Below are 68,097 nucleotides of genomic sequence, written 5' to 3' on the forward strand. Positions count from 1 at the left end.
GTCTCAACTGACACTATCAAGCGGATGTGTTAATGACATGGTCAGACCACCTCCATCTCCCTTTCATTTTTATTTCATAAATCTCCTTATGGTATACTTCGTCACTTTTTCCCGCCATCTGACTCATAATATTCGTCTTGAAGCTTTATTCTCAAATCGACAAAACGTTTTAGGATTGTTTTCATTGTCAGGCCATTGTTCATTCCACGAAAGATTTCAGATTATAAAAGCTTTATATATAAAAGGTGCAAGTTTTAAATATAATCTTACACTCGTATGTAAGTACAGTCTATTGGATTTTCAACAGATATTAATTACATACGAATTTTATTCAACCTGCACATTGTGTGAATTTAATCTTTAACAAAATTCTAACTCAAGAGAACCTATACTGGATATCAATATTTCTAAATATTTGGAAGATTCAGCTTCACCAGTCTCCCCTAAATTTAATGTTATTGGTCCCATTATTCATATCTAAAGTTTATTTTGAGTCCCATCTTTCTGGATATATAATGTATGCCATTTTGCAAGCTTTGTAAGCCTTATGGCATAATGTGGCTATACCATTTTTTTACTATTTTTTATCGTTACTCTACCCAAAGCTTGTGAATCTTGTGGCATGGTCCGCCTGTTCTAATTTTTAAAATTTCTGCCGTTACTCTATCCCAAACCTTCTCCTCAATCTCTGACCTTTCTTTTATTATAAAATCTTTGAAAAGTGCAAACAGTCATGAAAAAATAACGTTCCCTTGTTGCAATCCAATATTTACTGCAAATTCACTTGACAAGAAACCATCAACATAAACTTTGCAGTGCTTGCTGACTACATTTCTCTGTCAAACTTCAACAGCTAGTTGGTCCAAATATTCAAACTTATCTTTTCCTGATCTTTGTGTAAATCTCAATATCTAGGCTTATGGCAATTCATGCATTCTACTTTGCATTCTTCATTTCTTCCCAAAAATTTGCCTGTGTGCACCTTTTGCTTCTGTCTATACTTATATCTCTGAAAGGTCTTATAGTACAAATTATAATCCTAGTCTGATAATAAACGGACTGGCTCCCTTTTTTTGAGATTGTCAAATTAGTTCTTTGTTGTTCCTGCTATTTATATACTACTTGATACGGAAATGTTCTGTAGGTTGTCATAGAAAACATGCAAATGATTAAAAGTCTTTCTTTTAGTTCCTTATTTGCTTTTGTGTCCCTTTACCTGGCGTAGCTTCAAGCACAGACAAAGGAATGTCAATGATAATGGGACTATTGGGAAATACGTACGATATTTTCATCAACATGATCATATTACATTTACTCTGACATCTTGAAAAAAAAATATTTCAAATATCGACAAAGACAAATAAACAGAAATTCATGTAAATATACCAGGCTCGTTCATTACCAATCCCTTGTTACACTGGCAATAGCTTATTAAGATTAAAACAATTTTTGTGGTAAATTAATATGTAAAAGAATAGGCAGTAACTTCAAAGAAGACTTCTTGACGACCCATTATGTAAAAACAAGTAGACTGATGAGTGCTGTTAAGCATTATTGTTGGGCAGAATGTGTTTATGTAAATAGCAGGCCTGTAGCAAATGAGGCTAATTATCTCGTAATTAGAGTCTTATTTTATGCTGCGTAATAGATTACCATATTTGTATTTCATGTGGCTTTTACCTAAACTAATGGCCTCACAACCTTTCCGAATAAAACAGATGCAGCCGCGGCTTCTGCACTTTGTTAACGAAAGCTGACTTTAAATTCTAATACATATGATAGTATTTTCCTTTTAACAGGATACACTTCAACATTTAATTGGTTAAGGGGAAATTCTATAGGTTTTTATTAGAACTCTATCTATCGAGAGAATAAAGCATATTCTTTCCAATAGAGTCTGAAGGTCTCCCAGAAAGAGCTTTTTCTAGCATGGTAGCCACAAAGCCTTCAAACCTTCAGTTAATTTCCAAGCAAACTGGTAGTTTGGAGCAGTCGAAACAACCTCTTTTAGCCGCATGACCCTAAAATATTTTTTCGTAGGCTCGTAGTTCGTACGAATTTACCGTCATAATTGGAAATTCTTAATAATATGTAACTTCATTTTGTTATCACTTGTACCCAAAGTCCATTCTGAAGCTCGTTGTCTAATCTTACCTCATTTGGCAAACAAAAAAGCTCGCCATGTTACAGGACAGATATAAGTGATGTTTTCCCTGATGTGTTATTGTGTCGCTGCAATTAACGTAATTAATGCGTGAGTAATTACTAAGAAGACGTTTTCGTTTTTAATATTTTTTTTTGTTTTTGTTTACTTTCGTTTGGTGTGCAACTGGACATGTTCCTGTCAGGTCTGATAAGTACAATGAAACGCGGTTTGCTGATTTCTTTGTTTCTTTTGGATCTATTGTGGACCATACTTCTTATTATTTTACGAGAGATTTTATTCTTTATTCATAACTACAGATCATACTCCATTATATCGCTGACTCAAAAATACCCTTCCAGGACTAAGAGGCAAAATTTGGGTTGAAACTTAGAAGAATTGTTATGCTCTTTTCATTTACCTTTCCTATTCTGTTTCGTTGGATTTCTTAACCCAATGTGGGTCCCTATCCTACCCTGCAAAGATTACGCCAGAATTTGTGTAACAATATGGGCGCCTTTAATCCAAAGTACTTAAAAATCAATCAAATAGAGCAAAATGTGCGTAAAGCGATAATAATTACTCTTCCCTTAAAAGTCATGGGCTACATTCTCAAGGCAGATGCATAAATCAGAATGTAGCCGTAAGCATTGAAGAATACTGTCATTTAAATTTTATTTTCGTCAAAGTTTCATTGGCATTATCACTATTTTTTTTTGTGGCATTTGCCAGTAATTCTTTTTTTTTCAATTTTCAATTTAAAAATATAGTATACAATAAATATTTTTGTGGCATTTGCCTTTAATTCTTTTTGTTCATTCTCCATTCAAAAATATAGTATACAATAAAAGCTATGCTCATTAATTCTCAGGCTTTCTAAACATATTCAGTTCACTTACTGCAAATTTTTGGAGTAAAAAAGAAAAATGTTGCTTCATCAGTGATATGAATAGATTTTTTGGGTTTTTTTTATCCATCATTTTATTTATTCCTTACCGTCTTTTACTTCTTTGTACGTGTTACTATTGTCTTCAGAAGGGATAATTCTGAAGAACGGATACTAAATAATGATGGATTTTGAAATATCTGATATCTGGGAAGCAAATGAAAATACAAAACAGCTATAAAGCACATAAATTCACCGTCAGACATTAAGAAATTGAATCCGAAATGTTCTAAAGATAATTTGTCGAAAATTAATGATAAATCAGATACAGATTTTTATGGATTTCTTATTGTCTCATTACTGTTTTCCAAGGATTTTGATTTATATATTATTGTATTCAGCGAATGTTAAATTTTTATAGTATTCCTCCCTTGCCAATTCTTGGTTCACGTATACTCCACCGTAAGCCATCTCAATAGCTGGTGGCTCCTACAAGGAATATCCTATTAAAGCAAAATGCTAAGTAGGGTAACAGGATTGACTTCGTTGCGCAAGCAAACCTGGATACCTTTTGCATTGCAATATAAAGACGACTGCTCCTGCATGCACTTGGTATGGTTCGTGAATAGAAAGCATTGATATTGGAATCTGGGAAGCATTCGGCTTGACAGTAAACCGAAGAAGGAAGGAGAATAAGGAAACGCCTCCTGAATAAGAAGGACTGGAAGATAGCGGTCTGACCTTTCCAGGAAAGGAGAACGGAACGTTGTGTGCATGAAACCTCGGGAGCTTCGTTTCGTTGTGACTGGTCTGTATCCTCGTTGAGCTGACCAGAGTTTGGTCGTCAGCTTCAGGGAAATATGTTTGGACTGCTTAATCAAGAGCCAGACATTGTAATCAATCGATCCTCCTTAATTCTAATAAATTAGACTATCTTCTTTCTTTCATTTCTTTGAAATACTGTTATCTACCTAGTGGATACATTATTCGCGATGGAATGAAAATTCCTTTGTTATCTCGTCTGATGAAGGAAGTTAAAATTCTAGCTGCTTTGTATGTTATAATTTCTTTAAAAAATTTTATAACGTGGCACATCTAATATACCCTTTACAATCCCACTGAGATTAGAAGATTAAATAAATAATATATAAAAAGAGAATTCGTGGTAGAATTCCTAATTTAACGAGAGACAGTTTCGTTTACAATAATAGGAACTAGTAAAAGGACAGGCAGGTTATTCATTGCATGATTCAATTGTCACTCATATCACCTCCAGACAAAACAGAACAGAAGAGAACTCTGCTGTTTCTTCAGTTTTCCCCATTTTATTAATTTTTTTTTCTCTAAGAATCATATTTGCGTCCTCCCACAGAATTAGACCCTAATTCTCTATCGCTCACTTGTAATTGTTTTCCTTTCTCCCGAACTGCATACCAGTAAGTTTCGAGTCCAGTCGGCAATTGCATTAAAATTCTGCAACAACTGCAATCGCAAATTTCATCTTATTTTGGCAGGCTTTGATTCTTTAGGTCGTTTGGGAAATTAGAGTAAAAAAATGTCACACTCGTAAAAAAGCATATGAAAATCATTCAAAGATGAACCTTTTCCTCCCCTTTCCACTTCCTGCTTCTTTCTTCTCTACCCCCTTACCCTTTTCCTCTTCCCTTTTCTTTGTGTATTTCTATACCCACTTACCCTTTTCCTTAACCTTTGCCTTTCCTACCTCTTCTTTACCCGCTTGCCCTTTCCCTCTTCCCTTCTCTTTTCCGTCTCCTTCTCTACCCCCAACCCCTTTATTCCTCCTTTTCTTCTCTATGTACTTCTCTACCCACTTGCATCTCACCTTCTCCCAACCTTTATGTCTTCTTTGTCTTACCCTTTCCCTCCTCCCCCTTTTCTTTTCTGTCTCCTTCTCTAACTTCAACCCCTTTCCTCCTCCTTTTCTTCTCTGTCTGCTTCTCTACACCTTTTCCTTCTCCCTTGCCTTTTCTGTCTTCTTTATCCCCTTAGCCTTTCCCTCCTCCCTTTTCTTTTTCTATCTCCTTCTCTACCCTCAACCCATTTCCTCCTCCTTTTCTTCTCTGTCTACTTCTCCTACACACTTATCTTTTCCTTCTCCCTATTTCTGTCTTTTATCCCCTTACCCTTTTCCTCCTCCTTTCTTTTCTGTCTCCTTCCTCTTTCACCCTCAACCCATTTTCCTCCTCCCTTTTCTTCTCTGTCTACTTCTCTACACACTATCTTTTCCTTCTCCTTGCCTTTTCTGTCTTCTTTATCCCCCCCTTTCCCTCCTCCCTTTTTCTTTTTCTGTCTCTTTTTTCTCTACCCCCAACCCATTTCCTCCTCCTTTTCCTCTCTGTCTACTTCTCTACACACTTATCTTTTCCTTCTCCCGTGCCTTTTCTGTCTTCTTTATTCCCCTCCTCCTTTTCTTTCCTCCTCCCCAACCCATTTCCTTCCTTTTTCTGTCTACTTCTCTTTCACCCTGTGCCTTTTCTGTCTTCTTTACCCATTTTCCCTCCTCTTTTTCTTCTTTCTCCTTCTCTACCCCCCAACCCATTTCCTCTACCCTTCTGTGTCTACTTCTCTACCATATCTTTTCCTTCTCCCACTTGCCTTTTCTGTCTTCTTCCCTCCTTTCCCTCCTCCCTTTTCTTTTCTGTCTCATACTCTACCTGCCCATTTCCTCCTCCTTTTTTTCTGTGTCTACTTCTCTACCCTTTTCTTCTCCCTTGCCTTTTCAACCCATACCGTTTCCCTCCTCCCTTTTCTTTTCTGTCTCTTTCTCTACCTAACCCATTTCCTCCTCCTTTTCCCTCACTGTCTACTTCTCTAACTTATCTATCTTCTTTATCCCTCCATTTCCTCCTCCCTGCTCCTCTTTCCTCTACCCTCAGTCCTTCCTTTTTATCTCCTACACCTTTCTTTCCTTCTCCTCCTTTTTCTTTCCATCCCTTTCCCTCTTCTCTTTTCTCTTCTCTACCCCCAACCCATTTCCTCCTCCTTTTTTCCTGTGTCTACTTCTCTACCCACTTATCTTTTCCTTCTCCCACTTGCCTTTTCTGTCTTCTTTATCCCACCCTTTCCCTCCTCCCTTTTCTTTTTCTGTCTCTTCTCTACCCCAACCCATTTCCTCCTCCTTTTTCTTCACTGTCTACTTCTCCTACACACTTATCTTCCCTTCTCCGTGCCTTTTCTGTCTTCTTTATCCCCTTACCATTTCCCCTCCCTTTTCTTTTGTCTCTTTCTCTACCCCCCAACCCATTTCCTTTTTTTCCTCTCCTGTCTACTTCTCTACATATACTTTTCCTTTCTCCCGTGCCTTTTCTGTCTTCTTTATCCTTTCCCTCTTCCTTTACCTGTCTCTTTCCTCTACCCCCCCAACCCATTTCCATCTTTTTCTCCTCTGTCTGCTTCAACCCAATCTTTTCCTTCTCCGTGCCTTTCTGTCTTCTTTATCCTTACCCTTTCCCTCCTCCCTTTTTCTTTTCCTCCTTTGCCCCAATAGCCCATTTCCTCCTTTTTTCTTCTGTCTACTTCTCTACCCATATCTTTTATCCCCTTCTTCTTTATCCTTACCTTTTCCCTCCTCTCCTCCCTTAACCCATTTCCTTCTTTTTTTCCTCTCTGGTTTTTCTTCTCCTTGCCTTTTCTGTCTTCTTTATCCCTTACCCTTTCCCTCCTCCTTTTCTTTTCATCCCTTTTTTCCTCCTTTTCTTCTCTGTCTACTTCTCTACACACTTATCTTTTTCCTTCTCCGTGGCCTGTTTCTGCCATACCCTTTCCTCTCCTTTTCTTTTCTGTCTCTTTCTCTACTAATATTTCTCTCTACTTTTTCCTCTCTGTCCCTCCTCCCATATCTTTTCCTTCTCCCTTGCCTTTTCTGTCTTCTTTGTCCCTTACCCTTTCCAACCTCCCTTTTCTTTTCTGTCTCTTTCTCTACCCAACCCACATTTCCTCCTCTTTTCCTGTCTACTTCTCTACACACTTATCTTTTTCCTTCTCCCATGCCTTCTGTCTTCTTTGTCCCATACCTCCCTCTTCCCTCTTTCCCTACTTTTTCTTTTTTTTCTGTCTACTTCTCTACCATATCTTTCCTTCCAACCCATTCTCATCTCCTTTTTTCCTCTCTGTCTACTTTCACTTCTGTGCCTAACCTTTATCTTTTTCCTTCTCTTTCTCTACTAACCATTTTCCTGTCTTTATCTTTTCCTTCTCCCTTGCCTTCTCTCTTCTTTATCCCTCCTCCCTCCTTTTCTTTTCTATCTCTTTCTCTACCACCCCCCCACCCATTTCCTCCTCCTTTTCCTCTGTCTACTTCTTCACATTCCTTCTCCCATGTCTTCTTCTCCCTACCCACCTATCTTTCCTTTTCCTTTCTCTCCCCATTTCATCCTCCTTTTCTTCTGTCTCTTCTTTATCCCTCTCCGTGCTTTTCTGTCTTCTTTGTCCACCACCCTTTCCCTTCCCTTTTTTCTGTCTCCTTCTACCCCCAACCCATTTCATCCTCCTTTTCATCTCTGTCTACTCCTCTACACACTTATCTTTTCCTTCTCCTTGCCTTTTCTGTCTTCTTTATCCCTTACCTTTCCTCCTTTTTCCTGTCTCCTTCTCTACTAACCCATTTCTTTTTTTCTTCTGTCTCCTTCTCTCACCTATGCTGCTTCTCCTTGCCTTTTCTCTTCTTTATCCACATACCCTTTCCCACCCTTTTCTGTCTCCTTCTCTACCCCAACCATTTCATCCTTTTTCTTCTGTCTACTTCTCTACACACCTATCTTTTCCTTCTCCCTTGCCTTTTTCTGTCTTCTTTTTATCCCTCCTCCTTTTTCTTTTCTGTCTCTTTCTCTCCTCCATTTCCTTTTTTCTCTCTGTCTGCTCTTATCTTTTTTCTACCCCCAACCCATTTTCTTTCCTCATTCTCTACCCCCAACCCATTTTCTCTGTCCTCTCTGTCTACTTCTCTGCCCACCTATTTTCCTTCTTTTTTCTGTCTTTTGTCTCCCCTTCCTTTTCTTTCTATCTCTTTCTCTACCACAACCCATTACTCCTCCTTTTCCCTCCTGTCCTCCCACACACTTATCGTTTTTCTCCCGGCCTTTTCTGTCTATTTGTCCCCTTACCTTTCCCTCCTCCACTTTCCTTCCTTTCACTAACCCATTTCTCCTCCTTTCTTCTTTTTCTCTACCCACCTATCTTTCCTTCTCTGTTTTCTGTCTTCTTTACCCACCCTTCCTTTTCTTTTCCTGTCTCCTTCTCTTCTGTAACCCATTTCATCCTTTTTTCTTCTCCTTCTTTTCTTCTCCTTGCCTTTTCTGTCTTCTTTGTCCCCTACCTTTCCTCCCTTTTTCTTTCTGTCTCCTTCTCTAGCCCATTTCCTCCTCCTTTTTCTTCTGTGTCTTTTTACCCACCCTATCTTTTCCTTCTCCGTGCCTTTTCTGTCTTCTTTATCCTGCCCAACCCTCCCTTTTCTTTTTCCTCCTTCTCTTCAGCCCATTTCATCCTCCTTTTTTCTTCTGTGTCTCGCCTCTTACTATCTACCCACCCTTATTTCTCCTCCTTTTCTTTCTGTCTCCTTCTCTCTACCCTCAACACATTTCCTGTCTTTTTCTTCTATCCTCTACACACTTATCTTTTCCTTCTCCACCCCTTTTCTGTCTTCCTTTATTCCCTTTCCCACTCGTTTTCTTTCTGTCTCCTTCTCTACCCCCCAACCCATTTCATCCTCCTCTACCCACCTATCTTTTCTGTTTCTACTTCTTCCTACCCTTTTCTGTATCTTTCTGTCTCCTTCTCTACTAACCCATTTCTCCTGTTTTTCTTCTGTGTCTACTACCACCTATCTTTCCTTCCCTTTTCTGTCCCCCCTTTTTCCCTCCTTTTTCTTTTTCTGTCTTTCTCTACCCCAACCCATTTCCTCCTCATTTTTCCTCTCTGTCTACTTCTCTACCCACTTATCTTTTCCTCTCCCGTTTCCTTTCTCCCTTGCCTTTCACTCTCCGTCTTTCTTTATCCCCCAACCCATTTCCCTCCTTTTCTTCTCTGTCTACTTTTCCCACCCCTATCTTTTCCTTCATCTGCTTTCTGTCTTCTTTATCCCCCAACCCATTTTTCTTTCCTCCTTCTCTACCCTTTTCCTCCTCCTTTCTTCTCTGTCTCTACACACTTATCTTTTTCTTCTCCCGTGCCTTTTCTGTCTTCTTATCCCTTACCCTTTCCCTCCTCCCTTTTTCTTTTCTGTCTCCTTCTCTACCCTTCAACTCCATTTCATCCTCCTTTTTCTTCTCCTGTCTACTTCTCTACCCACCTTCTCCTTGCCTTTTCTGTCTTCTTTATCTCCCTTTCCCTTCTCCTTTCTTTTCTGTCCTTTTCTGTTTCTTCCTTTATCCTCACCCACCTAACTTTTCCCTCTCCTTCCATTTTTCCTCTTCTGTCCTTCTCTACCCCCAACCATTTCTTCTTCTGTGTCCTCAACCCATTTCATCCTCCTCTTTCTGTCTTCTTTATCCTCCCTGTCTACTCCTTCTCTACAACCCATTTCCTTATTTTTCTTCTTTCTTCTCTCTCTTTCCTTCTCCGCCTTTTTCTGTCTTCTTTATCCCACACCCTTTCCCTCCTCCCTTTTTCTTTTCTGTCTCTTTCTCTACCCCCAACCCATTTCCTCCTCCCTTTTTCCTATGTGTCTACTTCTCTACCCACCCTTCTCATGCCTTTTCTGTCTTCTCCCCTTGCCTTTGCACTTTTCTTTTCTTGTCTCTTTCTCTACCCCAACCCATTTCCCCTTTTCTCTCTGTCTCTTTCCCCACTTATCTTTTCCCTCTTTCTGTCTCCTCCCTCCTCCCTTTTCTTTTTCTGTCTCTCCTACCCCCAACCCATTTTCCTCCCTCCTTTTCTTCTGTGTCTACTTCTCTACCCACCTATCTTTTCCTTCTCCTTACCTTTTCTGTCTTCTTTATCCCCTACCTTTCCTTCCCTTTTCTTTTCTCCCTTCTCTACCCTTTTCTGTCCTTTTTCTTCTCCCAACCTTTTCCTTCTCATTGCCTTTTCTCTTCTTTATCCATTTTCCTCTGTCTCCTTCTCTACCCACTTATCTTTTTCTTCTGTGTCTGCTCCTACCCACCTATCTTTTCTGCTCCCGTGTCTTTATCCCCTTACCTTTTCCCCCTCACTTTTTCTTTCTGTTCATGTCTGTCTCCTCCCTTTTCTTCTGTGTCTACCCCCAACCCATTTCATCCTCCCTTTTCCTCCCTTTTCTTTCTGTCTCTTTCTCTACTATCCTTTCCTCTCTCTACCTCACCACTATCTTTTCCTTCTCCCTGTCTTCTTTCTCACTGCCACTTTCCCTCCTCCCTTTTCTTTTCTGTCTCTTTATTTCCCCTCCTTTTTCCTCTCTGTCCTCCCCATATCTTTTCCTTCTTGCCTTTTCTGTCTTCTTATCCCCTCCCTTTCCCTCTTCCTTTCTTTCTGTCTCCTTCTCTACCCCCCCAACCCATTTCCTCCTCCTTTTTCTTCTCTGTCTGCTTCTCTACACACTTATCGTTTCCTCCTCCGTGCCTTTTTCTGTCTTCTTTATCCCCACTCCTTCCCCTCCTCCTTTTCTTTTCTGTCTCTCTTCTCTACCCCCCGCAACCCATTTCCATCCTCCTTTCTTCTGTGTCTACTTCTACCCACCTATCTTTTCCTCTTCTCCTGTGCCTTTTCTGTCTTCTTTATCCCCCAATTCTTTCCTCCTCCCTTTCTTTTCTGTCTCCTCTCTACCATCAACCCATTTCATCCTCCTTTTTCTTCTTTTTCTCTGTCTTACTTTCACACACTTATCTTTTTCCTTTCTCCCTTTGCCTTTTCTGTCTTCTTTTATCCCCTACCCTTTCCCTCCTCCTTTTCTTTTCTGTCTCCTTCTCTACCCCAACCCATTTCCTCCTCCTTTTTCTTCTGTGTCTACTTCTCTACCCACCTATCTTTTCCTTCTCCCGTGCCTTTTCTGTCTTCTTTATCCCCATTACCCTTTCCCTCCTCCTTTTCTTTTCTGTCTCCTTCTCTACCCTCAACCCATTTCATCCTCCTTTTTCTTCTCTGTCTACTTCTCTACACACTTATCTTTTCCTTCTCCCTTGCCTTTTCTGTCTTCTTTATCCCCTTACCCTTTCCCTCCTCCCTTTTCTTTTCTGTCTCCTTCTCTACCCTCAACACATTTCCTCCTCCTTTTTCTTCTCTGTCTACTTCTCTACACACTTATCTTTTCCTTCTCCCTTGCCTTTTCTGTCTTCTTTATCCCCTTACCCTTTCCCACCTCCGTTTTCTTTTCTGTCTCCTTCTCTACCCCCAACCCATTTCCTCCTCCTTTTTCTTCTGTGTCTACTTCTCTACCCACCTATCTTTTCCTTCTCCCTTGCCTTTTCTGTCTTCTTTATCCCCTTACCCTTTTCCACCTCCGTTTTCTTTTCTGTCTCCTTCTCTACCCCCAACCCATTTCCTCCTCCTTTTTCTTCTGTGTCTACTTCTCTACCCACCTATCTTTTCCTTCTCCCTTGCCTTTTCTGTCTTCTTTATCCCCTTACCCTTTCCCTCCTCCCTTTTCTTTTCTGTCTCTTTCTCTACCCCAACCCATTTCCTCCTCCATTTTCCTCTCTGTCTACTTCTCTACCCACTTATCTTTTCCTTCTCCCGTGCCTTTTCTGTCTTCTTTATCCCCTTACCCTTTCACTCCTCCGTTTTCGTTTCTGTCTCCTTCTCTACCCCCAACCCATTTCATCCTCCTTTTTCTTCTCTGTCTACTTCTCTACCCACCTATCTTTTCCTTCTCCCGTGCCTTTTCTGTCTTCTTTATCCCCTTACCCTTTCCCTCCTCCCTTTTCTTTTCTGTCTCCTTCTCTACCCTCAACCCATTTCCTCCTCCTTTTTCTTCTCTGTCTACTTCTCTACACACTTATCTTTTTCTTCTCCCTTGCCTTTTCTGTCTTCTTTATCCCCTTACCCTTTCCCTCCTCCCTTTTCTTTTCTGTCTCCTTCTCTACCCTCAACACATTTCCTCCTCCTTTTTCTTCTCTGTCTACTTCTCTACACATTATCTTTTCCTTCTCCCTTGCCTTTTCTGTCTTCTTTATCCCCTTACCCTTTCCCTTCTCCTTTTCTTTTCTGTCTCCTTCTCTACCCCAACCCATTTCATCCTCCTTTTTCTTCTTGTCTACTTCTCTACCCACCTAACTTTTCCTTCTCCCGTGCCTTTTCTGTCTTCTTTATCCCCTTACCCTTTCCCTCCTCCCTTTTCTTTTCTGTCTCCTTCTCTACCCCCAACCCATTTCCTCCTCCTTTTCTTCTGTGTCTACTTCTCTACCCACCTATCTTTTCCTTCTCCTTGCCTTTTCTGTCTTCTTTTATCCCTTACCCTTTCCACCTCCTTTTTCTTTTCTGTCTCCTTCTCTACCCCAACCCATTTCCTCCTCCTTTTTCTTCTCTGTCTACTAAATCTTTTCCTTCTCCCGTGCCTTTTCTGTCTTCTTTATCCCTTACCCTTTCCCTCCTCCCTTTTCTTTTCTGTCTCTTTCTCTACCCCCAACCCATTTCCTCCTCCTTTTCCTATCTGTCTACTTCTCTACCCACTATCTTTTCCTTCTCCCGTGCCTTTTCTGTCTTCTTTATCCCCTTACCCTTTCCTCTTCACTTTTCTTTTCTGTCTCTTTCTACCCCAACCCATTTCCTCCTCCTTTTTCCTCTCTGTCTACTTCTCTACCCACTTATCTTTTCCTTCTCCCTTGCCTTTTCTGTCTTCTTTATCCCCTTACCCTTTCCCTCCTCCCTTTTCTTTTCTGTCTCTTTCTCTACCCCCAACCCATTTCCTCCTCCTTTTTCTTCTGTGTCTACTTCTCTACCCACCTATCTTTTCCTTCTCCCTTGCCTTTTCTGTCTTCTTTATCCCCTTACCCTTTCCCTCCTCCCTTTTCTTTTCTGTCTCCTTCTCTACCCTCAACACATTTCCTCCTCCTTTTTCTTCTCTGTCTACTTCTCTACACACTTATCTTTTCCTTCTCCCTTGCCTTTTCTGTCTTCTTTATCCCCTTACCCTTTCCCTCTCCCCTTTTCTTTTCTGTCTCCTTCTCTACCCCCAACCCATTTCATCCTCCTTTTTCTTCTGTGTCTACTTCTCTACCCACCTATCTTTTCCTTCTCCCGTGCCTTTTCTGTCTTCTTTATCCCCTTACCCTTTCCCTCCTCCCTTTTCTTTTCTGTCTCCTTCTCTACCCCCAACCCATTTCCTCCTCCTTTTTCTTCTGTGTCTACTTCTCTACCCACTTATCTTTTCCTTCTCCCTTGCCTTTTCTGTCTTCTTTATCCCCTTTACCCTTTCCCTCCTCCTTTTTCTTTTCTGTCTCTTCTCTACCCCAACCCCATTTCCTCCTCCTTTTCCTCTCTGTCTACTTCTCTACCCACTTATCTTTTCCTTCTCCCGTGCCTTTTCTGTCTTCTTTCTCCCCTTACCCTTTCCCTCCTCCCTTTTCTTTTCTGTCTCTTTCTCTACCCCCAACCCATTTCCTCCTCCTTTTTCCTCTCTGTCTACTTCTCTACCCACTTATCTTTTCCTTCTCCCTTGCCTTTTCTGTCTTCTTTATCCCCTTACCCTTTCCCTCTTCCTTTTCTTTTTCTCCTCTCCTTCTCTTTCCCCCCAACCCATTTCCTCCTCCTTTTTCTTCTCTGTCTACTTCTCTACCCACATATCTTTTCCTCCTCCCGTGCCTTTTCTGTCTTCTTTATCCCCTTACCCTTTCCCTCTTCCCTTTTCTTTTCTGTCTCTTTCTCTACCCCCAACCCATTTCCTCCTCCTTTTTCCTCTCTGTCTACTTCTCTACACACTTATCTTTTCCTTCTCCCTTGCCTTTTCTGTCTTCTTTATCCCCTCCTCCCTTTTCTTTTCTGTCTCTTTCTCTACCCCAACCCATTTCCCTTTTCTCCTCCCTTTTCTTTTCTGTCTCCTTCTCCTCCCTTTTCTTTTCTGTCTCTTCCCCAACCCATTTCCTCCTCCTTTTTCTTCTCTGTCTACTTCTCTACACACTTATCTTTTCCTTCTCCTTTTTTCTGTCTTCTTTATCCCCCTTCTCCGTGCCTTTTCTGTCTTCTTTATCCCATTTCTTGCTCTTTCCCTCTCCCACCTATCCCTTTTCTTTTTCTGTCTCTTTCTTTCCTACCCCCTTTTCCATTTCCTCCTCCTTTTCCTCTTTTCTCTCTGTCTACTTCACTACCCACTTATCTTTTCCTTCTCCCTTGCCTTTTCTGTCTTCTTTATCCCCCACCCTTTCCTCCTCCCTTTTCTTTTCTGTCTCTTTCTCTACCCCCAACCCATTTCCTCCTCCTTTTTCCTCTCTGTCTACTTCTCTACCCACTTATATTTTCCTTCTCCCTTGCCTTTTCTGTCTTCTTTATCCCCTTACCCTTTCCCTCCTCCCTTTTCTTTTCTGTCTCTTTCTCTACCCCCAACCCATTTCCTCCTCTTTTTTCCTCTCTGTCTACTTCTCTACCCACTTATCTTTTCCTTCTCCCGTGCCTTTTCTGTCTTCTTTATCCCCTTACCCTTTCCCTCTTCACTTTTCTTTTCTGTCTCTTTCTCTACCCCCAACCCATTTCCTCCTCCTTTTTCCTCTCTGTCTACTTCTCTACCCACTTATCTTTTCCTTCTCCCTTGCCTTTTCTGTCTTCTTTATCCCTCCCTTTCCCTCCTCCCTTTTCTTTTTGTCTCCTTCTCTACCCCCAACCCATTTCATCCCCTTACCTTTCCTCCTCCTTCTACCTTTTCTGTCTCTTTTTCCTCCTTTTTCTTCTGTGTCTACTTCTCTACCCACCTATCTTTTCTTCTCCCGTGCCTTTTCTGTCTTCTTTATCCCCTTACCCTTTCCTCCTCCCTTTCTTTTCTGTCTCCTTCTCTACCCCCAACCCATTTCCTCCTCCTTTTTTTTCTTCCTCTCTGTCTACTTCTCTACACACTTATCTTTTCCTTCTCCCTTGCCTTTTCTGTCTTCTTTGTCCCCTTACCCTTTCCCTCCTCCCTTTTCTTTTCTGTCTCCTTCTCTACCCCAACCCATTTCCTCCTCCTTTTTCTTCTCTGTCTACTTCTCTACACACTATCTTTTCCTTCTCCCTTGCCTTTTCTGTCTTCTTTATCCCCTTACCCTTCCCTTTTCCCTCCTCCTACTTTTCTTTTTTCTGTCTCTTTCTCTACCACCTTTTCCTTCTCCCGTGCCTTTTCTGTCTTCTTTAACCCATTTCCCTCCTCCCTTTTCTTTCTGTCTCCTCCTTTTTCCTCTGTCTACTTCTCTACCCACTTATCTTTTTCCTTCTCCTTGCCTTTTCTGTCTTCTTTATCCCCTTACCCTTTCCCTCCTCCGTTTTCTTTTCTTCTACTTCTCTACCCCCAACCCATTTCATCCTCCTTTTTTCTTCTGTGTCTACTTCTCTACCCACCTATCTTTTCCTTCTCCCGTGCCTTTTCTGTCTTCTTTATCCCCTTACCCTTTCCCTCCTCCCTTTTCTTTTCTGTCTCTTTCTCTACCCCCAACCCATTTCCTCCTCCTTTTTCCTCTCTGTCTACTTCTCTACACACTTATCTTTTCCTTCTCCCTTGCCTTTTCTGTCTTCTTTGTCCCTTACCCTTTCCCTCTCCCTTTTCTTTTCTGTCTCCTTCTCTACCCCCCAACCCATTTCCTCCTCCTTTTCTTCTGTGTCTACTTCTCTACCCACTTATCTTTTCCTTCTCCCCTTGCCTTTTCTGTCTTCTTTATCCCCTTACCCTTTCCCTCCTCCCTTTTCTTTTCTGTCTCCTTCTCTACCCCCAACCCATTTCCTCCTCCTTTTTCTTCTCTGTCTACTTCTCTACACACTTATCTTTTCCTTCTCCCTTGCCTTTTCTGTCTTCTTTATCCTTACCTTTCCCTCCTCCCTTTTCTTTTCTGTCTCTTTCTCTACCCTCTCCTTTTTCTTCTCTGTCTACTTCTCTACACACTTATCTTTTCCTTCTCCCGTGCCTTTTCTGTCTTCTTTATCCCCTTACCCTTTCCCTCCTCCCTTTTCTTTTCTGTCTCTTTCTCTACCCCAACCCATTTCCTCCTCCTTTTTCCTCTCTGTCTACTTCTCTACACACTTATCTTTTCCTTCTCCCTTGCCTTTTCTGTCTTCTTTATCCCCTTACCCTTTCCCTCCTCCCTTTTCTTTTCTGTCTCTTTCTCTACCCCCAACCCATTTCCTCCTCCTTTTTCCTCTCTGTCTACTTCTCTACACACTTATCTTTTCCTTCTCCCTTGCCTTTTCTGTCTTCTTTATCCCCTTACCCTTTTCCTCCTCCCTTTTCTTTTCTGTCTCCTTCTCTACCCCCAACCCATTTCCTCCTCCTTATCCTTCTGTGTCTACTTCTCTACCCACTTATCTTTTCCTTCTCCCTTGCCTTTTCTGTCTTCTTTATCCCTCCTCCCCTTTCTGTCTCCTTCTCTACCCTCCCCCATCCCCTTTTCTACTTCTTTCTTTCTTCTCCTTCTTTTCTACCCCCCTCTCCCATTTCCTCCTCCTTTTCTTCTCTGTCTACTTCTCTACACACTTATCTTTTCCCCGTTCTCTGTCTTCTTGCCTTTTTCTGTCTTCTTTTTCTGTCCCTCTACCCTTTCCTCCTTTTTTTCTTTTCTATCCCCTTCTCTCCCCCTGTCTTCTTTATCCATTCTTTCCCTCCTCCTTTTCTTCTGTGTCTACTTCTCTACCCACTTATCTTTTCCTTCTCCCTTGTCTCTTTTCTGTCTTTTTTTTTCTCCCCTTCTTTATCCCTTCTCCCCTCCTTCCTTTTTCCCTCTTTTTCTGTCTCTTTCTCTACCCCCAACCCATTTCCTCCTCCTTTTTCCTCTCTGTCTACTTCTCTACACACTTATCTTTCCTTCTCCCTTGCCTTTTCTGTCTTCTTTATCCCTTACCCTTTCCCTCCTCCCTTTTCTTTTCTGTCTCCTTCTCTACCCCCAACCCATTTCCTCCTCCTTTTTCTTCTGTGTCTACTTCTCTACCCACTTATCTTTTCCTTCTCCCTTGCCTTTTCTGTCTTCTTTATCCCCTTACCCTTTCCCTCCTCCTTTTTCTTTTCTGTCTCCTTCTCTACCCCAACCCATTTCCTCCTCCTTTTTCTTCTGTGTCTACTTTTTCCTTCTCCCCTTTCTGTCTTCTTTATCCCTTACCCTTTTCCCTCCTCCCTTTTCTTTTCTCTTTTACCCCAACCCATTTCCTTCCTTTTCTCCTCTCTGTCCTTTCTCCCACCTATCTTTTCTTTCTCCCCCTTTTCTGTCTTCTTTATCCCTTTTTCCCTCTTCCCTTTTCTTTTCTGTCTCTTTCTCTACCCCCAACCCATTTCCTCCTTTTTCTTCTCTGTCTACTTCTCTACACACCCTTTTCCTTCTCCCTTGCCTTTTCTGTCTTCTTTATCCCTTACCCTTTCCCTTCTTTTCTTTTCTGTCTCCTTCTCTACCCTCAACCCACTTATCTTTTCCTTCTCCCGTGCCTTTTTCTGTCTTCTTTCTCCCCTTACCCTTTCCCTCTTCACTTTCTTTTCTGTCTCTTTCCTCCTCCTTTTTCCTCTCTGTCTACTTCTCTACATACTTATCTTTTCCTTCTCCCTTGCCTTTTCTGTCTTCTTTATACACTTTCCTTTCCTCCCTTTTCTTTCTGTCTCTTTCTCTACCCTCAACCCATTTCCTCCTCCTTTTTCCTCTCTGTCTACTTCTCTACACACTTATCTTTTCCTTCTCCCTTGCCTTTTCTGTCTTCTTTATCCCCTTACCATTTCCCTCCTCCCTTTTCTTTTCTGTCTGTTTCTCTACACTCAACCCATCTTTTCCTTCTCCCTTGCCTTTTCTGTCTTCTTTATCCCTTGCCCTTTCCCTCCTCCCTTTTCTTTCTGTCTCTTTCTCTACCCCAACCCATTTCCTCCTCCTTTTTCCTCTCTGTCTACTTCTCTACACACCCTTTTCCTTCTCCCTTGCCTTTTCTGTCTTCTTTATCCCCTTACCATTTCCCTCCTCCCTTTTCTTTTCTGTCTCCTTCTCTACCCCCAACCCATTTCCTCCTCCTTTTTCTTCTGTGTCTACTTCTCTACCAACTTATCTTTTCCTTCTCCCGTGCCTTTTCTGTCTTCTTTTATCCCCACCTTTCCCTCCTCCCTTTTCTTTTCTGTCTCCTTCTCTACCCCCAACCCATTTCCTCCTCCTTTTTATCTCCTGTGTCTACTTCTCTACCCACTTCTCTATCTTTTCTTTCTCCCTTGCCTTTTCTGTCTTCTTTATCCCCTTACCCTTTCCCTCCTCCTTTTTCTTTTCTGTCTCTGTCTTCTCTACCCCCAACCCATTTCCTCCTTTATCCTTTTTCTTTTTCTGTCTGCTTCTCTACATACTTATCTTTTCCTTCTCCCTTGCCTTTTCTGTCTTCTTTATCCCCACCATTTCCTCCTCCCTTTTCTTTTTCTGTCTCCTTCTCTACCCCCTAACCCATTTTATCCCCTTCTTTTCTTTCTTCTGTTTCTTCCTCCTTTTCTTCTGTGTCTACTTCTCTACCCACTTATCTTTTCCTTCTCCCTTGCCTTTTCTGTCTTCTTTATCCCCCTTACCCTTTCCCTCCTCCTCCTTTTTCTTTTCTGTCTCCTTCTCTACCCCCAACCCATTTCCTCCTCCTTTTTCTTCTCTGTCTACTTCTCTACCCACTTATCTTTTCCTTCTCCCTTGCCTTTTCTGTCTTCTTTATCCCCTTACCCTTTCCCTCCTCCCTTTTCTTTTCTGTCTCTTTCTCTACCCCAACCCATTTCATCCTCCTTTTTCTTCTGTGTCTACTTCTCTACCCACCCCTTTTCCTTCTCCCTTGCCTTTTCTGTCTTCTTTTATCCCCTTACCCTTTCCCTCCTCCCTTTTCTTTTCTGTCTCCTTCTCTACCCCAACCCATTTCCTCCTTTTCTTCTGTGTCTACTTCTTCACTTATCTTTTCCTTCTCCCTTTTTCTGTCTTCTTTATCCCCTTACCCTTTCCCTCCTCCTTTTCTTTTCTGTCTCTTTCTCTACCCCCAACCATTTCCTTTTTTCTTCTCGTCTACTTCTCTACCCACTTATCTTTTCCTTCTCCCTTGCCTTTTCTGTCTTCTTTATCCCTTACCCTTTCCCTTTTTCTTTTCTGTCTCCTCCCCCAAACCCATTTCCTCCTTTTTCTTCTGTCTCTTCTCTACATACTTATCTTTTCCTCATTTTTCTGTCTTCTTTATCCTTTTCCTCTCCTTTCTACTTTCTCTTTTTTCTCTCTGTCTACACACTTATCTTTTCCTTCTCCCTTGCCTTTTCTGTCTTCTTTATCCCCTTACCCTTTCCCTCCTCCCTTTTCTTTTCTGTCTCTTTTCTCTACCCCCTAACCCATTTCCTCCTCCTTTTTCTTTTCTCTGTCTACTTCTCTACCCACCTATCTTTTCCTTCTCCCTTGCCTTTTCTGTCTTCTTTATCCCCTTACCCTTTCCCTCCTCCCTTTTTTCTTTTCTATCTCCTTCCTCTACTTCTCTACCAACCCATTTCATCCCTCCTTTTTCTTGTGTCTCTACTTCTCTCCCCACTTATCTTTCTCTTTTTCTTCCCTTGCCTTTTCTGTCTTCTTTATCCCCTTACCATTTCCCCCCTCCCTTTTCTTTTCTGTCTCCTTCTCTACTTTTTCTTCTGTGTCAACCCATTTTTCTCCTCCTTTTCTTCTTCTGTCTCCCTTCTCTACCCACTTATCTTTTCCTTCTCCTTCTCTACCCCCAACCCATGCCTTTTCTGTCTTCTTTCTTTTCCTCCCTTGCCTTTTCTGTCTTCTTTACCTCCTTTCCTGTCTCCTTCTCTACCCCAACCCATTTTCTTTTTTCTTCTGTCTCTTTCTCTACCCCCTTCTCCCTTGCCTTTTCTGTCTTCTCCCATTTTCCTCCTCCTTTTCTTTTCTGTCTCCTTCTCTACTACTTCCTCCTTTTTCTTCTGTGTCTACTTCTCTACCCACTTATCTTTTCCTTCTCCCTTGCCTTTTCTGTCTTCTTTATTTCCCTCCTCCCTTTTCCTGTCTCCTCCTTTTTTTCTTTCTGTCTCTTTCTCTTACCCCTCATCCCATTTCCTCCTCCTTTTCTCTGTCTCTCTGTCTACTTCTCTGTCTACTTCTCTACCCCTTTCTTTTCCTTCTCCCTTGCCTTTTCTGTCTTCTTTATCCCTTACCCTTTCCCTCCTCCCTTTTCTTTTCTGTCTCTTCTCTTCTCTTTTTTCTCTGTCTCCTTCTCTTTTCCTTCTCCCTTGCCTTTTCTGTCTTCTTTATTCCCCTCCTCCTTTTCTTTCCTCTCCCATTTCCTCCTCCTTTTCCTTGTCTGTCTACTTCTCTACACACTTATCTTTTCCTTCTCCCTTGCCTTTTCTGTCTTCTTTATCCCCTTACCCTTTCCTCTTCCCTTTTCTTTTCTGTCTCCTTCTCTACCCCCAACCCTCCTTTCTTGTCCTTCTCTTTTTCCTCTCCTCTGTCTTCTTTACCTTACCCTTTCCCTCCTCCCTTTTTCTTTTCTACACAACTTATCTTTTCCTTCTCCCTTGCCTTTTCTGTCTTCTTTATCCCTTACCCTTTCCCTCCTCCCTTTTCTTTTCTGTCTCTTTCTCTACCCCAACCCATTTCCTCCTCGTTTTTCCTCTCTGTCTACTTCTCTACACACACTTATCTTTTCCTTCTCCCTTGCCTTTTCTGTCTTCCTCCTTTTTCCCTCCCTTTTCTTTTCTGTCTCTTTCTCTGTCTACTGTCTTCCTTTTTATCCCCTTTTTTCTCTCTGTCTACTTCTCTACCATTCTTTCCTTCTCCTTGCCTTTTCTGTCTTCTTTATTCCCTCCTCCCTTTTCTTTTCTGTCTCTTTCTCTACCCTCAACCCATTTCCTCCTCCTTTTTCTCTGTCTCCTTTCCCTCCTCCCCTTTCTTTTCTGTCTAACCCATTTCCTCCTCGTTTTCCTCTCTGTCTACTTCTCACTTATCTTTTCCTTCTCCCTTGCCTTTTCTGTCTTCTTTATCCCCTTACCCTTTCCCTCCTCCCTTTTCTTTTCTGTCTCCTTCTCTACCCCCAACCCATTTCCTCCTCCTTTTTCTTCTCTGTCTACTTCTCTACACACCCTTTTCCTTCTCCCTTGCCTTTTCTGTCTTCTTTATCCCCTTACCATTTCCCTCCTCCCTTTTCTTTTCTGTCTCTTTCTCTACCCTCAACCCATTTCCTCCTCCTTTTTCTTGTGTCTACTTCTCTACCCACTTATCATTTTCCGTCTCCCTTGCCTTTTCTGTCTCCTTTATCCCGTTACCCTTTCCCTCTTCGCTTTTCATTTCTGTATATTTCTCTACGCAGATTATCTACTAATTTTCCCCTTTCCCCTATTTTTCCCGTCCGGACAGAAAAGCAATCGTGCTTCAGATTAATTCATGTACTGAAGCATTTTAAATTAACCATTCATATCTCCGTTATCGAATTAATTAAACGAGATAGGACGCGTTGAACAGAATAACTGGTTACCTGAAAACTGTAAATGTCGTTACAACTGAAACTCCCATAGTAGGGAACAACTTTTTTTTATTATTATTTTACAGAAAACACAATGTCTTTTATTTTATGTGAATCAGATATATATTCGAGTAAATTAAGATCATGTGGTTAAAAACGAGTCTCCGTGTTGGTAAGAGATTCCTAGTTTTAGCTTTTTATTATTTAACGCAACACGTAACAGCTTTTGTATAAAAGATATCAGTTACATATTCGCATAAATTAAGAATGTATGGTGAGACTTAAGTCACCACGGTCTTGATAACGGTACTGCATAAATTTTAATGCAACAAATCAGAACACAAGTGGACATAGATATCCTCGTGTACGTATGTTACATTCTAGCAATGGAATAAATTTAGATAAGGCATGCATAACTATGCAGATGAAACTACGTGGTATTATGTACGGAGTGTATCTGGAATTCCTTTGAGATATTCCTCTACAGACGGAAGAGACACACAGATGCCTCGTTTGCTAATTGGTATCTGAAACATGTCGCTGGAATTGTTGATGATTTTCCTACATAATGGTCTTTACTGCTTAGATTCTATATAAGGCTCGAGCACAAGTGTCGACATTCCATTATCTGGGTCTAAATAATATTGTTTTAGGACAGTAAAGGGGGAAATATCTTATTTCATATATGGTCGAGTTCAGTTGTCAGAGTCTACTGTTTGCCCAAAAATTGTTGTTTTAGGACAGTAAAGGAGAAATTTCAAAGCTAATGGTATTTCAGAGGAAATGAATTCGTATAAAATAAACAGAATTGTTGCACATGTAGTATACTTCTTCTCAAGATACAGCAACAAAGCAAATTCTAAATAAGGAATTTATTGATGAACAATGAAAGGAAAAAATATATTATATGAATACAGAACTAAATTTCATGAAAGTACAATTACATCCTTCTCACTTTCTTCAAAATAACAGGTTAATCTAAATGTAGCTTATAACTTGAAGTGATGGTTTCTGTAATGTTCGATATAGCTCTAAATTAAGTATATGCATTTCTGCTAATTTTCTCATTTATAAAGGGGTGTTGTTTGACATTTCTAAACCTCATTGCATTAAAGAATTATTTTCATTTTCACTTACGTGTTTGTTTCGTCTTGAACTTCCGTATGGCCCCTCTGAGGAACAGACGACCTCATTTCCTCTATCTGTTATGCAGATGGATTGTTCACAGTGAAAATTCAAATTACTTGATGTGCAACTTCGGTAGCACCATCTGCAGTTATTCATCATTACAATTACCGTTTACATAATGAAGGCACAGCAAGTTCTCTGAAGAAGTACTAATATATATATATATATATATATATATATATATATATATATATATATATGTATGTATGTATACATATATATGTATATATATATTTATATATAAATACACACACATATATATATATATATATATATATATATATATATATATATATATATATATATATATATTTATATATACATATATACAGTATATATATATATATATATATATATATATATATATATATATATATATATATATATATATATATTATGTCTCACAAAAGTATTTAGTGCAATACTGTCTTATCATTGACCTATTGACTAAATAATACTAATATCTATAAATCATTACAAGCTTACATGTAAAATTATTCTTCTCTCCATCTAACTTGAGCAATGGAATTAGACCCCATCTGGTGAAAACGTGTTTTTAGCCAAAAAGCGGCCTCATGAAAAGGAAAATAGCATCAAATCAACATTCTATCCTTCTTCCCTGGAAAAAGCTTCGGTTTCGAATTCTTTTCAAATACACTTTACCTGACTTACATTTTCTCTAATCCATTTCCGAAATGAAGTTGGCCCAAGGAAAATATATGAATTTAGCTGCAACGGATTTTTTAAAGAATTTAACGAATAGATAAGTTCTGTAATTTAGTTATGGAAACGTGTATGTATATATATAATATACACACACTGTATATTTATATATATATACATGTATATATATATATATATATATATATATATATATATATATATATATATATATATATATATATATACACACACTAATATACAGTATCTATATATCTATCTATATATATACATATATATATTATATATATATATATATATATATATATATATATATATATATATATATATATATATATATATATATGTATGTATATATATATATATATATATATATATATATATATATATATATATATATATATATATATATATATATATATACTGTATATATCAACATATAAGTTGATGAAGTGTAATTCCGATAGAAGAAGATCAGAGAGAGAAAAAAAACGGCGAAGCTCCAAAGCAATTTAATAACAGGCATAAGATGCAATTAAACCTTACAATAAACAGAGAGCTTTAGGATTTATCACGCTTCTACTTTTCCATTATATATATATACATATATATACATATATATATATATATATATATATATATATATATATATATATATATATATATATATATATATATATATATATATATATATTTATTCATTTCTTGAAAGAGAAATCTTCGCCAAAAAGCACAGTAGGCATAATTGATATCCTAAAGTTTTTCTATCTATAAATATATATACAGTATGACTGTGAAATATTTCTGTTAATAAAACAGAATTCCATCTAATAGAGGACCACATAAAAACGCCAAAAGGTAGAAAGTTAATGCTATATTTCAGAGACCAACTGTTTCCCTCTACAAGCAAGAATTTGAATGAAGTAAGAAATACAGACATGCGGTATTTATACCAAGAGTTCCAGAGGTCAGCCGTTAAGCCACTCCAGAGATTAAGAAGATTAAGAAGCTATCAACTGGAGTGGCGTAACGGCTGACCTCTCGAACTCCTGGTATAAATACTACCTGTCTGTATTTCTTACTTCATTTATATTCTTGCCTGTAGAGGGAGACAGGTGGTCTCTGAAGTATACCATTAATTTTCTACCTTTTTGGCGTTTTTATGGGCTCCTTTTATTAGATATATACAGTATATATATATATATATATATTATATAATATATATGTATACAATATATATATATATATATATATATATATATATATATAATATATATATATATATATATATATATATATATATATATATATATACACGTATATAATTGTCACGTGCAGTTTGGTGACTTATGCATGATATGTATATATGTATGTATGTATGTATGTATGTATGTGTATATATATATATGTATATATATATATATATATATATATATATATATATATATATATATATACATATATATATACACACACTTTTATATAGCTAAATCTTTTTCCGAATGGCCAAGTCGTTATCTTCCCCTCCAATTTACCCATGAGATGTTTCCACACTATACCTATTTCTGGGCATACAGTCAAGCTGAATACCACTCAGATTCCACTGATAATGCTTGCTATTCAAGTTAGATTCCCGATGCATGCATAAATGGAAGTCTTTACATTGGAATCCAGTCTTTATTCAGTTTAGCTTTCTCAATGTAGTCAGTCTAGTGCAGCCTGAATCACCATAACCCAACTTGGCATTTCACATTTCCAGCCTATTCGGTCTTATATCTACTGTATATCTATAGTTATTTATTATTCTCTCCATTACAACCAGTTTTACGGACATTTCTAACGCTCATTATACTCGACATTTTTACCTTTTAAACTGTAAATTCCCATAGAACAAGAGCTTAGTTAACATACAACCAAAATATTTATAGTATCTTTCACGCATGAGATAATGTATCAGTGAATATGTTACTTAACCTCATACTGAGATCCAAACGTATATATAACTAAAAACAAGTAAAAAATGCGCCGAAGTTTCTTTGGCGCAATCGAGTTTTTTGCATAGCCACTACAGCGTATAATCAAGGCCACCGAAAATAGATTTATCTTTCGGTGGTCTCGGTATAATGCTGTATGAGCCGCGGCCCATGAAACTTTAACCACGGCCGGTGATGGCCTGTCCTTTACCGTTGCCAGAAGCACGATTATGGCTAACTTTATCCTTAAATAAAATAAAAACTAATAGGACTAGAGGGCTGCATTTGGTATGTTTGATGATTGGAGGGTGGATGATCAACGTACAAATTTGCAGCCCTCTATCCTCAGTAGTTTTTAAAATCTGAGGGCGGACAAAAAAAAGTGCTGACAGATTAAGTGCGGACAGAAAAAAGTATGGACGGACAGACAAAGCCTGCACAATAGTTTTCTTTTCAGAAAACTAAAAATGACTTCAGCAAATAATGAGTGAAGAAGAACATTTCGCGTAAAACTACACCAATGACGAGAGATCTTACAATAAATATCTTATTCATAGCTCAGTATATATAAAAACAAACTCCCTTACACTTTTTCATAGAAATGCAATATTCCCTTTAGTGCAGCTTATCTCGACAGTTATAAGGATAATAGAAAGATATCGAAAAAAGATAAGAACCATTCCAGACATAGCCTGGGTCTTATTTCCTTTTATATAGACGTCAGTCCAGAGGTAATCCTTTCCTACAAAAAAAAAGAAGGAAATTCTTCAAAAGGCTACATAATCCTTCCATACTTAATAGTAAAGAAAAGACTTCAAGAGACTATCAGGTCACATTCTATATATGGTTCGGGTATCCTTTCGATCATTATTATGCTTTCAGTACACAACTGCCAAGTTCTGGATTCCAGACATTTTATATTGTCTTTACTTGATCATTTTTCTTCGTAACATCTCCCATATTACATCCCAATGTCTTGGTGAATTTTGTACGAAGACTTGGAAATAGTTATTGTAAATTTTATTATTACTATTATTATTATTATTCATGAAAATCTCATAATAACATGAGTCACCAAAATGGTGAAGAAATCCACAGTGGTGCGTATGTAAATCTATATTAGAAATACATATATAAGTGAGAGCTTTCGAGAACTTGCTTGATTCTCCTTCTCAAGCTCTCGAAAGCTCTCGTTCGTAATTTATATATATTTTCCAAAATATATTTACATTTCCACCATTACGGATTGATCATTATATATATATATATATATATATATATATATATATATATATATATATATATATATATATATATAAAATATTTGGTCTATCACAGTCATCCTATTCGACTGGGTGCTTGTATAGTGTGGGGGTTCCGGGTTGCATCCTGCCTCCTTAGGAGTCCATCATTTTTTCATCATGTGCGCTGTTTCACAATTTTCTGCATGGGTCCAGGAGCTACTGGCGTCCAGCTTTTCCAGATTCCTTTTCAGGGTCGTGCCTACAATTTCCACTGGCATATTCCCCATATCCTTATTTCGATTTCGATTTATCAGGTGAAAATCGATAAGAAGGATACCCAGTGGAAATTGTTATTGTTATTATTATTAGTAGTAGTAGTATTAGTAGTAGTAGTAGTAATATTCAACTGAAATAAATGGCAGCCTGTATGCCTCTGAGCTCATACTGTGCTTCTCAACTTGCGGTATAATTATAAAGAAGCTGACCGAGGTTCACTTGTTAACCCGACCTTCCGGTGGCCCACGCGACCATTTACAAAGGGTGAGGGGCACCAATCAAATTACTGTAAACGTGGGGGAGGGCGAGGGGTGGCCCTGGGAAAGGATGAAGATAAGGAAGTGAAATTAAAGGAAGTTGGAGGGTACAGAGAGGGCCAGACCCCCTCCTTGCTATGTCATTTGAAGAAACAAACTGGGAAGGTAGCTACGACTAGACCATTATGTGCATATTTGGATACGAATCTGCTTTTTAGGCATTTCTTCATATTCATTTATATATATATATATAGCATATATATATATATATATATATATATATATATATATATATATACATATATATATATATATATATATATATTATATATATATATATATATATTTACAATTATATACAGTATTATATATAATATATATATAATATATATATATGTGTGTGTGTTTTTGTGTGTGTATGTGTATGTATAACATGCTTGTGTTTAGGTACTTTTTTGCAATGTTGCCTTTACTTCTATATATAACACAAATAAAAGCCCTAGTTGCATCTGGAAATGCATGAATGTAAGAAGTGTATTCATTTTTCTCGTTCCAGTGAATGAATCCATTCCATATTTTTATTAAATGTCCATTCCATATTTTTATTAAATGCTATGCTTCCTGTAGTTAGGCGGTGTATTTTTCGGCGTTTGCTGGAAAAAAAAGGAAAACATTTCCTCCGTAACATAATATGTTATTCCCTATTTTTTTTAGTTATAGGAAGCAGTGATATAATAACACTTAACTTATATAACAGCAAGAACTTTTCTCGTTACCCATTAAAACTTGAAATACTCGTATTTTCTCGCTAGTCTGAACTCGATATAATTATTTATCGATAAATTTTTTTCGTTCACTTTTATTTAAGGAATACACGTCGTATATGATCTGTTTTCCTGGCATAGATTTATTTAAAGCGGAATTTACTTCCAAATTGATTTCCTGATAAAAACTAGTTCTAGCCAAAAGGTAGTGTATTTCCCTCTTGCGTTTGCCCTCTATATCGCCTAATAATAATAATAATACACAATAATAATAATAACAATAATAATAATAATAATAATAATAATTAATGAGAATTAAAGCCAATAGTAGTGTTAAAAATATTTTACAATAGTAAAAACATAAATATTTTTCACAACTGCAGCTTTAATAGCATTATTATAGGAAATTCTTTATAGGTAGCCTTGTTTCAGCACACAATATAATAATAATAATAATAATAATAATAATAATAATAATAATAATAATAATAATAATAAAATCATAATAAATCATGCAACAAACTGCATTGGAATGCAGTATAAAAGACGTTTCCTTTTTTTCATTTATCCTGAAATTCCTCCAAATATACAGTATAGTCAACTTCCGTCTTTCAGACAGCACATGAGAAGTATGATAATTGTAGATAACATAGGACATAAGATATATTCATAACCAATATGGAGCCAACAAAGTTTTACTGCACATTGATTGTTTAAAAAACTTAGAACGTTACCGTAAGGATTGGGGGTTGGTATAAGCATGGATCGTTATGCTTTTGATCTTCAATCTTTGTTATTGTAGTGCTTAATATCTTCGTGTTTTTAATCCGGATCATGTCAAGATTAGCTAACCCAACATCTCCATGTCAAGAACAAAGAACCCAATGATCCCCATGAAAATAATGGTCAAACCTTTCCGGTCCGAACTCCAGTTTCACATGAGGGCTAGCACTAAACACTGTTTCGCCGTGTTTAGCACTAGCCCCTGGGGCGTCAAATGTATTTCACCTTGTTTAGTACTAGCCCCTGGGGGGTCAAATGTGTTTCGCCTTGCTTAGTACTAGCCCCTGGGCGATCAAATGTCTGGTATCGAAGTGTTCATGTCTAGAACAGCGAACCCGATTATTCCCATGTAAAGAATAACGAACCCAATAATCTTCTTGTAAAGAATAGCGAACCCTGCTGCGAGTGGGTTCGCTAATCTGGACATGATCCATTAATCCAAGTGTAAAATTATTCATTGTTTTAATTAGAACCCCTTTATTACATTTTTATTACGCTCACGGACTAAACGCTATTGCACAAACATCAACGCATCATCTGCTTGTTTATATATTTTTTTCCTTCCCAAGTTTGGACCGAATCTCTTTTCTTTGTAATTCCTCTTATCCTCTTAGACTTGTTACTCCCCTACACTGGGATGCTAGTTTTGAATTGGTCCATATGACGTTAAGATTTCGTCAAAGGAAATATGTCACCATGAATCAATTTCACCCTGAGCCCATTCGATCGAGCTATCAAATGAATCAAAGATGGCAAATAAATAAAACAAGGCAGGCAAGTTTAAATGGAAAACTCTTGCCAGATGAATGTTTGAAAGACAAATAGAGCGATGGTAACAGAAATTCCATACGCCATGTGATATATCCCCATAGCAAAAGCACTAAATCAGAATACATTCCTACGCGTTGAAGAATATTCTGGTGTGTGTTGACTCTTTCTGAACATGGTAAAATTTCGTTATCTAAGCAATTTTGTTGGCAATATACTATACACTTGTCAACATGTAACTTCCTGTGACGCATATATTATTGGATCTCTTGGTTATTCTACATCATGTCAACAAGCATTTTATGCTATATCTGTGACAGCCATAATCATCTCAGGCTCGTATAACACCAATTTAAACAATAAAAAAAACAGAAAGGTAAGTGGCATAGAAAGATTTGTACATTGGACAAAATACAGGATAAGAATCTTGTAAAAATTTGTTTTAATTACACATATTCTTTTACTGTATATTGCTATCAAAAAGGAATATTGTATTTTCTATTTGATGCATATATGCATCAGATAGAGAAGTGGCAGAGAAGGGAATTTGTTAGATTGTAATCTGAAGAGCAAATTGAACGATGTACTAGTGAGGAGAGGATTCGCTGAAAGTGTCTATCTATACAAATTTTTAATTGAAGAGAATGAGTAAAAAATGCTGCTGTTAACTAAATTAACATACGCGATTTAGATAAATAGGAAATGAACACTGTATATAAGCGGGAGAAGGATGAAAGCTGGGCGATAGTTCAACGCAATAATACTGAAGAATATATTGAACACTGAAAACTGAATGATGGAGTCAGAATCATCAAGGAGTGTTTGGTGGGTAAAAGAGAATGGCAATAATAAATAACAGCAGGGGACTATGAAAGAAGAATTTTTCAAATCAGAATTGTATGACAAAAACAAATATAATGAACAGATATAAAAGAAGATAAATAATGAATTCGAGTATTAACAGGGAAAACGAAAGCCAATTGCAAAGCAAAAGTGTAAATCTCAGCGGTAACTATTGGTAGAAAAACTGACTGCCCTCTATGGAATGGAATTTCGAGAGAAAGGTGAACAGCTAAATTGATCGTAAAATAAATCGTGGAAACAGAAAGATGCTGTCCGAAGAGAATGCAGTCTTCAATCGATGGAGTTTCCATCTTCAAGACTTGCTGAATGTGGGTGATTGAAGAAGATCTGAATTATGCAAGAGGAGAATAGGTTAGCCATCATCATAAAAATTCCAGTGAAGGTGACTATTGAGGACGTAAGGAGGGCAGTTTCAGGATGGGAAGGCGCAGTGATATTGTTAGGGTTATAAGTGAGATGTAGCGCAGTGGTGACTGAATAGATAACAAAGATATATAGCGTGTGTCCCGATGGGTAAAGATTTCCAAGGAAAGAGTGACAGGAATAAAGGCCCGATTGTTTATGAGAAATGATGATGGACGTAACTGTAAATCTTTTTTTTTTCTTTTTTTTAGTCCGTGGAAAAGCTCTTATGCGTTGTCGGAAGCTTGATGATGACTGGCTGAATATAACATTTCCAAATAGCTTCAATGCAATGGGAATTTTTTTCTAAGAAACAAAATTCAAATAAACACATGAAGCGAAAAATTATATTTACTTATGGTTACATGAAGCAAAAATCAAGGACATGTTGCGTTTGTGGAACTGCCCAACATTTCCAAAGTTGGAATGATACTAGAAGTCAGAAAGAAGAGCAGCAAACAGGTTTCAACTGAAAATTATTTGTGGTATAGTTTGTAGTCACAGGAAACACAGTACTGGTGGTGGATAGTGAGAAGACACTGCAGGAACTAGAAGAGTATAACAATCCTTTGAAAGAGGATGGAGTTCAGGGTCAGAATTCACGAAAATCGAGGTTATGACGGAAAATGTATGCCTGGAAGATGGAACAGTGTCAATATGGACAGTGAAAAAACATTGGAGGTTGATTTTAATAAATATTACTGAGTAGATACATTACATAATGGTTAAGACAATGAGTACATAAGTCAAAGAATACGTGAAGCAAAACTGGTAGCCGGGTATGTGCAAAAGACTGGGAAGAGACTTGGGTATTTTGCATTCACTGGTCATTTGGAAATAATATCAGTAGGTTGCTAAAAAAAAATGTGCCATTCAGAGGAGTCCAGAGAAGGAAGAGAAGAACATCTAGAAGAGGTTGAATGGATGTAATGAAAGAGTCATTTGAAAACAAGGACCTGAATGTCGTGGATGATTAAGTATATAATTAGGACGAGTAACTATATAACTAAGAAGCTCTAGACAGATGGTGAGAAAGAAGTATGGGAAAAGAGATGCCTGAACCTCAAAGAAGTGAAATACTATGTACAAACAGAAGTAAACGATGCAGTGTATTTATTAAGACTTGGTGAGGTTTTGATAAGTCTTCTCGGCATTTCCATGACACAGCTAATGCTGTAGAAGTTCTAGAGATGAAGGTCAGCCAATAATTCACCATAGATACATATATGTAGCAGTGTGTGACAAAAGAATGCCAAATAAACAAAACTAGGATCTACTGTATCATGATGAGATTAAAGATGATGTATGGTTCAGAAACATGGACATTTAGAAGGAAGGAGGAGCAGAAGCTGGAGCGAACAGAAATGAGAACACTGGCTTGGGTTTTGGGGATGTGTTGAGAGGATAGAAAGTGAAGAAAATTCGATGAGTGCTGGGGTTGTATAAATTACTGACATGATAAAAGCGTCAAGGTTGAGATGCCTTGGGCATACGGTAAGAACGAGTGAGGAGAAAGGAGTGATGGAGACTCGGAGAGAACATGCTAGGTATAGAAGGTCGAGAGGGAGGCAAAGTATTACTACATGGCATGACAAAGTGAGGAAGCATTTGGAGAGGAAGGGTTTAGCTGAGGAAAATGCTTTTGACAGAAAAGGCAACCGAGCCCTTAGAGCACTTGATGAAAATATATAATAATCATACAATTTTCGTGTATTTACAATGTGCATTTTGAGAAATGACGTAGAAAATAACCTGGTTCAGAACAAAGAGTGGTAAATGACCCAATGAAGAGTCAATAGCTTTTGTAAACAACTTTGTTGTGTAAACAGAAGTACTGTTTACGCAAACAAGCATGGACGTAATAACTCACAAGAGACCTTACATACTTAAGTCTAATTACAGACTAAAAATATACAAATAAATAATTCACAAGATCTGTGGAGGAATCATAAAACTTAGACCAAAACTGATGGTTTATTGTCCTACATTATTAAGGATAAATGACGGTTCTGTAGTAACAAAGCTAACAAACGCCCAATTAGAGCTTTGTGTTCCACAGCACAATAGATACTTGTAGTGTTTATTACATGACACATACAACCACACGTGTTACCAACATACAGGTATTACATTTATCTAGAAACATACATACAAACACATATATATTACAGATATACATATATATTATATATACATATATAGATATATACATATATTATATAATATATATATATATATATGTATATATATATATATATATATATATATATATATAAATTATATAAAATTATATATATATATGTACATATGTGTAACATTTATGGGTTTCTTCCTTTTTTTGTCTTTAAGAATCTGTATAGTTCTCATAGTTCAGTATCTCCGACCGGCCAGTGAAGACCAAGAGGAATTTTGTTTCTGGTGATAGAAATTAATTTCTGCTATAATATGGTCCTGACTCCACAATAAGTTGTAGGTCCTGCTGTTAGGTAACCAATTGCCCTTAGCCACGTAAAAAGCAAATCTAATCTCGCCAGCCTAGAGAGCTGTTAATCAGCTCAGTGGTCTGGTTAAACTAAGATATACTTAACTCTATAGTTCAGTCCATTAACCAAAAGAAGTTATCTTGAAATATAGTGATTACAAAACTGAAAGCAAGTTTTTTCTTCCAGTTCCATGTTTCCATAATCATCAAAAGTAAGTCTACAAATTAAATTTTGCCTACTTTATATGTAGAAAAGTCGCTTCTGAATACCATAACAAATAACAATTTATTAAATTTTTCAGTCTCCAAAAAACAAATATCTATCCCGTTATACCTTTCTCCTAAAAAGAAACTAACCATAAGTTCTTTCTAACAGCTCTTAGTTTCGATTACCATTAAAGTAAATGTGTATTAAATTCAATCCAGTTACTTTAATCAAAGTAAACATTTATGAAATTCAATCCGGTTACTTTAATCAAAGTAAACATTCATGAAGTTCAATCCGGTTACTTCAGTCAAGGTAAACATTCATGAAATTCAATCCGGTTACTTTAGTCTGTAAACATTCATGAAATTCAATCAGGTTACTTTAGTCAACATAAACATTCATGAAGTTCAATCAGGTTACTTTAATCAAAGTAAACATTCATGAAATTCAATCCGGTTACTTTAGGCAAAGTAAACATTCATGAAATTCGATCCAGTTACTTTAATCAAAGTAAAAATTTATGAAATTCAATCAGGTTACTTTAATCAAAGTAAATATTTATGAAACTCAATCCGGTTACTTTAATCAAAGTAAACATTTATGAAATTCAATCCAGTTATTTTAATCAAAGTAAACATTCATGAAATTCAATCCAGTTGCTTTAATCAAAGTAAACATTCATGGAACTCAATCCGGTTACTTTAGTCAAAGTAAACATTCATGAAATTCAATCCGGTTACTTTAGTCAAAGTAAACATTTATGAAATTCAATTATGTTAGTTTAGTCAAAGTAAACATTTATGAAATTCATTCCGGTTACTTTAATCAAATTAACATTCTTGAGATTCAATCCGATTACCTTAATCAAAGTAAACATTCATGAAATTCAATCCAGTTACTTTCATCAAATTAAACATTCATGAAATTCAATCTGGTTACTTTAATCAAAGTAAACATATATGAAATTCAGCCCGGTTACTTTAATCAAAGTAAACATTCATGAAATTGAATCTGGTTACTTTAGTCAAAGTAAACATTTATGAAATTCAATCCGGTTAGCTTAGTCAAAGTAAACATTTATGAAATTCAATCTGGTTACTTTAGTCAAAGCAACATTCATGAAATTCAACCCGGTTACTTTAATAAAAGTAAACAATTATGAAATTCAATCCGGTTTCGTTAATCAAAGTAACTATTAGAAATTTAACTGTTACATTAATCAAAGTAAACATTTATGAAATTCGATCCGGTTACTTTAACCAAAGTAAACATTTATGAAATTCAATCCAGTTAGTTTAGTCAAAGTAACGAATCATGAAATACAATCCGGTTACTTTCATCAAAGTAAACATTCATGAAATTCAATCTGGTTACTTTAAATACAGTAAACATTTATCCATTTCAATCCGGTTACTTTAATCAAAGTAAACATTTATGAATTTCAATCTGGTTACTTTAATCAGAGTAAACATTCATGAAATTGTATCTGGTTACTTTAATCAAAGTAAACATTTATGAAATTCAATCTGGTTACTTTAGTCAAAGTAAATATTCATGAAATTCAATCCAGTTACTTTAAACAAAGTAAACATTTATGAAATTCAATCCAGTTACTTTAATCAAAGTAAACATTCATGAAATTCAACCTGATTACTTTAATCAAAGTTAACATTTATGAAATTCAATCCGGTTACTTTAGTCAAAGAAAACATTCATGAAATTCAATCTGGTAACGTTAATCAAAGTAAACATTTATGAAATTCAATCCGGTTACTTTAACCAAGGTAAACATTTATGAAATTCAATCCGGTTAGTTTAGTCAAAGTAACCAATCATGAAATTCAATCCGGTTACTTTCATCAAAGTAAACATTCATGAAATTCAATCTGGTTACTTTAATCACAGTAAACATTTATACATTTCAATCCGGTTACTTTAATCGAAGTAAACATTTATGAATTTCAATCCGGTTACTTTAATCAAAGTACACATTCATGAAATTCAATCTGGTTACTTTAATCAAAGTAAACATTTATGAAATTCAATCGGGCTACTTTAGTCAGAGTAAAAATTCATGAAATTCAATCTGGTTACTTTAATCAAAGTAAACATTTATGAAATTCAATCCGGTTACTTTAATCAAAGTAAACATTCATGAAATTCAATCCGGTTACTTTAACCAAAGTAAACATTTATGAAATTCAATCCAGTTACTTTAATCAAAGTAAACATTTATGAAATTCAATCCAGTTACTTTAATCAAAGTAAACATTCATGAAATTCAATCCGGTTACTTTAAGAATCTGTATAGTTCTCTATAGTTCCGTCCATTAAACTAAAAGAAGTTATCTTGAAATATGCGATTACAAACTGAAAGCAAGTTTTTTCTCCCAGTTCCATGTTTCCATAATCATCAAAAGTAAGTGTACGAAATTAAATTTGGCTACTTTATATGTAGAAAAAGTCGTTTCGAATACCATACCAATTAAATTTATTAAACTTTCGAAGTCCCTCCAAAACAAATATCTACCCCGTTATACCTTTCTCCTAAAAAGAAACATATTGAACATAAGTTCTTTCCATCAGTTTTAAATTTCCATTACCATCAAAGTAAAAGTGTATGAGATTCAATCCAGTTACATTGATCAAACTAAATATTCATGAAATTCAATCTGGTTACTTTCATCAAACTAAACATTCATGAAATTCAATCTGGTTACTTTAATCAAAGTAAACATTTATGAAATTCAATCCGGTTACTTTAATCAAAGTAAACATTCATGAAATTCAATCCGGTTACTTTAATCAAAGTAAACATTCATGAAATTCAATCCGGTTACTTTAATCAAAGTAAACATTTATGAAATTCAACCAGGTTACTGTTACTTTAATCAAAGTAAACATTCATGAAATTCAATCCGGTTACTTTAATCAAAGCAAGCGTTTATGAAATTCCATCTGGTTACTTCAATCACAGTAAACGTTTATGAAATTCAATCCGGTTGCTTTAAATACTCAAACATTTTCGAAGTAGTTTCCAAAACACATAAGTAAACCATTATCCTTTTTTTCCTAAAGAAAATTTTTCTTTTAAAAGATAAAAATTGGAGTAGGCCAGGGGTGGGATAATCATCATAAAAGACTTGTCGACGAACCACTGAACCAAATAACCAACACAATGATGAGAGTTATTGCACATAATTGTTAGCCATAACGTTGATGTAAATGGAAGGTCTGTAGTAAACGAGGCTAATTAACTGGTAATTACGGCCTTTTTGTTGTCTAATGAAAATGAACAACTAACTGTGCTTTATATATGTTTTTACCTAGACAGGCGGCCTCAATTTAACCCTCCCGTTAAGAGCGCACGTAAGCAAGGTGGTATGCATGTTGCTATAGATATCCGAACTTATTTATCACGACTACGTAAAACTGAATTTAGACATACTTCTAAACATAACCGTTCAAATATATGGAAACCTTCCCGTTAAGAGCGCACGCAAGCAAGGTGGTATGCATGTTGCTATAGATATCCGAATTTATTTATCACGCCTAAGCAAAATTTTATTTTAACATACCTTTCAACATAATTGTCCAATTACAGCACACTGCTGTAAATATACGTATTTATTTATCACGCCTATGTAAAATTGTATTTTAACATACATTTGAACATAATTGTTCAAATATATGAGAGCAAGCGCAACGAGACACCACTGACGTAATCGCTGCGGTTAAGGGATTAATTTGATTTGCTTTAGAATTTTGCTGAGAACGAACACTTTTTTGACTGAAGTTCGAACACTATCTTCACAAACGACATTAATAACATAAGACTTTTAAAAGCTCTGATACCTTATCATTTTGTAACGTTGTATTCTTGTTACAAAATGATAATTTACTTACCTTTAAAAATAAAATGATAATTTCATATATATATATATATATAAATAACTATATATATATATATATAATGTTATATATATATATATATATATATATATATATATATATATATATTTTCAGTGTGTATGTGTGTTAATAGGTTCTAAAGTTTTTCACTAAGCCATCACTAAACATGCAAGATTCTTGAAAATTAACATATTTTTACCCTATTTCATTTTAAAGTATATTATTATTATTATTAAGATAACAATATTAATTATTATTATTATTATTATTATTATTATTATTATTATTATTAGCAGAAGTAGTAGTAGTATCCAATTTGCAAAGGCTTTTATAATAAATGCAGTGAGCCTTGATAAGAAAATACATTAAAGAGTAAAATGAAACATTCATTCGAAATCGTTAAGAAATCAAATAAATAAATTAAACTGAGAAATGAGGCTCATGCAAGCCTGCCCAATTAAAAAAAACTGCTAATACTCTGAACTATGAGGTTACAACAGTTCTACTACATGGCTTGGAAGACCATCCCATAATCTGGCCAGAGCTGGAATGAATTCTGGTATAATTTGTGGTTTCAAACCTCATCAAAAAAAGGAAAGTCGTAAGCACTGAATAGATGTCTACGCTAGAACACTTATGGAACGTGCATTAGTTGATTGAACGACGGAGGCAGAGATTATCGTAAAAGATCTGCAATAAAAAAAATAATAGAACTCACGTTTATATATACAATTCAGTATTAGAGTAAGCCTGAAACTTCACTTCAAATATCTGGCAAATCCTACGAGACACTTAGAAGAAATACTGTGTATACAGGCGTCTGAAATTGATCTAATGCTATCCCATTGGTATGCGTTGAACTCTGAAAAAAAAAAACGTAAATGCGCCAAGTTTTTCGGCGCAATCGAGTTTTCAGAGGAGCCCGCAGCCCATGAAGCTTTCAACCACGGGGCCGGTGGTGGCCCGTCCTATAGCGTTGCCAGAGTATCGATTATGACTTACTTTAACCTTACCAAAATAAAAAGTACTGAGGCTAGAGAGGTGCAATTTGCTATGTTTGATGATTGGAGGGTGGATGATCAATATACCAATTCCCTCTAGCCTCAGTAGTTTTCAAGATCTGAGGGCGGACAGAAAAAGTGCGGACCGAAAAAAGTGCGGACGGACAGACAAAGCCGGCACAATAAAGCCGGCACAATAGTTTCCTTTTACAGAAAACTAAAAATGGATTTCAAATGAAACCTTTTCTCACCTCAGCTGAGGAACGAGAAAGTTTTTCTCACCTCAATAAGATTAGTGTCTCGCCCGTTCGATTTCCCTGTCCTTTCTTTTCCCTATTTTCATGACTTTTGGGTAAATTACACAGTCTGCTCGTCAGCGGGTGGCAGCAATCCGCGCGAAGGAGCATGTCTCTCCACACACACAGACTTGCATACGTCATGCAGACTTCCATCGCATTAAGGAGATTTGTGTTGCTCGCTGATTGCTTTTTGTTGCAAGCATTTATTCTTGCCTTCTGTTCTATTTTGCTTCTTTGCCGCCTTCCATCATGATTTGAAGCATATATGTTTATTCCCTTTTCTTCATGTTTCTGAAGCAACGTTTACATTATTGGTAATTTTGTTTTGCCTTACTTTCATTAGTGAACATTTTTATTATCATTTGAAATAATTAATGTGAGGCCGTGATAATTTTCTAAAGACAAAGACACATTAAAACATTGCGAAATAGAAGCTATTTACATAATTCTTTCTGTCTGAAAAACAAAGTTCCTATTTTTTAAGGCATTTTCCAGTAAAAATGCTCATATTCGTGTTTTACCTCCACATGTTTTATAATAAGAAATTTTGTAAATATGAATTTATTTTTTCCTTATGGTATTTCAAATATATCCTATTGAACACTGAAGCCTTGGGAAAATTTATCACAATGAAAAATTTGTGGATGAAAATTTACAAACAATTAAAAGGAATTAATAACCTACCCGAGGTTACTTCATACCTGTTAATCCATATGTCACATATATATGTCGTGAGAATGCGAAGAAATAATTCTTGTTGTTGATATCACGGTAGGTTCTCAGTGTTCGAGACACGATGTTAGTAACAGAATTTTCAAGAAATCTAACTGAATGTTTTATTTTGAAGATGAAATTCGTGGTAGCTCTAACTTAGTATATAAAAGTATCAAGCTCTCTTTTCTTCAATATTCATCTGTTTTTAACAAGAAAATGAAGTAAATGGCCTCAGCAAACTCTTGTGTAGAGAGAGAGAGAGAGAGAGAGAGAGAGAGAGAGAGAGAGAAGAGAGAGAGAGAGAGAGAGAAACAACAATCGTAGTGTAAAAACAACTGTCTCTATATCTGGGAGACATGTTAGAATTTCCTCTCCAGCGAAGAAGGATAAGACTTCAACAAGGAAAAATTTCGACACCAGGTCTGAATCATCCTGTTTCTTGCATGACTTCGTGGTTGTTTTTCTTTTGTTTCATCTAATACCGAGATCGGGAATTCTGTCATCTCTGTTTCATCCGATTCTTCCAATCTTTCCTCTTTTAAACCCGATTCTTGTTATTCACCTTTTTTCTTCTTAACAGTGTGGAAAATTAGGTTCAAGGTACAGCTGGCTATTGCATAAACAAATACGTCACAGCTGAAATCTTGTTTTTGTGTTATTTAAGGAATACACCTTTTCTTCTGGAAAATTCATATAAGAAAATATAATACTAAAATATTTCGGAATGCAATTCTACTTCCAATGGTACAGACGAATGAAATATTGATCACTTGACATGCCTTTCATTAACTCCTAAGCACGGGTTGTCAGTCCAATTTCATGTTTTCACCTACGTATTTTCAGACGACATTTGTCAAACAACTTCTGGGAATTTTTTTCTTTATTTCCCGTAAGACTGATATAAATTGAGAAAAAGTTGAGTATACCTTAGTTTAACCAGACCACTGAGCTGATTAACAGCTCTCCTAGGGCTGGCCCGAAGGATTAGACTTATTTTACGTCAGCTAAGAAACCAGTTGGTTACCTAGCAACGGACCTACAGCTATTGTGGAATCCGAACCACATTATACCGAGAAATGAATTTCTATCACCAGAAATAAATTCCTCTAATTCTTCATTGGCCGGCCGGAGAGTCGAACGCGGGCCCAGCAGAGTGCTAGCCGAGTACGGTATCGACCAGTCCAACGAGGAACTTATAAATTGAGAAAGCTTATCATGTTTCAAAGAGACTGAACAAACCCAAAGGCATTAACAACATTTCTTCTGAAGTTTTTGACTTTAAGATTGTATTATTCTGTCGTCGAATATGCTGCCATGGCTCATTCTTTCCTAATAATGCTACTTTCCTCGTAAAAAAACTAGGCCTATGATTAAGATTAAAGTATAAAAACAGTTTTACAAAACAGCTAATTTTGTCTACCTCCATGGGAAATGTTTCTGTATTCTTCCCCCTTTGTTAGTTTATGGTCCAGAAGCTTCTCCTTTCCCTGTTTCTGATGATGTTCATTGGGGTTCTGTTTTGTTTTGTTATCTTTACGAAACGAAATTACTAGCTTTTAGTATTAATAATAATGAGGCTTCTTAAAAGTTGAAGTATTATGTATTAGTTTTGAAGCTTAAAAGTATGCCCAGTCCAATACCTTAAAAGTATGTCTAATCCAGTACACAATATGTACAGACACAATAGAGATAGTTATGGAAGGTTTGCTGGCTATCTAGAAAACAAGGGGAGAGAGAGAGAGAGAGAGAGAGAGAGAGAGAGAGAGAGAGAGAGAGAGAGAGAGAGAGAGAGAATATTGGATTCAAACTTGTAAAAAAAACTAAGGGTTCAATAAAATATATTTTTTTAGCTATAATAATGGCTAAAGCAAGAGGGCACTAATCGAAAACATCAAGGCTTAACCCTTAAATTTTAGCACAAGGAAGAAACGTATGAAATTTGGCAGTGAGACAAAAAGTGTAGACCAGAGACAGTCCAGCCAGAAACACCTCAAGACCAAGAATAAATGTGATTGGGCTAGGTGCCTTGCCAATTTTTAAAGAGGAAAGAATCTTGCAGGAAGGCTCATTGTGAAACAATAATGCTGGGTTGCAGAGAAGTAGCGAAGGCTTCTTTTACCAGGGCTGAAATATTTATTCAACCGAAAAGGTGATCACGACTCCTGAAACACAGAACGGCGCCACCAGAGATGATCACCACAATTATTAACTTTCAGATGATTAGCAACGTGCATACTAACTGTCATATGATACATCATTCATACTGAGAGCAAAGAGTAAAGAATTGTTGCTGTAAAGTTGCATCACCTGATTTACCACATGGATGTGTCACACAGCTACAATTGCTGCAGGACAATCTTCCCAACTAATTAGGAATCAATAAGGGACCTAATTAAGAGAAGGAATAGTTGAGATGTCAATACGTACTTTGTTTATGTAGTGTTTTCTCAGCTCAAATCCTGTAAACCTAGCTGATTTGGTCAACTTACCAAACACCAGTACAGGCCTCTGCAACGCCAGTGAAATCAAGATTTCACCTTCCACCAGTTCACGTGTTCATAATCGACGGCCTAATATAGAACAAACTACTACCTAACATGGAAAATAGCCCGTGTGTTTTCAGAATTCGGACAAATCAAGAATTTAAGTTAAAGGTGAAGATGGAGTTGCGTGAGGCGATACTTATTAAAGGTCGTGTTCTTTTAATCCAGAATTGACTTAAAAATCGCGTGAACTAAACATGCAAAGCACAATTTTTCTGCAAAATAATGATTCACAATTCTTATACGCTTACAATGACATAACCTTTCAGTGACGAAGGACTTTCAAATCTAAGACATCAAAACTCGCCGCTTAAATATTTAAAGCTTTTATGGCCTAACCTTGTGAGTTTACAGCTAATCATATTTCTTTATTTTTCTCTTTTCAAACATTTGTTCTTACATTTTGCACACTTTCATATTAATTCTTTGAGACCCCTATGGATACACACTTGCACATATACAGCACAAACATGCATGTTTATATATATATACATATATATACTTTTGTATATATATGTATATATACATGTACTCCATGTATGTGTATATATATATATATATATATATATATATGTGTGTGTGTGTGTGTTTCTCTCATATATATTATTATATTTCTTAACACCAAAAGAAGTCTCTCAGCAGCCTTAGAACACTAAGAGACGAAACAATTTCAGGAGTCATTATGATTTTCATAGAGTGTCTACTTGGTGAATCCTTCTCTAACGAACGTGGCTGAATAACTAATCAATACAACCAGAATATCTGTTCAGGTAATCCATTTTGCGGAAGACAGATGGCCTTGCTGTGGCTCAGAAGAATTTGAGTTTCTTTATGAAGTCCAACGCGGATTGCTAGTGCACTGTATATTTTGCGGCTAATTATTGGGAAGGACAATCCTGGGAGAGCTGTCGTAAGTGAGGTGAAAAGTAGATAATTGCTGATAATTTCCAAGGAAACTGTTATTTTAAGTGATATTGTGGTTGGCGATGTACAGATTTGAGCCTATGAATGAAGCCAAAAGGAAAGTGTCTTTACAATCCATGCAGTAATTGGTGATGTAAACAATATGACCCTATAAATGAAGCCATAAAGAAAATGTCTTTACAGTCAAAACAGTAGTTTATGACCACTGGATATGGGGTTGAAAATTAAACAGCAATGCTTTTTTTTTTATAAGGCTTGGGGCCACAAGGGGCCCATTCAGAGGCTGAGCCCCAAAGGTGCCACCTAATGCCTCATGCCTACCCAAAAACAGTCAGGCATGGCATGAATGTGCAGAGGCAAGACCTTAATACATAGACAAGTCTCTGTAACCAGATTTGTGAAGAAACACAACGAGCACACAAAGTGAAACTGTTTAATAAAAACAGATAACGTTAAATATTATGTAGGAGTCCTGGTCGTTTCGGCCATAAGTCATTTAGGCCGTAACATCCAAACCAGCAAACTAAACACGGCGTCCCAAGGAGCTTCCGCCATGTCTTATGGCCCGACAGGTTCACGGCCGAAAATAGTACGGTCTAATCGTTCCGAACCCGTATGTAGTACTATTTCCAATTGTGTAACATTCTGATTGTCAAAGTAGAAACTACAAATGCCAACAATGGCACATTATACATCATTATCCTTAGAACTTTCCTACCAGACCTTAGAGTAAGTTATTTAGCTAGCCTATTTAAACGGCACTGGGCATGCCTACTTGAAGGGCACCACGTAGATTCTAGTTTCTATCTAATCCGGTAAGACTAGTTAAAAGCATTTTTCAAACAATGGTTACATTATAGACATATGGGTAATTAATAGTAAAATAATAATTTTCATCTCGCCGAGTACTGTGATACTAATAAATGAACTAACGTGTCCTAGCATATTAGGCAGAAAGTCTACGAGAATTGTTGAACTGAATGAGCACCCTTTGTTAGTGATTCTTATTGAATTTTGCAATAAGTATTAATTTTATTTTGGATAGATACTTTTTTTTTATACAGGAAATGAATACATATCGGACTAACGATTCATTTTACCTGCTAAAGTTAGGCAAACAAAAGGTGTAAAAATTCTATGTTAATTCTAACGTCTGTAAAAAGTTTTACGAGAGTCAACTTTTATGGGGATATAAGTTAAATATAGAAGAAGGAAAGATAATATTTTTTTTTTTTCGGTTTCCTGAGGAAATTCCCAGCACGTAGAACGGGCACGCCATTCCGTGCTACAGCATCTCATGATAGACAAGATAAGTACGCATCTACATACAAACTACTTCCTAGTTAGCGTAGCATAGAATTCGTTTATGCTTATTCGCAGCATTTTCAAATAAAGGAGAAAATCGACCTTCTCAAAAAAGAATTACAAATATTCATTGGTAAACACAGCTCGTTGATGAGAAATCTTTCCCAGAAGTATTTTCACCCCTTTTGTAACCAGAACTAATTCGGGTCATCACAAGTTAGAACGGTATCCAGAAATAAGGACATGTGTAGATGAGCAACCTCACTTGAGGTGGCAGACACCTGTATTAAGAGGAAACAATAAAACATATGCTATGAGGAAACGAAATAGCTTGACACTCTCTTCAGAGTTAACATAATAACAGGGCTGCTTGCGAAATTTGGCTTTGCCGGAAATTGTCGGTGATAGGATAAGTGACTGTACTCAAGATGCTGCTACTGGTGCAAACACTTCTAGGAATTCAAAAGCTTAGAGTAGGACTAACAAACTCAACTCTCAGATACAACGGCCTATAATCGGAAGAACAAAACGTTTTGGATCCCTCCTAACACTTTTTGGATCCTTCCTAATACTTTTTGGATCCTGCATCGATAAGAGAAGACAAATATTCAAGAAACAATACATTGTTACATGCATTTTCCATTTTGCTGTGGCTGAAGATGTAGTGAAACTGTTCACCATCAAAATGGCGACTAATTTCAGTTATAATTATAAAAAGTACTACTTTAGTATCGTGCAGAACTGCTGTTATGTTTAATTTTTCTTCGATTAAGTTATAGTTACATATTTCCTTAAAACTAAAATTTCTGTAGCTAGATCGAAATTGCATTGCTTCCCTCGTCGATTTTGTGAAGATTTATTGAACATACCACCATAATAATAAAAAAGATCGGACGAATTTTATTATTGCGTTGGCATGATTCTCATTATTTAAAGATATATGTTTCAAAGCTATAAACTCAAAAAACCTAGAAATGCTTACCAATAATTCTTGACAATTTAAGCACAATGGGTTGAGATAGCGTGTATTCTAAGTAACTTGTCCCACTGATAGGATATTTAGATGCACTGAACTGACTTTCTAAAACATTTATGAGAGAAGTCTGAAGAAATTTCGACCTTTTTTGGGGGGTATCTTCAAGTTCGGTCTCATGAGACGACTAGCGTGTCTTTTTAAAAGAAAGAATGACTTACGCAATATATTTATGATTGCAATGCTCAACTGAGATGAAAAAAAATGGACCCACTGTTCCATTTATTACGAAAGCTCTCTCTCCTTCTCTCTATCTCTCTCCCTCTCTCTCTCACCACCCGCCTCATGATGAAAAAAAAATTGTTTTATTAAACCAACGAATCGTAACGCCAGTTGTTTCCTCTACTCAATAATAAATTGAAAGTTTAACAGTAAGTTTCCTGACGAGGTAGTATTAAAAATATACAACGCCCAGCTTCGATAGGTTAGATACTGAACAACTGGTGTTCCTGATATTATCTCAAGAGATCGCGTGCTGAAGCATTACACACCGCAAATGCTGTCACGTGTCCGACCAGAACCTACTTTCGAACGCGGAAGTAGCATAGAGATTTGCTTGTCGACTGCACTGAACTTTATTTACTTATTTGTACTACTACAATTTTTAGATATCTAAATCTCATACAGTAAAGGAGTGTTGACCATTTTCTCTGGTAATCATGCTTTTAGAACAATTTTTATGGCTGAGTAAAATCCATAAGACTTCCGACTAACCCGTAATCCTGAGGAGATGGAAATCATTTATGACCGAACACCTGTCGAACCAGACGGGTTCGGGATATATAAAAATAACGCTTACCACTCAGGTTGCTTCCCTCTTCGAGAGTGCAGCGTTCTCTACAACTCAGCTGCGAGAATCTCGTCGAACCGACACGAGATATACTTCGTCTAGATTTGTTACTCAGTATTGTTCATATTACCGCCGAGTGTAAACAAGATTTTCGGGGCTACAGCAGATGCTGATTCTGAGTCAGCATGAAGGAGATGGCGAGGATACTTTTCCTGATCCTACCACTAGTTGTAGGGGCACTTGTAAGTTGAAATTTTTTTGTTTTGTTTTCGGTTTTTAGTATATAAATACTTGATACCTGGAAATTATGAGCTATGGGTTAGGTGGTAAATACTAGCAACTACTGTCCCTTGCTAGGGAATCGTACGTTAAAAGAAATTATTTATCAGATATGCATATGTTCATCACAATTTTTTTGTTTTGCTTCAGTACCTAAACGACGCCGAGAAATTATATGCGATAACCTCGATGAAATAAAAGTACAGTTCTAACTGTCACCCATTCGAGGATGCTTGCAAAGCGCTGGTCTTTCTGAAGACAAAAGTTAAAAAACGTTTGAGGCACTAACTGATTGCTTTTGGTGCCCTGGCGGTACAATTTCTCTAGCCATTAGCGCATGACGTGTATATATATATATATATATATATATATATATATATATATATATATATATATGTATGTATGTATGTATGTATGTATGTATATATATATATATATATATATATATATATATATATATATATATATATATATATATATATATATATATATATATATATATATATATATATATATATATATATATATATATATATATATATATATATATATACACACACATACAATCATGAAGCTACAAATGTTGTTTAATATCCAATTCACGCTACTTCGAGAATATCCCCGATGGGGAATTATCACCGAAGGGGAATCTTTCAAGTGATAAATGGATCAATATCACTTGGTCTCGATTTATCACTTATAAAATTCCCCTTCGGTAATAATTCCCCATAGGGGATATTCTCGAAGTAGCGTGAATTGGATATTAAACAACATTTGCAGCTTCATGATTATATATAAATCACGGTGTGATAAAAATTTCATATACATATATATACACACACATATACATATAATACACACACACAGACATATATATATATATATATATATATATATATATATATATATATATATATATATATATATATATATATATATATATATATATATATATATATATATATATATATATAGGCGTGATTTGTGTGTATGTGTGTGTAGTTTTAAGCATGATAATTTCTTCCATCAGAGACAGTGATGTCATAACATGTTAAATTTCAGGTATTTATCAAATCTTTTATCTGGAATGTGGAATGATATTGCTAGACCCATACGAATGAGCAAGGGTCTTCGGTACCCATCCCGGCAATAACAAAAAGGTGAAAGGACTGGGTGTGCGGAAATGGAAGGGAAAGGTGATTGAGTTTTTCGTAGGTGAATTATGTATATACTAGGTAGATGTAGTCCTAGTATCAGTGGATGGCTGACAGGGTACAGGTGCGTCTCGTTTACGCTCGTCTGGGTAAGGCTGAATGGAGAGGAGAAAAAGGTGTAATTTTTTTTATGATATACAGGTCAGACAGTACCTACTTGGCTACCCGTAGAGTCATCAAATTATGAATATAATAATGCCTAGGATACGAATAGGACAAAAACTAAGCCCTTCTTTCCCCAAGGCAAGGCTTAAAATCATGAAGGAAATAATGGCAAAGGCCACTCTTTAAAAAAAAAAAAATACGATAGATGGTAGCTCGTTATTGTTTTGCAGAACGGAAGTTTAGCACCTATGCGAATGAATCTTGAACACTATACCCTTATTTGAACTTTTATGAAAATATGTTTGAGTCTTCTTATTCAGTTTGAACAATTTTGCTTCACTATAGTTGAACTTTGTTTCAGGGTATCTTTTTATCAGGAAGAATCTCTTAATTTCTAAAGCAAATCTGGCAATGGCATCTTCATCAGTAGACAGGTTCTCCGCTTGTTTTTACATATGATCACTTATCAACTTCAGGATCTACAGCGCCATTTTTTTCTTGCTGTAGATGAGGTAGCTATACTCAGTCCAGCAGGGGATTTCTCAAATGTCCACACTTGCTTAGTACTTTCTGGGGCGACTGATTATTCTTCTTCAACGGGGTACATTTTTTGTTCTGATTTTCTAACCATGTGCTTAAAGCTTTGTCCATCTGTGCTAAACATTGATCACTCACTGCAGATGTGACTGCCTATTACAGAGGCAAAAAGCTAAAACAATCAAATTCTTCATTTGTCTTTGCATTATTTCCCAAATCAGTAATTTATTATTTGTACGTATTCTTGCCACCTTCTTTTTTCTCTCCATGCTAAATTATTACTTTTATTCTTTGGTGTTGCATTAACCGAATTTTAGACAACAGAGTTTCGTTGTCCGAATTTTGGACAAAGAAACACCATGCAGACGCGACAACGCATACAAATGTTGAATGCCGGAAGCATATTGTAACAGTATTTACAAGACAAAGGAACAGAAACTCCCAAGATGAATCACATTGGATGCTGGCCAAGAAGTCGGCAGACTGCGAAACGAAATGTTAAGCATTAAGAATTACTGGATATTTCACCTTAATTTTTAGCATTCTTAGACGTGACAACTGAATTCGCTCATGCTGAATCTGCATGTATGTCACGGTATATTGATTTCAGTGATGTGAGCCTCTGAATTAAATCTTGGAATTGTATGGGTTATTTCTTAAAAGGAATGAATCTTTTAGAAATATGTCTGGCAATTCAGTCAATGGAAAAATTGCTTGCATGTACAGAGGCTTGGACCAAATTTCATGCTTATTCTCCATGAGTGTTTCCAGAACATTAACCATAATTGTTTTATTTCTAACTATATTTTATTTGCATTGCCGAAGTCTTTCATCATTTGGCTGGCATTACAAACAAGGAAAAGAGCTTGACACAGAAAAAGGCAATCTGCTGAAAGTGAATGCTGATAGCTGTCGATGGCTTTTTTTTTTGTGAAGAGAGAGAGAGAGAGAGAGAGAGAGAGAGAGAGAGAGAGAGAGAGGTCGTTGTTGGGCAGTAAGCGACATGCTTAAGAAAATAAGAGAAGTAGAAGATAATAGATTAAAATATGCGCTTCGCAGGAGTGTAACATTATTGATGTGAAATGCTGACTCAAAGTTTTGGCACCTATTGCTTTATTATTCATTGATTTCCAAATTATGTAATTACACCATTCTCTTCATTTATTTCTCCTCCCGATTATGCTTATATCCTACAGACATTACCTTTCAAATATCCTCACCCTCGCTTACCTAAGTCCATATCTTTAATCCTAGCCCATACTTTATCCACATTATCCTTATTCCAGGGAGATGCATCTGCTGAGAAAGAAGTAGATGAAGTCCCTGAGGAATCCAAACTTGTTAAATTTTTCCCTGAGAACTCTGACTTGCCAAACCATCTTCACCCAGTGAGGAACGTAAGAGAATCTCCCAACGTACAACAGTCCAAAGGTACCTACTATCTTTATTTGTGTTATCCCTTTTCCATCTTTTTAACTTATCTTCTCATTGCTGATTATATAATCATGATACTTCATTAAGAATCATTTTTGCTCTATCATATAGTTATCGGAAAGTCCTGAGATATTTTTTATCGTTCCTTTCCACGTTCCTTTTGTAGGAACGTTCTTAGAGGAGAGAAGCAGAGATAGAAGAGAGAAGAATCAGAAGAACGGGAAGGAGAAAAGCCAAAAGACACGAAGGCGTCCCCAAAGGCAAATCATCAGAAAATAAAAAGAAGATACCGAACAAGGGACCAGCATTTAAAAGAAAATCCAGCTCTCATGAGAAGAATATTAGTAAACAAGGCAGTGGTAAAAGGAAATCAGTAGTTACAAATAAAGACAAAAATAGTAAAAAGGAATGGCAAAGATCATAAAAACAAAAACAAACCAAAGAAAAAGAAGAAGAAAGGCGAGGGCAATAAGAGAAAACCTAATAAAAACAAAGATAAGCCTGGCAAGAACAATGGCAAAAAGCCAGATTCAGAAAATAGCAAATACACGGATTTCGTGCCTTGGATAAGCATTTATGAAGTTCTTATAGAAAAGCAAGGAGAAACCTACCCTACAAGTTCTGTGTGCCAGCAAATGGGTGGCCATTGCGTTCATTATGACCTTGCAAATGTCTTCAACTGCGACTCTGTTTACAACAACTGTGATGACCCTGATTGTCGTTGCTGTGTTGGTGGCAAACTTGCAAATGGAGGTTCTGGTAGCCTTGTGTCTGGTGCTGAACTTGCTTCTGGAAACGATAACCAATGGCGCTACTGTGACTTGACCTCTCAGTGTTACCAGCCAGGTCAGGCATGTGTCAGTGCTAATGTAGCCAACTCTTACAATTGTGACAATATTTTGAATACTTGTGGAAATAACTGTTACTGTTGCATTGGTGGAGGACTTGGCAACTCACACGTTGGTAATCAAGCTGGAGGAGGAGGAGGAGGAGGAGGAGGAAGTGGTGGAGCAGGTAGTGGTGGGGGTTCAGGAGGAGGAGCTGCTGGAGGAACTGGGAACGGAGGAGCAGGTGGTGGGACTTCTGGAGGTGGAGCTGGTGGAGGAACAGGAAGTGGCGGTGCTTCAGGAGGGGGAGCTTCTGGAGGAGTGGGAGGCGGAGGAGCAGGAGGTGGTACCTCAGGAGGAGCAGCGGACGGTGGTACTTCAGGAGGAGGAGCCAGTGGAATATGCGCGCGTTCCTGGAAGTGTTCCAGGAAAGGAGGTGAATGCCGAGATGGCTTTTTTAGTGACTGCAGCAGGACCCTGAATAAATGTGGAAGGGGAACGTCATGCAAATGTTGCATATTAGTAGCAAACAAAGGTTAGTCTAGTTATACTTTCACCAGGTAGCTTGGTAAACAACTGCAAACTACAGAAACAGATCTCTCTCTATATGTATTATATTCAAGTGTAAATGAATAAATCTTTAAAAAAAAATGCATATTTTTCAAATTGTGTCATTACAGGATGCAGGCAGATAAAACGTTGCTTTAAAGCCGGAGGCACTTGCAGGAATCAGTGCAATGCAGGAGAATTTCAACAAGGTCGATGCAAAAGAGGCTGTGTGTGTTGCTTGCCAGGTAGGTGCAAGCTATGGCCGCTTTTATCTTCTTTTAAAGCAAGAAATATATATCATGAAACTTATCTTCACATTGGTAACCTCATAAACTTAACATATATGATAAAATATTTATACTATGCTTGATTTGGATTTATGCTTCGTTGGGAATGATATACAGTTAAGAATACATCACCTACTGGATCTGGAAAATATATAGCCAATATACATATATACTGCATACGTATTTATATGTATATATATGTATATATATTTATATATATAATACACATAAATATACATATATATATTTATATACATTATATATATATATATATATATATATATATATATATATATATATATATATATATATATATATTCATACATATATATTACATACATGTATACATAAATATAAATTATATATATATTTTACATGTATATATATACATTTATATATAGTATACATATATGTACACATACACATACACACACACACACATATATACATATATATATATATATATATATATATATATATATATATATATATATATATATATATATACATGTACATTGGCTACATATTTTTCAGATCCAGTGGGTAATTTACTCCCAATTGCATATCATTCCCAATGAAGCATAAATCCAAATCAAGCATGGAATAAATATTTCACCATATATGTTAAGTTTATGAGGTTACCCATGTGAAGATAAGTTTTATGTATACATATACATCATACATATATATTATATACATGTTTTATATGTATATATATACATCATACATATATATTATATATATATATATATATATATATATATATATATATATATATATATATATATATATATATATATATATATATATATATATATATATATATATATATATATATATATATATATATATATATATATATATGCAAGTGTGTGGAGAGGGAAGAGTATTAATATACTTTACATAAAACTAAGCATATTGAAATAAATCTCAAATACTACATTTTCTGTTTCAGCAACATCAGGGTCTGGAGGAGGGCAGGGCGGAGCTGGAGCAGGAGGTGCAGGATCTGGAGGAACTGGAGGAGCTGGAGGAGGTTCTGGAGGGATAGGAGGAGGTTCTGGAGGAGCTGGAGGAGGATCTGGGGGAAGTGGAGGAGGATCTGGAGGAGCTGGAGGAGGGTCTGGTGGGACAGGAGGAGCCGGAGGAGGATCTGGCGGAAGTGGGGGTAGTGGAGTAGCTGGAGGAGGTTCTGGAGGAGCTGGAGGAGGATCTGGAGGAATTGGTGGTTCTGGAGGAGCTGGTGGAGGATCAGGAGGAAGTGAAGGTTCTGGAGGAAGTGGAGGAGGATCTGGGGGAAGTGGAGGAGGTTCTGGAGGAGCTGGAGGAGGGTCTGGAGGAGCTGGAGGAGGTTCTGGAGGAGCTGGGGAGCTTCTGGAGGAAGTGGAGGTTCTGGAGGAAGTGGAGGAGGATCTGGGGGAAGTGGAGGAGGTTCTGGAGGAGCTGGAATAGGGTCTGGAGGAGCTGGAGGAGGATCTGGAGGAAGTGGAGGTTCTGGGGGAGCTGGTGGAGGATCTGGAGGAAGTGGAGGTTCTGGAGTAGCTGACGGAGGATCTGGAGGAAGTGGAGGTTCTGGAGGAAGTGGAGGAGGATCTGGGGGAAGTGGAGGAGGCTCTGGAGGAGCTGGAGGAGGGTCTGGAGGTGCTGGAGGAGCTGGTGGAGCATCCGGAGGAAGTGGAGGTTCTGGAGGAGCTGGCGGAGGATCTGGAGGAGCTGGCGGAGGATCTGGAGGAAGCGGAGGTTCTGGAGTAGCTGGCGGAGGATCTGGAGGAAGTGGAGGTTCTGGAGTAGCTGGAGGAGGATCTGGTGGAAGTGGAGGTTCTGTAGGAAATGGAGGAGGATCTGGGGGAAGTGGAGGAGGGACTGGAGGGACAGAAGGAGCTGGCGGAGGATCTGGAGGTTCTGGAGTAGCTGGAGGAGGATCTGGTGGAAGTGAAGGTTCTGGAGGAGCTGGAGGAGGATCTGAGGGGCTGGAAGTTCTGGAGTTGCTGGAGGGGGATCTGGGGGAAGTGGAGGTTCTGGAGGAGCTGGAGGAGGGTCTGGGGGAATCGAGGGAGGTTCTGGAGGAGCTGGAGGAGGATCTGGAGGAAGTGGAGGCTCTGGAGGAACTGGAGGGGGTTCAGGAGGAAGTGGTGGGGAGTGTCCGGAGGAACTGGAGGAGGATCTGGAGGGAGTGGAGGTAGTGCTGGGGGAAGTGGAGGTTCTGGAGGAACTGGAAGCGGATCTGGAGGAAGTGGAGGTTCTGGAGGAACTGGAAGCGGATCTGGAGGAGCTAGCGGTTCTGGAGGAAGTGGAGGAGTTTCCGGGGGGACTGGCGGAGGGTCTATAGGAACTGGAGGCGGCACTGCTGGGGGATCTGCAGGAGGGACTGGAGGTACTGGAGGAAGTTCTGGAGGAACAGGAGGAGGGTCTGGCGGAACAGGTTCTGGAGGTGCTGGAGGAGGGACTGGATCATCCGGAGGTAAATATGCTTTCAATATTTGGTACTGAAAAGATCTAAGCGAGTCAAACTAAATTATATTCATTTCACTATTAATTTCGATTTTGCAGTATCAGTAAAGTTCTGTTTGTCTGATATATATCGTTTATACAATTTGTATAAGTTCATAAAGTCTGAGTCAGAAAGTTTAATCAGGTTAATCTTGATCAATTTCTAAAGGCAAATAGAGTAGTTTTATGTATGTTTCCCGGTACTATGCTACCTTACATATCGTGAAAACAATACGGTCAATATTCTTAAACTAGTGTTTTGTAGTTTTCTCAAAAGAAACTATTGTGCCGGCTTTGTCTGTCCGTCCGCACCTTACTCTGTCCACACTTTTTCTGTCCGCTCAGATTTAAAAAACTATTTGAGGCTGAGAGGGCCGCAAAATTGGTATGTTGATCATCCACCCCAGTCATCAAATATGCAAAATTGCAGCCTCTAGCATCAGTAGTTTTATTTTATTTAAGTTAGGTTAAGGTTAGTCATAATCGTGCTGGCAACGACATAGGCCAGGCCACTCACTGAGCTGTGTTAGTTTCTGTGGCCGGGCTCATACAGTATTATATTGCATTCACTGGAAAGATAGATCTACTTTCGGTGGCCTTGATTATACGCAGTAGCGGCTGTACAGAAACTTCGATTGCGCCGAAGAAACTTCGCGCATTTTATTTGTTTCTGTTGTCCACGGCTTTACGCACACACACAAACACATACACGCGCGCGCGAGCATACGCACATTTCAAAAAGATATTCAGGTTGAAAAACTAGTTATGAATTGAAAGTCAAAGTTTGGAAAATTTTATGTTATAATTGCATGGACAGAAAGAATCACAGGTCAGATTCATGCCTAGACGATAAATTATAGTATTTCGTTCGTACCTAATTTTTGTAATCTCTACAGACATGATCTTTAAACCATTTAAGCAAAATCGTAGCTATATACATATGAGAGATTCGGCACATAGCATTAACTGGAGTGAGAACGCACCATTCATATGACTTTATCTATGCAAAACGAAGCGTCTGAACTCTGCTATCATTAATAAAACTAACAATTCGGGTTTCAAAGGCGGGCACTGAAAGCTAGGCTGTATGTGTGATATTGCATTTTACCTATTTCCAATACAAGGACAAAAGCTTGAATAATTTCCATTTTAAACAGAACTTTAGGAATATTTGTTATAAATATTTGTTCACCTTTATGTAAATACTTACTATCAAATGCTGTTACGGTTCCAGTTTCAAAGCAGTTTTCCTGACATACTTTACTCATATTACTAATTAATATCGTCTTCAGGAAAAATAACTGGTCCTACCGAGTGCTTTACTAATCATATTAAACATTTACAGAATACGAAGGGATAAAGATAGAGCATATGAACCTTGATGATAATCACTTACACATGAAAATATGCAGTGTTCACAAAAAAAAAAAAAAAAATTAATTTCCCAGAGACAGCAAGAAATTATGAACGTCTCTTCTTGAACATAATTCAACGTAACCAATAAGAATGATAATCAGTGTTATTATTATCATCCCCTCCGAAGGTGGAGGCACAGGTGGAAGTGGCTCCTCAGGAGGATCTGCAGGAGGTTCAGGAGTCTCTGGAGGCAGTGGATCAGGAAGTTCAGGAGTTTCTGGTGGATCAGGAGGCAGTGAATCAGGAATTTCAGGAGGGTCTGGATTATCTGGAGGATCTGGTGGATCTGCAGGATCGGGTGACAGCGCATCAGGAGGTTCAGGAGGATCTGGGTCTTCTGGAGGATCTGGAGGATCTAGTGGATCTGCAGGATCAGGAATTTCAGGAGGATCTGAGTCATCTGGAGGATCAGGAGGAAGTGTATCAGGAAGTTCAGGGGCATCTGGATCTTCTGGAGGATCAGGAGGAAGTGTATCAGGAAGTTCAGGGGCATCTGGATCTTCTGGAGGATCAGGAGGAATTATACATTGTAGTTCAGCATCTGAGTCATCTGGGAGGATCAGGAGAAGTATATCACTGTAAAGTTCAGGGGGATCTAAGGGTCATCTGGAGGATCAGGAGGAATTATATCAGGAAGTTCAGGAGGATCTGGATCTTCTGGAGGATCAGGAGGAATTATATCAGGAAGTTCAGGGGGATCTGGGTCATCTGGAGGATCAGGAGGAATTATATCAGGAAGTTCAGGAGGATCAGGAGGAAGTATATCAGGAAGTTCAGGGGGATCTGGGTCATCTGGAGGATCTGGAGGAATTATATCAGGAAGTTCAGGGGGATCTGGATCTTCTGGAGGATCAGGAGGAAGTATATCAGGAAATTCAGGGGGATCTGGATCTTCTGGAGGATCAGGAGGAAGTATATCAGACATTTCAGGGGCATCTGGGTCATCTGGAGGATCAGGAGGAATTATATCAGGAAGCTCAGGAGGATCTGGGTCATCTGGAGGATCAGGAGGAAGTGTATCAGGAAATCTAGCATTCAGTCATCTGGATGGATCAGGGGGAATTATATCATCTGGAGGATCAGGAGGAAGTGTATCAGGAAGTTCAGGGGATCTGGGTCATCTGGAGATCAGAGGAATTATATCAGAAGTTCAGGGGGATCTGGGCCATCTGAGATCTAGGAATTATAATTGTAAAGAGGAGGATCAGGAGGAAGTATATCAGGAAGTTCAGGGGGATCTGGGTCATCTGGAGGATCAGGAGGAATTATATCAGGAAGTTCAGGGGATCTGGATCTTCTGAGGATCAGAGGAAGTATATCAGGAAATTCAGGAGATCTGGGCCATCTGGAGGACTGGGATAAGTGCATGTGCATACCAGGCATCTGGGTCATCTGGGAGGATCAGGAGGAATTGTGTCAGGTGTCAGAGAACTGGCCTCTGGAGGATCAGAGGAAGTGCATCAGGAAGTTCAGAGAGATCTGGCTCATCTGGGGATCAGGAGGAAGTGCAGAGGATCTGGCCTTCTGGAGGATCAGAAAGTATATCAGCCATGTCTAGGAGGATCTGAGGTCATCTGGGAGGACAGGAGGAAGTGTATCAGGAAGTTCAGGAGGATCTGGTCTTCTGGAGGGATCACTTTCAGGGATCTAGTCATCTGAGGATCAGGAAGTCACGGTAAAGTGGAGGATCTGGGTCATCTGGGGGATCATTAGGAATTGCACTGCAAGTTCAGGAGGATCTGGGTCATCTGGGGGATCATTAGAAGTGCATCAGGAAGTTCAGGGGATCTGGGGTCATCTGGAGAATCGGGGGAAGCGTATCAGGAAGTTCAGGGGATCTGACCTCTGGCGGATCAGGAGGAAGTACTGGGGTCATTTCAGGGGATCTGGCCATCTGGAGGATCAGGGGAGGAAGTGCATCAAGGAAGTTCAGAGTGATCTGGATCATCTGGGGATCAGGAGGAAGTGCATCAGAAGCCCAGGAGGATCTGTGTCATCTGGAGGATCAGGAGGAAGTATATCAGTTATTTCAGGGGGATCTGGGTCATCTGGAGGATCAGGAGGAAGTGCATCAGGAAGTTCAGGAGGATCTGGATCTTCTGGAGGATCAGGAGGTTCTGGGTCATCTGGAGGATTAGGAGGAAGCGCATCAGGAGGTTCAGGGGGATCTGGATCTTCTGGAGCATCAGGAGAAAGTATATCAGTCATTTCAGGGGGATCTGGATCATCTGGAGGATCAGGAGGAAGTATATCAGGAAGTTCAGGAGGATCTGGATCTTCTGGAGGATCAGGAGGAAGTGTATCAGTCATTTCAGGGGGATCTGGGTCATCTGGAGGATCAGGAGGAAGCGCATCAGGAAGTTCAGGGGGATCTGAGTCATCAGGAGGATCAGGAGGAAGTATATCAGGAATTTCAGGGGGATCAGGGTCTGGATGGAGGAAGTGGAGGATCAGGGGAGGAGTCATCAGTATAGGAAGTATACATTTTCAGGGGATCTGGGTCATCTGGAGGATCAGGAGGAAGTGTATCAGGAAGTTCAGGAGGATCTGGGTCATCTGGAGGATCAGGAGGAAGTGCATCAGGAAGCTCAGGAGGATCTGGGTCATCTGGAGGATCAGGAGGAAGTGCATCAGGAATTTCAGGAATATCTGGGTTATCAGGAGGATTAGGAGGAAGTATATCGGGAAGTTTAGGGGGATCTGGGTCTTCTGGAGGATCAGGAGGAAGTTTATCAGGAAGTTTAGGAGGATCTGGATCTTCTGGGGGATCAGGAGGAAGTATATCAGTCATTTCAGGGGGATCTGGGTCATCCGGAGGATCAGGAGCAAGTGTGTCAGGAAGTTCAGGAGGATCTGGGTTATGAGAAGGATTAGGAGGAAGTACATCAAGAAGTTTAGGGGGATCTGGATCATCTGGGTGATCTATTGGATCTGCAGGAACTGGAATATCTGGAGGGAGTATATCAGGAAATTCGTGAAAATTGGGATCTAAAGTATCAGAACGGTAAAGATTAGGATGGACAGAAGGCAATGAATCTGGAAGTTTAGGAGTACTAAATGTATTATGTCTTGTGCACAGCAAATGCTTCTTATTACTCACTTTGTAATAACTCTGTACAAGAAGCTAAACGCTATTTCTTTTATTCTCCAATATAAAGATATGTATTCGTTATTCTGTTTTACTACACATTTTGTTTGTGTATTTTGTTACTTTTTTGTTAAGAGAAATCTCATTTGTATCATATTTTTATGAGTAAAAAATTAGAGGGATGCATTACGCTCTTGGAATGTTTATTCCGTAATTTTAATAAATTTTAAAATGGCCTTGTTTATTGCGCACTGTATAGTCGTCTGAATCATGATGCAATTAATCACGAAACTGTGTTGAGGCTTTCATATGTGTATTATATTTTTATCCACGACAAAAGGTTTCAGTGTTTTTTTCTCCCGTTTTCACGCAGACTTATATGCTATGATCTTTCATTAGTGAGGAGAGGACAAGAAGGACAAAACATTCAAATCATGGCTGTGGGGTGCAATGTTTTTGGCTTTTTCAAGTGTACGCTGTAAAAAATTTATGACTCGGACTAAAAGATTAGTAAAATTAAGGTACACCCTCCTTCTGTCATGAGTTACTGTTGAATTCAAGACATTTCTTTGTTAAATCATAAAAATATATTGACCCGATAGATACGTTTTTTTGCGAAAAATCTTTCTTTTATGTAAAAACTTGAGTTGTTGTAGTTACTGTATCTTATTTTTTGTTTGAACGTCACACGTTTATTTTAATCCTTCCAACAAATCTTATCGCATTGTTTATCTATTTATAAGTATTGATTTCACAATATAAAAAAACCATCATGGTGGACGCCTCCAAAATGACACGGAACCAATGAAAGTTATAGATATTTCTTTATCGATCAAATTCCAAAAACATTAACACTTTTGAAACTTAAAAAACATATAACATTGTTGTTAATTTGTTCTCTAAATAATCTTGGTGCTTTATTAAAAAAACACAGTTAAACAATTCCCAATGCCCAGAATTACAATGTTGAACTTTGACCTGAAAATATTGATCAATAAAACAAAAAATATTCTCACAAAATGAGAACATTTGTGAGCAGAAAGATTTCGGCTGATATTTCGAACGAGAATCTGATGAATTTAGAATTTGTAATCAAATTTATAAAATGAGTTTTACCTGTTAATATTGTAGCATTATACGTCAAATATAAGAAGAATATTTAAACTTACATCAAGTATTTGTGGTTTATAATCTTTCTAAAACTCTCAGTATGAAGTCTAAAGATGCAATGAGGATTTTACATTGCCTACTCAAATGGTTCTGAGCAACAGCCTTCATCAGTAATAATAATAATAATAATAATAATAATAATAATAATAATAATAATAATAATAATAATAATAATAATTATTATTATTATTATTATTATTTGAAGGAGTAGACCCTCTTTTAAACAGGTCTTATTAAAAGGATGGCTGTATTATGCGAATTTATCTTATATAGTGTCTTTCTATCCTCCTTATGATTCGCTTTTCAGGCTCAGCGATGTTAGTCAGTAACTGGCCGATATTCATGTTGGAAAGAACAGTGTGCGGAATATTGGAAGTCTTTTATTAAAATATTCAATCAATCGTCTGGGTTCAGGTTCTATTGTAGGTACCGTCGACATGTTTCGACCAGCTCGTTTCTTCAGACCTTCTGCAAGCACGTCCAGAGGATGAAACGAGCTGGTCGAAACATGTCGACGGTACCTACAATAGAACCTGAACCCAGACGAACGATTTCTGATTGGATATTTTAATAAAAGACTTCCAATATTCCGCACACTATTATTATTATTATTATTATTATTATTATTATTATTATTATTATTATTGCAATTTAGATAAGACTTATGGGCTATAATAATAAACAACTATGACAAAAAAATTAGCTTCTTTTTTCTTTTTGTATAGAATCAGTGCACGCTGACTAGGAATTTCATGTCGACTGCTAGGCTTCGAATTACTGACAAAAAAAAAAAAAACTCAAAAGGTGCTTTTAATAACTCAAGATCATCCTAAGCATACATAAAGCTCTCTCTCTCTCTCTCTCTCTCTTCTACTCCATCCCATCAGAGAAATAATGTCCATGATTACATTAACACATTTTATATAAATACAGTAATTACTAAAAATATTAATATAAATTAAAAATAAGAATTTCATGTCATTGCTAATTACTGACAAAACATTTTTTATAACTAAGATCATCCTAAGCATACATAACTCTCTCTCTCTCAAATCCCCTTATCTACCCATCAGAGAAAATAATGTCCATGATTACATTAACACATTTTATATAAATACAGTAATTACTAAAAATATTAATATCAATTAAAAATAAGACAAGAAAACTATCAGTGATAACAGACAGAATGATTGACAACCTCTCTACAATATTTAGAATGAAATGTTTACTCTTTACTTTCATTCCCCCCTCTCTCTCTCTCTCTCTCTCTCTCTCTCTCTCTCTCTCTCTCACACACACACACACACACACGAACATATATATACACACACACAAACATATACACACGCATACGCACAGTCACATGCATTATTGCAATTTAGGCAAAACTTGAAGAATATGCACAACATATTTCAGCATAAGACATATTTCGAAGCGTAAGGATTATGTGTTCCATTCAACCCCACAATACTCAGTTCTATAATCCCGATTTGAAACCAGAACTATGATACACTGTTTGCTTCCTTCCAATAAACGCTTTCTGGTAATAGTAAACTGAAACTTGAACCATAAACTAATGAGAACTGTAGATATGGCCTCTGTTGTATAAAAGGGGAATGCCAGGCTTGGTTAGTTAAACCCGCCATTACCTACTGAAAATCTAGCCAGAGAGAGATACTCCGGAATATTCCTGAATGACGGACATTGCTTTTGTATTTAGTTAGAGCTAAAACAAATCTATGCTTGGGTCTTCCTGCTTCACTACTCCATTTGAGACGAAAATATCATCCTGAATTGGGTCAAGTTATCTTCAATATTCCTCTGGCATGTCTTCCATGGAACTAGCCAATGCTGGATAATTAATAAGTGAAATTTCTCCTCAAATAGATCTCTGTACATTCGGAGATATACTTCTCTTCATTCATCAGTAAATTCGTCCTGTTCCCTCGATTTGACTGACTCATATTTGGGTGTTATATATTTTTATGATTTCCCTGGTTTTCTGGATTTGTAGAACACTTTAACAGGTCAGCAATGGAATTTTACTCACCTGGCCTTGAAAATCTGACTGGTCCAGGGAATCATAAAAAGAAAAGAAAATCGGGATGTTTCATATGAGCTTAGGGCTCTACTTCATGAGGGAATGTTATAAAACACTGGGCTGCTAAATAATTGTATTTACAATAAAAAGGATAAAAATGGAGAAGTAAAATAATATTGAGGCTTGCACAGCCCAGAGGTCTTCCTACTGAAGACTTGAATGGCTGCAAGGCACAGCCCAAGAAGAGTCCATGGCAAATGGGTCCTCTGCAAGTAGAGATTTAAGGATTACACACCAGTATGGGAAAATATAAAACATACAGATGGATCGAGGACTGCACTGAGGGTGCCAAAGTCTCGAGGGATAAATGAACACTTAACACTGGAACACAAAACACTTGGAAACAGCACCTGGGTAAATGGCACATACAGAGATATACCGGCACTCTAATAAACACTTCTAAGGGCAAAATGTCGACTGAAAAGCCTTCACTTGTACTTTACTGTGGGGGGGAAGAGGGTCTCTGGTGAAGAATGACGGAGGCCGATCGCACTGTGGCACTATACACCAGTTCACAAAGAATGTCCATTCACGCAGGTGACAAAGGAACTGGATCCAAGTCAGAGGGTCGAAGATGGGGGGGCACCCGCTCAGCGTCTCGAGCGATCTCCCCACGTGTGTCTTGGCGAACTGTAAAGATCTTCCTGTCCTGACTCCTTTTAAGGCATCTGCTGAGGGTAGGGGCCCTGATGTTGGGCCCGTATGGTGACCGTACCCAAGATGTGTCATCTTCCAGGTGTCTTGACCATCTGCTTGCATCTCCCCAGGTGTCCTGTGCAAAGACAGTTCAGCACGATCACTCTGCCTCATAGAATGGTTGTTTTGAAGCAGCGAGTTCATTTGCCGCTTGCGGAGTGGCACTCAACCTCTTATCCTGCGCTTTTGACTGTGGTATCCAAATGTCTGTCCCAGGTAAAGGGAAGGAGATCAGAATACTGATAAGTTTTATGTGTTGGTATCTGGGTCAACTTGGGTCAGCTTATGCAGCAACAATCCTGCACTCAGCATTCTAAAGGTCGGCTTTAGCAAGTTCTTGCTAATTATAATATATATATAGAAGATAACATATATATATATATGTGTGTGTGTTGATAATCAAGAAGTGTAAGTGTGTGTGCTAGAGAGAATATGGATACTCCTTCCAACACAAACTGATAGGAATATGTTGAATGACTAATTGTTTAATTTCATTTGATTCTGAGGGCCAGTAGTCAAATAAGAAAACAGGTCAATCTACACTGAGTGTTTGTCACCAGCCTAATAATTAAGTTATTTGCTGTGTTTAGTACTAGTCCCTTGAGGATCAAAATGTGTAAGTGCATTTTAATGCCCAGGGCTAGTACTAAACATGGCAAAACACATTTGACTTTTCACTGGGTACAACACGGCAAAACAAACCCAGTATGGCACTGTTTCGCCGCGTTTAGTGCTAGTCCTCGGGGATCAATTGTTCCTACCTGACGGCTTTTAATATTCCCTGTAACACACACACACATGTCTATTTATATTATACGTATGTATTAACACGCATCATATCAAGAAATCATTTTAGTGACTCAGGTGAATGAATTTTTATATTACAAGAAGGCATAATAACGTGCCACCACCATCTAATAATAATAATGTACGAGTATTTAGAGAAGTACTGGCTCAGGTGTGTAAATTACCCAGGGCAATGTTCAAGATGACCTGTTGTTACAACCTTGCATCAGGAAAAAAAAGAAATATCGGGTGCTTTGATGTGGCGTGACCAAGTTATAGTCCTGAAAAAATGAGGCGCACCAGCACATTAACATTTAGCTCATGGATTCCTAAATGTAGCAGATACTGAGCGGTTAGGGAATCAGCTACACCATTAGTGAACAACTTTGGTTGGCGTTGTTGGCTCAAGAGAAAACCAAAACTGCCATAAAACAATTTATTATTATTATTATTATTATTATTATTATTATTATTATTATTCAGAAGAGGAACCCTTTTCTTATGGAACATGCCACTGGGTCCACTGGACTTTGAAATCCTGGAAAGAATATGGTGCTCCGGAAGCTGACATCGCTAGAGGGAAATACAGAAAAAGGAGGCAAGGGAAATACAGAACATATAAAACAAAACTGGCCTAAGAAATAAGAAATGGCACAGTTTGAAATACAAGCCCTTTGCAGGTCTTGTAGCACACCTGAAGGGCTGCTTTCCTTCCTAAAAAGACATTCAGATTCATACAGCACGGCATCCGCAGTTTGGAACAATCGTCTCCGACAAAAGCCCCACTCATCTCAAAAACTATTGGGCACTGATTGGACCTAAGTCCCATAAGACTTATTGTTTGATATTTGCACTCAAAGGCCTAGTCGTCATAATCCAACTTGACTGGCAAACAAAAAAAAAAAAATCGCTGAATGCACTGACTCAGGTTAACCTACTGTACATTGGCTTTCCCATGCAATTAAAATATGACTGCCCTCTAACATCTTCCCGTAACGATAGAGAGATGGTAGATGGAGCAATAAACCACACAAAGACCTTTATAATGTCTGTACTACTGTTCATCAAATGCTGGAAACAGCCGTTGAGTTAACAAAGCTAACCAACAATCCGCATTGACTAATTCCCTAGAGTTACCAATGCTGTCTGAGAGAGAGAGAGAGAGAGAGAGGAGAGAGAGATAGCTTTTCACCTTCCAACCAATCTTGCTTAGATCAGGGTCACTCCCCAGGTCATCAGCAGCCATGATACCTGGAGGGCAGGCCTTCTGGGATTTTTCATTCAAATCTATGCCTTAAGGGTTGGTTAGCCCTATTTGCATGAACTACTGGGTTTCCTGTAACCTTCAGCCATGCTCGGTAAGGCTGAGGACTGCTGATTCCTTAAAACCTAAAAATGTCCTGTAGGACTTGGGAATTGGGATAAATCCAGATATATTTATCCCAGATGGGAATTTGGTTTAAAAACAAGTTTTTGCAGGGTCCCTGAGTAGGAATAAACATGTCTGTCAAAATTATAATGAATCAAGATTTGGGTTGGCATTCCGTGGGGAGGGGAAGGTGAATGGGAATGTATTCAACTTGAGGCTGATGCGGTTATTTTAGACACAGCTGAATGAACCCTTTGTTTAGCAAACCATTTTCTCCTCCGTTTTAACTGCAGGAAATAGATTTGATGGGTGATAACGCTTGTATTAACAGACGTATATTTAGCGGTAGAAGTAGTAGTACATAATCAAATTTCTGCATTTAACACTCTGAACTTAGTTTTAGCTAACCTGAAGAGAGAGAGAGTATTTCAGCAGTGCAAACTGAATTATAATCTTGTCCCATTCCGGTGCCCACGCCACTGTCCGACTAAACAAAGGTCATGGTCCGAAAGAGAAGCGAAAATTTTGCAAGAGGAATTTTGATGTATTTTGACGAAAAGAAATTATTAGCACTCAAATGGTTACAAAACCCACATGAAAGGCACGCGATGTGAAATTATCTAGCCCATAGTGGGAAACTATCTCAGTGTGTTAATAAGGAAACTTATTGCCGTAATTCAAGAGGTCAGGATACGTTTGTAAAAATATTTTCTTAACTTAAGATAACACATTACCGGAAACTTCTGACGTGCGGGGATGGGCAGGTTCGGAATTGGCCGGGCAAGCTTACCTTTGTCTAATCCTGATTTGACCTATTGAACCATAAACAAAGGTGTGAACGTTATGGATTACGAGATGTATGGGATTATTGGCCTTGAAAAATGGATGAATTTTTTTCCAATTACCTCAGAAAAGAAATTTCCCATGTTTTTTATTATCATATTGCATCTTACTATTTTTATTTTTCATTAAACACTCTGATTTTGTTCTTAGGTTTTTAGCACGTAAAAGGATGAAAATGGAGAATCATTACATAATGAGGTTAGCATTCACACACTTCCATACATCAAGACTTGGAATGGTATATATATATATATATATATATAGATATATAATGGGTATAAGAGAGATTTATAGATTATATATATATATAAAATATAAAACATTACCAGATGGGATCGAGACTGAAACTGAGGGTGTAAAGTCTCGAGGGATAAATGAACACTTAACACTTATTTCAAAGCCATTTGGAAACAGCACTGGTAAATGGCACAGTCACAGAGATATACTACAAGAACAGTACTTGACTAAGGGCAAAATGTCGTGGCTCCAAATCCCCACTTGGCTGGTGTGGAGGGGGAAGAGGCCTTAAACTCATTTGGCTAAAAATCACAATAGATCGTCAGGGGACATTGCTGTTAAAAAATGTCCGTCCCACCTGACAAGGAACTGGACCTGACAGGTGTCATGGTGTAGTGATGGGGCAACCCAGCGCAACATTACTACCCTACTGTGTTTGGCAAATATGATAAAGATCTTCCTGTCCTGACCTCCTTTTAACAACATCTGCTGAGGGTAAAGGCCCAAGATTATTGGGCTCCCTTTGACTGATATTCGCAAGATGTTGTAATCTTTCAGGTTTATGACCATCTCAATGATCTCCCAGGTGTCCTTATTAGAAATACAGTCAGCGATGCCCTCTGCCTCATAGAATGGCTGTTCTAGGCAGCGTAGTTCATTTACCACTGTTCCCTTGTGCATATCTCAACATTTCTTATGTTGTTCAATTGACCTTTTTCCAGTGTCTTTCCCAGGTAAAGGGAAGGGACAGAAGAATACTGATAAGTTTTATGTTTACGTATCTGGGTCAACGGGAGCTTGCAGCAACAACCCCATTTTTCATTGTTGTATTGTTTTAAATGCGACATTAACATGCAAATTATTAAGAAGATATATATATATTTCATACTATTATTATAAGGCAGAACAAGCAAATTTTTTGTGTTGTAAGGTTATGTCTGGTTTTGATACAGTGTGTTGCCGGTATGTGCACCGTTTAATACACTATCAGGATATTTCAGGATTTGCACGAAATTCCTAATCTTATCTATTTCTTAGATCAATATATTCAGGGCTACATACCTAAAATGGCAAAACATAGATGAAAACATCTGACTTTTTTGCTTATTGTTTGTCCAGAATAATACGAGAAGAAAATATTAGCTGTTGTGTTTAGTACTAGGTCCTAGAGGATCAAAACCCTGTACTATTTGACCGTATGAGGGCATCCAGAAACGGTAAAACACATTTTTCCCCTTTCCATCGTGGAATTTAATTGATGTGTATTTAATTGACTTTTAACTTAGTAAAAGTCCCGGGATCTTGGTTCCCTGGCCATTAATATTTTATGTTCCTGTCAACATACCTAAACCATGTTATTTATACGTGGGATTATAGCATATGTTTAACATCTTTTCAAAATTCCATCATTTTAGTGACTCAGGTGATTAGAGATTTTTTTGCCATAATAATAATGAGAGTAAAATTACCATTAAATTCAATTTACAATAATTACACATAATTTAACATAGTTGAACAATAATAATGTTTAGAAAATGGGATTTTGGGTTGTGTGTCCAGGTGTGTAAACAATTCAGATAAAAACGCCATCAGATCATCTATTGGGCACCTTTGGCATTAGTGAAAAAAAATCAAAACTTACAAGCCTTGATTCACTGACCAATCTACTACAGTGAAAATTTATTTATAGCCATTAGTTTATTTGCATTTGAGATGGCTCATTCGCACATACTGGGCTGAAGAATATCTGACTGGAACAATCTTTGTTTGTAGTGTTCTATGCGGAACCAAAACTGAAGCTCATAAACAATTTATTATTAGGAAAGTTATTTTGCTTTGTGATTATTATTATTACATGTTATTATTATTCGATGGAGAGGAACACAACTTTATAAGGCTATGGAATAAGTTTTAACAGGTTTTTCACTGGACTATTGAAATTCAAGCTTTCAAAGAATATGGTTCTTATTTAAGTAAGCATATGTGTTAAATCAAAAAAAGGGATTTAAAGGGAAATACAGAACATATAAACAAACGATAAGAAATAAGAAATTGCACAGTTTGAAATACAAGACATGTGTATATTTTAGTCTTTTTCAGTTCATTAATAGCAACCATAAATCTTTTAAAAGACATTATATGCAGATTCATACTTCCACGAATGCACGGTCTTAACCATGTTCACTCGTCATTCGTTAAATCACCATAATTTTCCAAAAACAGTCCTTGCTGATTGGACCTAAGTCCCCATAAAGAAAGTTTGATATGGCAGCCTAAGGCACTAGTTACATTTCTATCCAGCGACTGTTTGAAAAAAAAAATCGCTGCTACATTCAATGATTGGCTTGTTGGTCCAAACCTTCTGTACATTCAACAGGAATCATTTTATTATCGTGTTTCTGGTTCAGTTTCCGGGATAACGATTCCTCATCTTCAGATGGAGCAATAAAAACGGATAAGAATTGATTAATCTGGTGGTATTGAGGCTTCAAATGTCGTCAATCTCGTGAGATCTAACAAAATTCTTTAATCCGCTTTATGACTAATTTGATGTTAACAGCCAAGAGAGAGAGAGAGAGAGAGAGAGAGAGAGAGAGAGAGAGAGAGAGAGAGAGCTTTTCACCTTCAGCAAGGAACTGGTTATGAACGTCTTCTTTCAGATGTCTGATCCTCGACATCCTAAAAAGCGCATGCGTTACCT

The 68,097-nt window shown here is 37.7% G+C and overlaps 6 protein-coding genes across 6 annotated transcripts; 3 read left to right on the top strand and 3 right to left on the bottom strand.

Annotated features, from left to right (window-relative positions):
• The first annotated feature begins 45,999 nt into the window (after positions 1–45,999).
• On the top strand, positions 46,000–49,931 carry LOC136837362 (uncharacterized). Its single transcript, XM_067102115.1, has 3 exons — positions 46,000–46,210; positions 49,390–49,534; positions 49,704–49,931. Exons 1-3 carry the CDS (start codon positions 46,154–46,156, stop codon positions 49,814–49,816), a joined length of 315 nt encoding a protein of 104 aa, XP_066958216.1. The 5' UTR covers positions 46,000–46,153; the 3' UTR covers positions 49,817–49,931.
• A 2,168-nt stretch (positions 49,932–52,099) lies between these two features.
• Positions 52,100–54,958, bottom strand: LOC136837588 (uncharacterized). The gene is made up of 2 exons (XM_067102465.1): positions 54,950–54,958; positions 52,100–53,686 (listed from the first exon to the last, which is right to left on the bottom strand). The coding sequence occupies exons 1-2, from the start codon at positions 54,956–54,958 to the stop codon at positions 52,100–52,102; spliced, it is 1,596 nt and encodes a 531-aa protein (XP_066958566.1).
• A 238-nt stretch (positions 54,959–55,196) lies between these two features.
• LOC136837589 (uncharacterized) lies at positions 55,197–55,688 on the top strand. The gene has a single exon (XM_067102466.1). The coding sequence runs from the start codon at positions 55,197–55,199 to the stop codon at positions 55,686–55,688; it is 492 nt and encodes a 163-aa protein (XP_066958567.1).
• Positions 55,689–55,701: 13 nt separating this feature from the next.
• Positions 55,702–56,498, bottom strand: LOC136837590 (uncharacterized). The gene is made up of 2 exons (XM_067102467.1): positions 56,483–56,498; positions 55,702–56,102 (listed from the first exon to the last, which is right to left on the bottom strand). Exons 1-2 carry the CDS (start codon positions 56,496–56,498, stop codon positions 55,702–55,704), a joined length of 417 nt encoding a protein of 138 aa, XP_066958568.1.
• A 552-nt stretch (positions 56,499–57,050) lies between these two features.
• Positions 57,051–57,572, bottom strand: LOC136837592 (circumsporozoite protein-like). The gene has a single exon (XM_067102468.1). It carries the CDS (start codon positions 57,570–57,572, stop codon positions 57,051–57,053), a length of 522 nt encoding a protein of 173 aa, XP_066958569.1.
• A 20-nt stretch (positions 57,573–57,592) lies between these two features.
• On the top strand, positions 57,593–58,588 carry LOC136837593 (loricrin-like; the record flags this gene model as incomplete). Its single annotated transcript, XM_067102469.1, has 1 exon — positions 57,593–58,588. A coding segment is annotated over one exon (378 nt), but the record flags the coding sequence as incomplete, so codon positions are not given.
• Positions 58,589–68,097: the final 9,509 nt, after the last annotated feature.

Source organism: Macrobrachium rosenbergii, chromosome 59 (genome assembly GCF_040412425.1).
Source record: "Macrobrachium rosenbergii isolate ZJJX-2024 chromosome 59, ASM4041242v1, whole genome shotgun sequence".
Taxonomy (NCBI): Eukaryota; Metazoa; Arthropoda; class Malacostraca; order Decapoda; family Palaemonidae; genus Macrobrachium; species Macrobrachium rosenbergii.

Bases quoted from the DNA above. Each gene is read 5' to 3' on its own strand.
- LOC136837362 (XM_067102115.1), top strand. From the start codon at position 46,154: ATGAAGGAGATGGCGAGGATACTTTTCCTGATCCTACCACTAGTTGTA. The intron at 46,211-49,389 runs GTAAGTTGAAAT...TCCTTATTCCAG, and splicing joins CACTAGTTGTAGGGGCACTT to GGAGATGCATCTGCTGAGAA. The intron at 49,535-49,703 runs GTACCTACTATC...TTCCTTTTGTAG, and splicing joins CAACGTACAACAGTCCAAAG to GAACGTTCTTAGAGGAGAGA.
- LOC136837589 (XM_067102466.1), top strand. From the start codon at position 55,197: ATGATAATCAGTGTTATTATTATCATCCCCTCCGAAGGTGGAGGCACA.
- LOC136837592 (XM_067102468.1), bottom strand. From the start codon at position 57,572: ATGACTCCTCCCCTGATCCTCCACTTCCTCCATCCAGACCCTGATCCC.